Here is a 72,089-nt window from a genome sequence, read left to right as displayed (position 1 = left end):
AACCCTTCCCCCTCCCTGTGTCCTCAAGTACATTCTCTACATCTGCGTCTTTATTCCTGTCCTGCCTGTAGGTTCTTCAGAACCATTTTTTTCTTTCTTTCTTTTTTTTTTAAGATTCCATATATATGTGTTAGCATATGGTATTTGTTTTTCTCTTTCTGACCTGCTTCACTCTGTACGACAGACTCTACGTCCATCCACCTCGCTACAAATAACTCAATTTCATTTCTTTTTATGGCTGAGTAATATTCCATTGTACATATGTGCCACATCTTCTTTATGCATTCATCTGTTGATGCACACTTAGGTGGCTTCCATGTCCTGGCTATTGTAAATAGAGCTGCAATGAACATTGTGGTACATGACTCTTTAAATTACGGATTTCTCTGGGTATATGCCCAGTAGTGGGATTGCTGGGTCGTATGGTAGTTCTACTTTTAGTTTTGTAAGGAACCTTCATACTGTTTTCCATAGTAGCTGTAACAATTTTACATTCCCATCAACAATGCAAGAGGGTTCCCTTTTCTCCACACCCTCTCCAGCATTTATTGTTTGTAGATTTTTTGATGATGGCCATTCTGACTGGTGTGAGGTGATACCTCATTGTAGTTTTGATTTTCATTTCTCTAATGATTAGTGATGTTCAGCATCCTTTCATGTGTTTGTTGGCCATCAGTATGTCTTCTTTGGAGAAATGTCTGTTTAGGTCTTCTTCCCATTTTTGGTATTGGTTTGTTTTTTTGATATTGAGCTGCATGAGCTGCTTGTAAATTTTGGAGAATCATCCTTTGTCAGTGGCTTCATTTGCAAATATATTCTCCCCTTCTGAGTGTTGTCTTTTTGTCTTGTTTATGTTGTCCTTTACTATGCAAAAGATTTTAAGTTTCATTGGGTCACATTTGTTTATTTTTGTTTTTATTTCCATTTCTCTAGGAGGTGGGTCAGAAAGGATCTTGCTGTGATTTATGTCGTAGAGTGTTCTGTCTATGTTTTCCTCTAAGAGTTTTATAGTGCCTGGCTTTACATTTAGGTCTTTAATCCATTTTGAGTTTATTTTTGTATATGGTGTTAGGGTGTATTCTAATTTCATTCTGTTACATGTAACTGTCCAGTTTTCCCAGCACCACTTATTGAAGAGACTGTTTTTTCTCCATTGTATATTGTTGCCTCCTTCATCAAAAATAAGGTAACATATGTGTGTGGGTTTATCTCTGGGCTTTCTATCCTGTTCCATTGATCTATATTTCTGTTTTTGTGCCACTACCATACTGTCTTGATTACTGTAGCTTTGTAGTATAGTCTGAAGTCTGGGAGCCTTATTCCTCCAGCTCCATTTTTCTTTCACAAGGTTGCTTTGGCTATTCAGGGTCTTTTGTGTTTCCATACAGATTGTGAATTTTTTGTTCTAGTTCTGTGAAAAATGCCAGTGCTAGTTTGATAGGGATTGCATTGAATCTGTAGATTGCTTTGGGTAGTAGAGTCATTTTCACAATGTTGATTCCTCCAGTCCAAGAAGATGCTATATGTCTCTATCTGTTGGTATCATCTTTAATTTCTTTCATCAGTGTCTTATAGTTTTCTGCATACAGGTCTTTTGTGTCCTTAGGTAGATTTATTCCTAGGTATTTTATTCTTTTTGTTGCAATGGTAAATGGGAGTGTTTCCTTAATTTCTCTTTCAAATTTTTCATCATGCAAGAGATTTCTGTGCATTAATTTTGTATCCAGATACTTTATCAAATTCATTGATTAGCTCTAGTAGTATTCTGGTAGCATCCTTAGGGTTATCTATGTATAGTATCATGTCATCTGCAAACAGTGTCAGCTTTACTTCCTCTTTTCTGATTTGGATTCCTTTTATTTATTTTTCTTTTCTGATTGCTGTGGCTAAAACTTCCAAAGTTATGTTGAATAATAGTGGTGAGAGTGGACAACCTTGTCTTGTTCCTGATCTTAGAGGAAATGGTTTCAGTTTTTCACCATTGAGAACAATGCTGGCTGTGGGTTTGTCATATATGGCTTTTATTATGTTGAGGTAACTTCCCTCTATGCCCACTTTCTGGAGGTTTCTATCATAAATGGATGTTGAATTTTGTTGAAAGCTTTTTCTGCATCTATTGAGAAGATCATATGCTTTTTCCCCTTCAGTTTAATAAGGTTTATCTCATTTATTAATTTACATATATTGAAGAATCCTTGCATTCCTGGGATAGACCCCACTTGATCATGGTGTGTGATCCTTTTAATGTGCAGTTGGATTTGGTTTGCTAGTATTTTGTTGACAATTTTTGCATCTATGTTCATCAGTGATATTGCCTATAGATTTCTTTTTTTGTGGCATCTTTGTCTGGTGTTGGTATCAGGGTGATGGTGGCCTCATAGATTGAGTTTGGGTGTGCTCCTCCTTCTGCTACATTTTGGAAGAGTTTAAGGATAGGTGTTAGCTCTTCTCTAAATGTTTTGTAGAATTCACCTGTGAAGCCATCTTCTCCTGGGCTTTTGTTTGTTGGAAGATTTTTAAGCACAGTCTCAATTTCAGTGCTTGTGATTGGTATGTTTATATTTTCTATTTCTTCCTGGTTCAATCTCAGAAGGTTGTGCTTTTCTAAGAATTTATCCATTTCATCCAGGTTGACAATTTCACTGGCATATAGTTGCTTGTAGTAATAATCTCTCATGATCCTTTGTATTTCTGCAGTGTCAGTTGTTACTTCTTTTTCATTTCTAATTCTATTGATTTGAGTCCTCTCTTTTTTTCTTTCTTTCTTTTCTTTCTTTCTTTTTTTTTCTTTTTTTTTTTTGTGGTACACGGGCTTCTCACTGTTGTGGCCTCTCCCATTGTGGAGCACAGGCTCCAGATGCGCAGGCTCAGTGGCCATGGCTCACGGGCCTAGCTGCTCCATGGTATGTGGTATCTTCCCAGACCGGGGCATGAAACTATGTCCCCTGCATCGGCAGGCAGACTCTCAACCACTGTGTCACCAGGGAAGCCCTCCCTTTTTTTCTTAACGAGTCTGGATAATGGTTTATCAATTTTGTTTATCTTCTCAAAGAACCAGCTTTTAGTTTTATGGATCTTTGCTATTGTTTCCTTCATTTCTTTTTCTTTTATTTCTGATCTGATCTTTATGATTTCTTTCCTTCTGCTAACTTTGGTTTTTTTCTTGTTCTTCTTTCTCTAATTGCTTTAGGTGTAAGGTTAGGCTGTTTACTTGAGATGTTTCTTGTTTCTTGATGTAGGATTGTATTGTTATAAACTTCCCTCTTAGAACTGCTTTTGCTGCATCCCATAGGTTTGGGGTCATCGTGTTTTCATTCTTATTTGTTTCTAGGTATTTTTTGATTTCCTCTTTGATTTCTTCTAAGTGATCTCTTGATTATTTAGTAGTGTATTGTTTAGCCTCCATGTGTTTGTGTTTTTTACAGATTTTTTCCCTGTAATTGATATCTAGTCTCATAGCACTATGGTCAGAAAAGAGACTTCATATGATTACAATTTTCTTGAATTTTCCAAGGCTTGATTTGTGACGCAAGGTATGATCTATCCTGGAGAATGTTCCATAAGCACTTGAGAGGAAAATGTATTCTATATTTTTTTGGATGGAATATCTCATAAATATCAATTAAGTCCATCTTGTTTAATGTATCATTTAAAGTTTGTGTTTTGTTGTTTATTTTCATTTTGGATGATCTGTCCCTTGGTGAAAGTGGGGTGCTAATGTCCCCTACTATATTTGTGTTACTGTCAGTTTCCCCTTTTATGGCTGGTAGCATTTGCCTTATGTGTTGATCGGCTCCTATATTGGGTACATAAATATTTATCATTGTTATATCTTCTTCTTGGTTTGATCTGTTGATCATTATGTAGTATCCTTCTTTGCCTCTTGTAATAGTCTTTATTTTAAAGTCTCTTTTGTCTGATACGAGAATTGCTACTCCGGCTTCCTTTTGATTTCCATTTGCATGGAATTTCTTTTTCCATCCCCTCATTTCCAGTCTGTATGTGTCCCTAGGTCTGAAGTGGATCTCCTGTAGACAGAATATATACAGGTCTTGGTTTTGTATCCATTCAGCCAGTCTATGTCTTTTGGTTGGAGCATTTAATCTGTTTACATTTAAGGTAGTTATTGATTTGTATGTTCCTATTACTATTTTCTTAATTGTTTTGCATTTGTTATTGTAGGTCTTTTCCTTCTCTTGTGTTTCCTGCCTAGAGATGTTCCTTTAGCATTTGTGGTAAGGCTGCTTTTGTGGTGCTGAATTCTCTTAGCTTTTGCTTCACTGTTAAAGTTTTAATTTCTCCGTCTAATCTTAATGAGATCCTTGCTGGGTAGAGTATCTTGGTTGTAGGCTTTTCCCTTTTATCACTTTAAATATGTTCTGCCACTCCCTTCTGGCTTGCAGTTTCTACTGAAAGATCAGCTGTTAACCTTATGGGGATTCCCTTGTATGTTCTTTGTTGCTTTTCTCTTGCTGCTTTCAATATTTTTTCCTTGTATTTAATTTTTGATAGTTCAATTAATAAGCATCTTGGCATGTTTCTCCTTGGATTTATCCTGTATGGGACTTTCTGCACTTTTGGAGTTGATTGACTATTTCCTTTCGCATATTAGGGAAGTTTTGGACTATAAACTCTTCAAATATTTCCTCAGTCTCTTTCTTCTTCTCTTATTCTATAATTTGAATTTTGGTGCATTTAATGTTGTCCCCGAGGTCTCTGAGACTGTCCTCAATTCTTTTCATTGTTTTTACTTTATTTGGCTCTGTGGTACTTATTTCCACTATTTCATCTTCCAGGTCACTTATCTGTTCTTCTGCCTCAGTTATTCTGCTATTGATTCCTTCTAGAGAATGTTTAATTTCATTTATTGTGTTGTTCATCATTGTTTGTTTGCTCTTTAGTTCTTCTAGGTCCTTGTTAAACATTTCTTGTATTTTCTCCATTCTATTTCCAAGATTTTGGATCATCTTTACTATCATTACTCTGAATTCTTTTTCAGGTAGATTGCCTATTTCCTCTTCATTTGTTTTGTCTGGTGGGTTTTTACCTTGCTCCTTCATCTGCTGTGTGTTTCTGTCTTTTCATTTTGCTTAACTTACTGTGTTTGGGTTCTCCTTTTCGCAGGTTTCAGATTCTTAGTTCCTGTTGTTTTTGGTTTCTGCCCTAGTGGTTAAGATTGGTTCAGTGTGTTGTATAGGTTTCCTGGTGGAGGGGATTGGTGCCTGTGTTCTGTTTGATGAGGCTGTAGCTTGTCTTTCTGGTGGGAAGGACCGTGTTCGTTGGTGTGTTTTGGGGTGTCTGTGACCCTATTATGATTTTAGACAGCCTGTCTGTTAATGGGTGGGGTTGTGTTCCTGTCTTGCTAGTTGTTTCACATAGGTTGTCCAGCACTGAAGTTTGCTCATTGTTGAGTGGAGCTGGGTCTTATCATTGTGATGGAGATCTCTGGGAGAGCTTTCACTGTTTAATATTACATGGAGCCCAGAGGTCTCTTGTGGACCAATGTCCTGAACTCGGCTCTCCCACCTCAGAAGCACAGGCCTGATATCCAGCCAAAACACAAAGACCCTGTCAGCCACATGCCTCAGAAGAAAAGGGTGAAAGAAAGAAAGAAAGAAAAAAGTTATTAAAACAAAAAATAAAAAAATTATTAAAATTAAAAAAATTAAAAAGTAATAAAAAAAGGAAAAGAAAGAAGTGAGCAACCAAACAAAATAACAAATCCACCAATGATAACAAGTGCTAAAACATATACAAAAAAAAAAGGGGACAGACAGAACCCTAGGATAAATGGTAAAAGCAAAGCTATGCAGACAAAATCACACAAAGAAGCATACACATACACTCTCACAAAAAGAGAAAAAGGAAAAAAAATATATCTATATATTAAAAAAGGAAGCGAGCAACCAAATCAATAAACAAATCTACAAATGATAATAAACTCTAAATATGAAACTAAGATAAACATAAAACCAGAAACAACTTGATGCAGAAAGCAAACCCCAAGTCTACAGTTGCTCCCAAAATCCACTGCCTCAATTTTGGGAAGATTCATTGTCCTTTCAGGTATTCCAGAGTTGCAGGGTACATCAAGTTGATTGTGGAGATTTAATCCGCTACTCATGAGGTTGCTGGGAGAGATTTCCCTTTCTCTTTTACGTTCTCACAGCTCCTGGGGTTCAGCTTTGGATTTGGTCCCGCCTCTGCGTGTAGGTCACCTGAGGGCGTTTCTTCTTCGCTCAGAGAGGACGGGTTTAAAGGATCAGCTGATTTGGGGGCTCTGGCTCACTCAGGCCAGGGAGAGGGAGGGGTACGGATGCGGGGCGAGTCTGTGGTGGCAGAGGCTTGTGCGAAGTTGCAATAGCCTGAGGCGCGCCATGTGTTTTCCCGGGGAAGCTGTCCCTGTATCACAGGACCCCGGCCGTGGTGGGCTGCACATGTGGATAGTGACCTGTGCTTGCACACAGGCTTCTTGGTCACTGAAACTGTAGCTGTAGTGTTTCATGCCTGTCTCTGGGGTCTGCACTGACAGCCGTGGCTTGCGCCCATCTCTAGAGCTCGTTTAGGTGGTCCTCTGAATCCCCTCTCCTCGTGCACCCCAAAACAATTGTCTCTTGACTCTTAGGCAGGTCCAGATTTTTTCCTGGACTCCCTCCCGGGCAGCTGTGGCACACTAGCCCCCTTCGGGCAGTGCTCACGCCACCAACCCCAGTCCTCTCCCTGGGGTCTGACCTCCAAAGCTGGAGTGTCAGCTCCCAGCCCCTGCCCGCCCCGGCAGGTGAGCAGACAAGCCTCTTGGGCTGGTGAGTGCTGGTCGGCACCGATCCTCTGTGCGGGAATCTCTCCCCTTTGCCCTCTGCACCCCTGTTCCTGCGCTCTCCTCCATGGCTCCAAAGCTTCCCCCCCTGCCACCCCCATCTCCGCCCCGAAGGGGCTTCCTAGTGTGTGGAATCTTTTCCTCCTTCACAGCTCCCTCCCACATCTGCAGGTCCTGTCCCTATTCTCTTGTCTCTGTTGTTTCTTTTTTCTTTTGCCCTACCCGGGTACATTGGGAATTTCTTGCCTTTTGGGGAGTCTGAGGTCTTCTGCCGGTGTTCAGTAGGTGTTATGTAGGAGCTGTTCCACATGTGGATGTATTTCTGGTGTATCTGTGGGGAGGAAGGTGATCTCCATGTCTTACTCCTCTGCCATCTTGAAGGTCTCTCTCTTTCAAAGTTTTTATTTCTAAAGTAACTACACTGTTTGGGTAGTGTAACTACACCCTGTGGATAGTGAAGGTTTGCTAAATAGTCACTTTTACTGTTCTCTTCGCCTGGAATGCCTTGTCCCTTATCACAAGATCATTGAAGTCTTAGCTCAATGGTTACTTTCTCTATAAGTCTCCTCCAATTATTTCCAGCAGCAAATGAATTGTCCCTAATTTTGGTTCTCATTTCATTTTGTTCTCAATTTTCATATGTCACCAGTCACCTTTTCTCCTACATTATGTTTATTTGCTTATCTATCCATACACTCATCAATCTGTCATTTACTATATGTCTATAAATCTTTAGTCACTGTAATGGGTCCTGAGGATACAGGGATGAAAAAACAGTTCCTCCTCAAAGGTCTGGCAGAGAGAAAGATAAGTGAACAGAATATTTCAATACAACTATAGTTCTCTTATTTTTATTCCAGCTCAACACATCTGAAAAATGTGCTCCTATCAGTAACAGTTAGTCATAATGGCGGAAGTTCTTGTGGATGGTGTGGACTGGTGGGAGGGCAAAGGGAGAAAGAAGGGAGGAGCTATCCTCCACTCCCCCCAGGATGGAGATGGGGAATACATGTTTCATTTCCCTCCAGCTCAGCCTCCTCAACTGGGGACCAATGTGTGAGCTTAGCACAGGTGATCCTGCTACAGAGAGGAGGCATGTTTATCCCACACTTGGAGCATCCTTGCGGGTTGTGCAGGGAAGACTTCTGGGAGCTGAAGTTTGAACTAAATTATGAAGATGAGTTCACTACACGAGTAAAGGAGCAAAGGAAAGTCAGGTAAAGGGGGTAGTTAATGCCTCAAAAGGCCTGAACGTAAAATAAAGAATGCTCTGTGTGTGTGTGTGTGTGTGTGTGTGTGTGTCTGTGTGAGGAGGGTGGGGGAGAGATCTGATATGGCTATGTGAGAGGGAAAAGTGGGCAAGAATTGAGTGGTCAAGAGCAAATAGTATCCACATAATGGTGTTTTGAAAAAGCCGCACTTTATGGTTTGGAGAATGGGAAATACATATATATCTTACATGCATCTTTAGACTGTGATCTACCTGATGGCAAAGACTTTCATGCTGTCCATATCTTAGTACGCCAGACCCCTAGTACATCATTCTAGACATTTTAGAATTAACTACCTTATAGCTATATCTTGGATCTCACCTCTAATCTTTCATTCTGGTTGCCCAACTTACAGGGCAGTGAATTTCAAGAGAATATTGCTAGTTTTGGGGGACACTGGGGAGACAGAGGCACTGGGCTGTAAGTGAGAGGGTCTGCTTTGAAGAAATAAAGGAGGCTTAAATCCATTATCACAACCACACTCCAATACAGCATTCCTTCTCTGAATGGTATTTGTTCCTGTTTACTTTCTTCCTTGTGGCATCGAGCTGGGCTGCATTAGCCATTGAGGCATAATTACTATTTTATTATTATTTTTTCCACAGATAAGTGGAGCATTTGAGCACAGCTGAATTGCTGGGAGCCTTAGTGGAAGAAATCTATTAGTGGTGTGGCTTGAAACAATACACAAAAGGCCCCTGCGTGTGGTCTGCCCTCCACGCTTTCAACTTCCTTGTGTGGAACAATAAATCTCCAAGTCAGCTAGAATGCAGAGACTCTCATCCAACGAGAGGGGAGCTACATTTTATCTTTTATTCATTGGCAGGAACATTAGCTGTAGGAGGTATTCAAATCACACTTTTATTTAAACAAACACAGCTGGATCGCAGCCTCTTAATATAGCAATTCTCTAATGAAAAATAACAACATAGTATTTATCTCTTTTCTTTTGTGTGACTCTCAATTTGCTAAAATTAGGCAGACTTCAATCCCATACAAAATTGGCATGTTTTCATGACCAGAGCTCATCGCAACTAACTGCAAAATTATAATGGGGATGTAATTATAGGAGGGCATGTGAAATACACATCCTTTTGCTGCTGTAAGCTATATGGGGTTATACAATTATGTTGTAATAACATCATTTATCTTAAAGGAGTCAGACAGCTGACTTCATTTATTTAACTTGAGTACTCCAATTATGTGCTGTGTCGGTTTAACATAAATGTCTTGCCCAAAGAACACGGTGTAATAATAATGGTAATAGCAATAATAATAATAGTAGCACACATTTGTATAGGGCTCTATGGAACACAAAGCATTTTTACAATTGTGATCTTGCTGGGGTCTCATCACTGCTCTGTAAGACAGGCATCTGGGACTGTGGTTCTATTTGCCCCATTTTACTGGTGAGAAAACTGTGGTTTGGAGACATGAAGTGAGGTTGTCAAGACTGAATGGTTAGTAAGTGGTGAAGTAAGAGCTTCAAACCCAAATTTCCTGATTTGACATTCAGAAATGGTTACGCTGATCTCCCCAAAAGTATCAGATTTTGGACAGTGTGTTTGGACACATTTGTTCTCATCTCTTATCCTATTTTATCTCACAACCTTCATTTAAGGCATGTAGACTAGTGGTCATGGGAAGCACAGGTATTAATTCTGTGATCTTGGGAAAATTAAATTAAATTTTTAGACCCCAGATTCTCTGTCAGAAAAAAATGGATTATTATACCTACTAAGAAGATGAACAGAGTTGTAAGAATTAAGTAAGATAATGCTTGTGAAGTCAACGAGTAGGTGCTCAGAAAATGAGTTTTTTCTCTTTCTCTGAAAGATAAGAATTTTTTTTTTTTTTACACATGATGAAATTGTTGTCTGTTTTGCTTAACTGACCTGCTCAACTTACCAAGCTAGTAATTGTCAGGGCAGTGACTGAAATCCACCTCCTCCTCTTTCCAATCTCCTTGTCATTAGTTTTAGTCAGATTGCCATGTCTTTAAATGCTCGCCATAATTTTCCAGCTGTTTTTCAATTCTTCACAAAATTCATTTGCTTAAATACCCAAAGATGGAATAAAATCCTTATATTTTATTTGAACTAAAATCTTTGGGCTCTTTGCCTGAGTGAGAGACACTGCAGGTGTGGAGAGAGCAGAATTTGAAGTCAGGAAGTTACATTGAGCTTCTGGTGGCAGTGGTTACTAGCTGTGTGAGTTTAGGCCAATCTTCTGACTTCTCTCAGCAAGGGTCAGAGATAAATTTATTGCAGTCTGAACTTCCTGAGAGGAAACCTGAAGTACATGGTGTTTCTAGGAAAGAAGAAAAAGGTTTTAAAACAATAGACTTAGTTTACCCCATGCTAGGCACTGTGAACACATTGCTCAACAAATACTGTCTCATTGAACTCATAAGATGATGAGTTACAGATCGGAAACAGATGAGGAAATGGAGATTAAAAGACTTGTCAAAGAGTTATAAAATTATACTTAGGTGAGTTCTACTTAATGGATTGGAGGACTTAATTTTCAAGTTTCTTGAATAATTAAGTAGTTAAATGGGAGAAGGTGAGTGGGGTCTCTTTAGATGCCTCCAATTTACAAAAGGGAAAGTTTGATAAACTTTATCTGATTCCAAGAGGAATCATTACTGATGTGGTTTCTTTCTTTTTGTGAGTGTGTGTTTCTTTTCTTAATATATTTTCTTGAATTTTATTTTTTTATACAGCAGGTTCTTATTAGTTATCTATTTTATACATATTAGTATATATATGTATATGTCAATTCCAATCTCCCAATTCATCCCATCACCACCACCATCTCCCCTTGGTGTCCATACGCTTGTTTTCTACATCCGTGTCTCTATTTCTGTCTTGCGAACCGTTCATCTGTACCATTTTTCTAGGTTCCACATATATGTGTTAATATGCAATATTTGTTTTTCTCTTTCTGACTTACCTCACTGTATGACAGTCTCTAGGTCGATCCACATCTCTGCAAATGACCCAATTTTGTTCCTTTTTATGGCTGAGTAATATTCCATTGTATACATGTACCACATCTTCTTTATCCATTCATCTGTTGATGGGCTTTTAAGCTGCTTCCATGACCTGGCTATTGTAAATAGTGCTGCAATGAACATTGGGGTACATGTCTCTTTTTGAATTAAGGTTTTCTCTGGGTATATTTCTAGTAGTGGGATTACTGGGTCATATGGTAATTCTATTTTTAGTTTTTTAAGGAATCTTCATACTGTTCTCCATAGTGACTATCAATTTACATTTCCAACAACAGTGAAAGAGGGTTCCCTTTTCTCCACACCCTTTCCAGCATTTGTTGTTTGAAGGTTTTCTGATGCTGCCCATTCTGACCCATGGGAGGTGGTACCTCATTGTAGTTTTGATTTGCATTTCTCTAATAATTAGTGATGTCGAGAAGCTTTTCATGTGCTTCTTGGCCATCTGTAGGTCTTCTTTGGAGAAATGTCTATTTAGGTTTTCTGCCCATTTTTTGATTAGGTTGTTTGTTTTTTTAATATTGAGCTGTATGAGCTATTTATACATTTTGGAGATTAATCCTTTGTCCATTGATTCATTTGCAAATATTTTCTCCCATTCTGAGGGTTGTCTTTTTGTCTTGTTTATAGTTTCCTTTGCTATGCAAAAGCTTTTAAGTGTCATTAGGTCCCAGTTGTTTATTTTTGTTTTTATTTCCATTACTCTAGGAGCTGGGCCAAAAAAGATTTTGCTGTGATTTATGACAAAGAGTGTTCTTCCTATGTTTTCCTCTAAGAGTTTTATAGTTTCCAGTCTTATATTTAGGTCTTTAATCCATTTTGAATTTATTTTTGTGTATGGTGTTAGAGAGTGTTCTAATTTCATTCTTTTACATGTAGCTGTACAGTTTTCCCAGCACCACTTATTGAAGAGACTGTCTTTTCTCTATTGTATACCCTTGTCTCCTTTGTCATAGATGAGTTGACCATAGGTGTGTGGGTTTATCTCTGGGGTTTCTCTCCTGTTCCATTGATCTATATTTCTGTTTTTGTAACAGTACCATATTGACTTCATTAATGTAGCTTTGTAGTATAGTCTGAAGTCAGGGAGTGTGATTCCTCCAGCTCCATTTTTTTCCCTCAAGATTGCTTTGGCTATTTGGGGTCTTTTGTATCTCCATACAAATTTTAAGATTATTTGTTCTAGTTCTGTGAAAAATGCCATTGGTAATTTGATAAGGACTACATTGAGTCTATAGATTGCTTTGGGTAATATAGTCATTTTCACAATATTGATTCTTCCAATCCATGAACATGGTATATCTCTCCATCTGTTTGTGTCATCTTTGATTTCTTTCATCAGTGTCTTGTAGTTTTCTGAGTACAGATCTTTTACCTCCTTAGGTAGGTTTATTCCTAGGTATTTTATTCTTTTTGTTGCAGTAGTAAATGGGATTGTTTCCTTAATTTCTCTGTCTGATCTTTTGTTGTTAGTGTATAGGAATGCTAGAGATTTCTATGCATTAATTTTGTATCCTGAAACTTTACCAAATTCACTGATTAGCTCTAATAGTTTTCTGGTGGCATCTTTAGGATTATCTATGTATTGCATCATGTTATCTGCAAACAGTTACAGTTTTACTTCTTTTCCAACTTGTATTCTTTTTATTTCTTTTTCTTCTCTGATTGCCGTGGCTAGAACTTCTGAAACTATGTTGAATAATAGTGGTGAGAGTGGATATCCTTGTCTTGTTCCTGATCTTAGAGGAAATGCTTTCAGATTTTCACCATTGAGAATGATGTTTGCTGTGGGTTTGTCATATATGGCCTTTATTATGTTGAGGTAGTTTCCCTCTATGCCCACTTTCTGGAGAGTTTTTATGATAAATGGTGTTGAATTTTGTCAAAAGCCTTTTCTGCATCTATTGAGATGATCATATGGTTTTTCTTCTTCAGTTTGTTAATATGGTGTATCACATTGATTGATTTGCATGTTTTGAAGAATCCTTGCATCCCTGGACAGATATGGTTTCTGTTTCTAACTGAACCAGCAAGGATGGAGTTTCTTAGATAAATTTTACTTACTGAAGGCATATCAAGTGTCTCACCTAATCCAGCCTCAGCCTAGAGGCTCAGATATTTTTAGGTGGGCAGATGAAAACACAGAAACATGAAAGGTCTTAGCCAGGAAGGAATAGAACAAGATTTTATGTCTATGTCAATTTTTTTCCCATTTTTATTCATTCTTCTCCCCCTACTGATATCCAGTCATACATTTAATTTTCTAAATTTTAAGTTAAAAATAAAGTCCTGTTCTTTCACTGATTTCCAGGAGCTTGTGATGTACTGGGGAGAAAGTATTAGAGTGTGATGAGATTGCAGTGAGACAGAGGCTGTGCCAGTGGTGAGTGGTAGGTTTAATATTGACTCATAGGTGGGGCTATCAATTCTGCTTAGAGAATGGAGTTGGGAGAACTTCACAGATTAAGTGTCCCTTGAGCAGCATTTTATTTTCAGATGTTTTAATTGTAAATGATAGAAAACCTATATAAGTGATTTTAGCTCAAAGGAGCTTTTACTGTAGAGATCTCATCATAATTAAAGATAGCAACATGGCTGGACCCAAGGAAAAATTGGATCCATTTGTTTGAACATTAATAGGATGGCTCTTCCCCTTTAATCTCTGCTTTGCTGCTCTTGCTGCAGACTGGCTATCTCTGTCTCTTGGTGTCTTTGACAGGAAGTATTGTCACTGACACTTCAAAGTTTTATATCTTACATCTTCAGACACTGGAAAGAAGCTGCTTTAATGATCTGTCTACATTCCAAAGTTCTGAGGCCAAAATTTTTAGAGAAGGAATTCATTGGTTTACTTTTCAGCCAATCAGCTGTATCTCTAAGACAGAGTTACTTAGAAATAGGCAGCTTCCACAGAAACTGTATTAGAGGACTTGCAAGAGGCAGTTCCCAAAAGAGGGGAAGTAGGATCAGGCTATTGTTTCCATAGAGAAGTGGTTCTCAAAGTATGGTCCATGGGACCTTGGGGTCTTGAGGCCCTTTTAGAAGGTCCATGAAGTCAAAACTACTTTCTTCATAATCCTAAGACAATTTTTGCTCTTTTTTCATTATGTTGACATTTGCACTGAGGTTACAAAAGCAATGTAATGTTACAAAATCAGCAAAACTGCTGGCACCTCAGTATGAATCAAAGCACCAAACTGTAAGGTCATCGTTGTATTCTTTACATTGCACTCACAGCTACAAAGCCCAGTTTAATTTAGAATGTCCTTGAATAAACAGTAAAACTATTAATTTCATGAAATATTAACTCTGTTTACTTGCCTTTTAATATCTATATGCCAAATTAGTTCTGCCATAAAGTTATTTCACTGCATACTGTAGTAAAACATCTGTCTTGAGGAAAAGTAGATGCACACTTGTTTGAGTTGCAAGCTGAACTAGCTGCCTTTTTAATGGAACACATTTTTTACTTGGAAGAATAACACTGAAAAACTATGACTGTTCAGACTTGGGTGTCCGGAAGACATATTCATGAACAAAGTGAGCCTGTTACTTCAAGGGAAACAACTAACAGTATTCATTGCCAATGGTAAAGTTTGAACTTCAAATAAAAATCAGAATTTTAGAAAACTTGTATCTACCACTGTGAACTTGATGGTTCCTAATACTTAATGACTTTTCTGTTGCAATTTGTGGTGAGAGTAACAAATATGATTTCTTGATATAGAGTCAACATGTCAACATTTAGAAGACTTACATGGCTAAAGCAATATTTTTAAAATGACTCACGCATTGATGCTACGAAGACCATGGATAAAAGATCCATACAGAGTTGACCAATAGATTTTAATGTAAGAGTATAAAAAGCCCACTAGTGTGGTTTGAGATTCAACATTGCAGCTAACCTTTAAGAAGTTACTACTAACTGAGTGTTTTCTTAGATTCAAAGAATAATATCCACAAAATTCTCCAAATTTTCTTTATATACTTCAGCCAAAACAACATATCAAAATAGATTGAATATAGACACAGATATGAAAAATCTTCTTTTAAGCCAGAAAATTCTTCTATTAAGCCAGACATTAGAGAAATTTTCAGAAATATAAAACAATGCCACTCTTATTAATTTTTTTGAAAATGTAGTTATTTTTCATAAAATACTTTATATATATTAGCATATATTATTTGTAAATAGATTAATATGTAGATATTCAAAATTGTTCTCATTTAAAATTTCTAAATGGTAAATATTAATATATATAACTGACACAAGAAAATGATTTTGTGGTCCTCAGTAATATTTGATTGGACTCTGATTCTGAGACCAAAATGTTTGATAACTACTGCCATAGATACTAACCACAGTCTTTAAATATGGATAAGAGCAAGTAAGGTGAGTGAGAGCTGAAAGAGCCTTCCAGTGGAATGACAAGAAGGCATGAAGCAGTATGGCACATTCAGGACCTTAAGAAGAGATGCAGATGGAAAATGGTGTATGTGGAGTAGATTATAGAGAAAAAGGTTGAAGAAGAAAAGTTCTCTGCCAGTCAATCAGAAGACTTTGAAAGTTTTTAAGTAGGAAAATGATGTGATTTTATTTGGGTTTATACATGGCACTTTGTAGGCAGTATGAAAATTGGGTAGGTGTCATAGAATGTTTGCATTCCCTCCAAATCTATATGTTGAAATCGTAATCCCCAAGGTAATGGTATTAGAAGGTGGGGTCTTTGGGAGGTACCTAGTGAAAAGGATGGAGCTCTCACTAATGAGATTAGTGCCTTATCTAAGAGGTCCAGAGAGATACTTTGCCCCTTCCACCCTTTGAGGACATAGTGAAAAGTTGCCATCTATGATCCAGGAAATGGCCTTCACCAGACTCCAAATCTGCTGGTGCCTTGATCTTGGACTAACCAGCTTCTAGGACTGTGAAAAATAAATGTTTGCTGTTTATAAGTACCCCAGTCTATGGTATTTTTTTTATAGCAACTGGAAGTAAGACAGTATGCAGTGGTGTGGGGTATGGGGTTAGTGAAACTGAAGATGGGAAACAAAGTATCAATAGTTCAGCACGTAAAAGATGAGAAACTGAATTAAGGCAATGGTGGTAGAGGTGGAAAGGAAGAGGTTTGTAGGTGGGGGTTAGATTAGATAATATCCCTGGAATTCTTTAACCTGGATGATCCCCTAGTCATTATTTTAAAGGAGTTGTATCTAAATCCCAGGTTCCCAAGGTTTATTTCTTGCAAAGTTGCAGTATCAGTTAGGACTGGGTTCAGCTGTACATAATAGGAAATACCAAACAGTAATGACTTAAGGGTGGAGTTTGTCTCTCATGCAAAAGATATTCAGGGCCAGCTACTTTCTACTTCATATTGCTTTCATTCTCAAGTTCACCTCATTGTTCAAGATGGCTGCTGGAACAATATCACATCTGCATTCCAAGCTGGCAGCAGGAGGAAGCAGTACAGGAAAAAAGAGCTCAGTTTCCAGCTGAGTCAGCTTGCTTTAGAAGTTTTCCTGCTTTCTACTTACTTTTCATTATCCAGATCTTTTCAACTTTACCACACTCAGCTGCATGAAGGCTAGGAAATGCAGTCTTTTAGCTGGATTCATTGCCATCTCAAATAATAACAAGATTATTTTACAGTGAAAAAGGTAAAAATGTTTATCAGATGACATCCAGCAATCTCTGTCACAGAGGTCTAGATTCCTACCTTCTCTTCCCAGATGCACTGTTATCCAGAATTATTTATCTCTTCCTTTCATCATGAGATCTTCTGAGAGTGGGAAGGAAACCTACTTTTTATATGGAGGTTTCTTATCTGGCAACTCCAAGTTTCCATAACATAATCTGAGAACTAAGAGTAGAATAAATGAGTCTTTACTATAATGTATACTGGACTGTAGTGTAGTCTACACCATACTATTATATTATCATCCCTTAACTGCTTGTCCCTTTAATTTTTATCTTTCAGTCCAATTCTCCCTACACACTGGCAGGACTAATTTTACTAAAGTGTATTTCACATCATTCTATTTAATTTGTCAAGAATATCAATTTCATAGCCTCCTGAACATTCACAAATGCCCACAAAGCATTCAAAACCCTCTTGCAATTTTACCAAAAGCAACATTTCCAGGCACACTTCCCATACTATATGCTTGAGCTTAATGGGATCTGACCCACTTTAGGAAATCTAACTTCCGTGGTTTTGTTCAAGTTGCTTTACTTTCTAGAATTCTAGCTGTGTACCTACATGGGCCAGTGAAACCTACAGAGGATACATAGGATTTCTTGAATTCTACTCCTCTCTCAATACCATCCTTTGATGACACATTATAAAACCCAACTCTGTAAATATTACATTTCATATTTTATGCTTTAAAAGCATGTTTCTTCAATCCATGCCCAACCATCTGTAATAGTCTTAGGGAAGGAAAGGTTGCTTAGGAGTGCAAGAGTCTGGGCAAGTGTTGCCCCTCCATCTCTTACACAGAATTCTACATTATGTTCCTAACCTGAACCCTGAACTTACTAAGTGGACAGTTTTTGTTGTTAAGGTTATTGTGTTGTTGTTCACTATTATTATTTGTTTCTCCTTTGACTTTACTCTTAACCACCCAAATGTTTTTTGCTTTGAAAGAAGCCATCTCAGCATCATCTGCACACACACCTTTCTCTTTTATCTGGCATATATAATTAACCTTACAAACTAACTATCAAAAGAAATGAAAGACCTTGGAGGAGTGTCAAGTACCAGGGGCTTTTATTAATACAGAAAACTTTGTGTTCACATTAGCAAACTGATTCTATTATTTGCTCTGGATTCTCTAGAAAGGTGCCAGGGTGCACAAGCCCTTTAAAACGTGCCTTTCATCATTTACTTCTATGTGCTGCCACTGGAATTGTGTTGTGAGAACACAGTGGACTAGAATGACAATACCTGAAATCTCTTTTCCACTTTTGCCCAAGATCCACGATAAGGTGTTGTATAAATTATGCAGGCAGTTGATTCAGAGTCTTATTCAACTGTGTGCTATACAATTTGTAGGACATTGACCCAGTGCTACATAGTCCTATTGAAAGCTATATTTTGAATCTTAATTTCCTCATCAATATATGGAAAATGGAACTTACAGAACAGTTTATTTTTCACCCTGACATCAAGAAAGTTAGGACATTTACTGTTAATTAACACCATTTAAAAGTGTCAGATATGTTAAATAATTTACTTAATATTGTTTTCTAATTCAAAGTAAGTAAATATCCCTTCTGACATTCCATTCTATCTCTCTTGGTTTCAGTTTAATTATCCATAGAATAGATGTGTAGTAATGTTCCTATATCACTAGTCAATTTGCAGCACTAAATGAGATGAAAAATGTGAAAAATTCTGGTAGGTTCTCACTAGGGATTGCCCTTGAAAAATGTAGCTCCCTCCTTTATCACTCTAGACTCTCCAACCACCATTGGCCGGTATTTCAGCCAGTCTGGTTAGTTTCCTGGTGAGGTAACACAGACCTTCATCCCTGATGGAATGGAGCCCTTAATTGCCTAACTCTTATTGGGTTGGGGTTGCTGTCATTGACCATCAGAGATTATTACTTGGCATGGAAATATTAAAAGTACCTTCAGTGAATCTTTTCAGTTCTACATACTCTCTTCCCTGCTCTCATCATGTAGTAACTTCTTTTTTTGCCTATTGGTCCACTGAAGGATGTGCCTAAAGTAGCCAGGTCACAGTCACAGGTTTCCCATTCAGTGGAATCATCATTGTGTTCCTTGGTGGATGTGTTCCCCATTCCCAAGAACAAAGTTGTGAGGGCAGGAAGCACAATTCTGTTAGTGGATCCCTGGATGTGAGAGAGGCCACACCTACTTCCACTTTTTGATACTCTTGAGCTCTAACTGTTGTACCATAAACTGTTTTATGATGCAATACATATTCTATATTCTGGAAGTTGGGGAGCAAGGCAAGGTGCTATATTACTCATTATTCACAAATGCCACAAATATGTACGTCAGCTATCAGCAGTTGGGTTCACTTTGTCTCATGAAACATTTCCAGTCAGGCTACACAAAGATCCCAGGCCTCAGAGCATTTCAGAAGAAATGAGAAGGAGAGAGATTTTATTTGCTTGGCTCACTCCAATTTCCTTTATCTCACTGTTTAAAGCTAACCTCTCTGGGAATTAACACATGCACACTTTTAGGATGTATCATCCATTCATTTGATGGATACATTTTTATTAGCAGTATAGTCTTATTAGTATTGTTATTATGGTCATTATTATTAATCTATGTTGGGAGAGAGACGGGTACATAAAGTTATATATATATTTATATATATATATATATAGCTGTCTCTATCTATCAATCATCTATATATCATAGTAAATACAATGACAAATGTATTTAATGGGGATGTCAGAACACAGAGCAGGAAGAATTAATCCTCTTGGTGGTCAGAGGAGCTAGCTCAGAAAAGGAAGAGGACTTGCCTAGAAAGTGAATTTCAGTCACAGAAATGGCATAAATGAAGACTCTGAGGCAAGATACAGAATGAAATGTGAAGGAAAGCAGTTTAGTACTGTTGAAACATAAGTTTTATTGAAATTTAAGGCAAGGCTGTCAAGTCAAGTAGGGGCAATATCATATAGGGACATACAATGCTTTTGAGAACCTTGAAATCATTTCAAATATTGGTAACTTGCTAAGTTGTTACCTTTCTGTGCTTCAAATTCCTCATTTGCATAATAGGAATAATAACAATACCTGCCCCACAGTTTTGTTGTTAGACAGGTAGCAAGCAGTCAATAAATGTTAGCTTTATTAGGCAGCAGGGGGCCATGAAGCATTTTCAGTGACAGAATGATATGGTCAGATTTATGACATTGGAATAGAGAATGGTTTGGAGGGGCTTAGGGCCAAAAGCAGAGAGATGAGTTATTTGCTAATATGATATTGTAATAATCCAAAGAGTAATGGTGGCCTAAACTAGGCTAGAGTCAATGAAAAAATAAAACATTTAGAAGCTATATGATCAGGCCACTCAAGATGGGTATTTTCTTGCTCTCCGTACATCCCTTGCTTAACAAGTCCCTGCTTCACTCACATGATTATCCAACCCTCTTAATTATAGGGCTTAATTAGTCCCTGGTAACCCTGAGCCCACCTGACATCAATTCTCCCTGACAAAGGTAGCCTCGTTCTCCCCCGAGTAGCAAAGATTGCTGTCACGTCCTGCCTGCCGTCTGCCGTTAACAGTGGGGTGTCACTCCAGGACCTTGCTTCAGATGTATAAGGTCAGATCCCCCTGTACCATAAGCCACTGATGTCTCTGTTGCTGTATCCAGGCTCTTTCTTTGGTTTCAAGGCTGGGCAACTACAGGGTGTGCAGTCCTGCAGGGTGCAGCCCAGTAGAAGGTAAGATGTATAGGACTTGGTAGGTAATTCAGTAGAAGTGGCGGATAAAGAGGAGGGCTGATTCAAAGATCACGCCCAAGGTTTTGGCTTGGGTGACTTGGTAACTGTGATGAAAGTAAGTAAGATAGAAAATACAAAAGGAGAAGAGAAGAGAGCAGAGAGTTTTAGGGAGGACATTATCAATAGTGCTGAACTGGAAATGGCCAGTAAAGGACAGAAATGCATCTATTACATTGGTGTTAGTGATCTTAATGATAGTACTTTCAGGGAAGTAGTCATTGCTATCTCTGCATTACAGAAATGAAAACTGAGGCTCAGAATTGTTGTGAGGATCCATCCCTTAAGGTCACACAGCTGTGTAGGTCCAGCATTCAGTGTGGGGTATTAATTCACTAAACACAGCAACAGCAGTGGCAACAACAAAACTCTGAGTGTTTACCATGTAGCAGGCACTGTACTAGTTACTGGGAACCTCAGAAAAGTAATGCACAGTTCATGTCTTCAAAGAGCTCATATTTTTGGAAGCCGTGCAAAGAGACAATTGGAAATTTATAACAAAGATGTGATTCGAGTAAGGGGGCAGTGGGCACAAAGAAGGGTGCTTGTGCTAGGGATTTGCAAAAGATTTCAAAGTGGTTAGGTTGTTTAGCTGACACCTGGCTGGAGTGAGTTGGGGCAGAAGGGAAGACAAGATGAAAATTCAGGTTTGGAAGCAGCAGGTACAAAGGCAGGGAGGTGAGAAAGAGCCTAGCATTCCCAGAAATCACAAGTCGTTCAGTTGGGCTGGGGCTGCTTACTGGGGCTTTGGAAAGCCTTACGAAGAATTCTGACCTTATTTTGCAGACTACAGCTTCGTAACTGATGGGCTTCAGAAAGTCTGTGAAGTCCCTGAAATCTTACTCATAATTTTCTTTTTAGAAATTGATGTATAGTAACCTATATGGAAAAAGAATTGAAATAGAATGGATACATGTGTATGTATAGCTGAATCACTTTACTGTAGAGAAGAAACTAACCAACATTGTAAATCAACCATACTCTAATATAAAATAAAAATTAAATTAAAAAAATAAAACTGACCTATAGTTGACTTAAAATATTATATTAGTTTCAGGTGTGCAACATAGTAATTTGATATTTTTATAGATGACTCTCCAATTAAAGTTATTATAAAATACTGGCTATATTCTATGTGCTGTACATTACACCCTTGTATCTTATTTATTTATTTATTTTAACATCTTTATTGGAGTATAATTGCTTTACAATGGTGTGTTAGTTTCTGCTTTATAACAAAGTGAATCAGTTATACATATACATATGTTCCCATATCTCTTCCCTCTTGCGTCTCCATCCCTCCCACCCTCCCTATCCCATGCCTCTAGGTGGTCACAAACCACCGAGCTGATCTCTCTGTGCTATGCGGCTGCTTCCCACTAGCTATCTATTTTATGTTTGGTAGTGTATATATGTTCATGCCACTCTCTCACTTTGTCACAGCTTACCCTTCCCCCTCCCCATATCCTCAAGTCCATTCTCTAGTAGGTCTGTGTTTTTATTCCCGTCTTACCCCTAGGAACTTCATGACCTTTTTTTCTTAGATTCCATATATATGTGTTAGCATACGGTATCTGTTTTTCTCTTTCTGACTTACTTCACTCTGTATGACAGACTCTAGGTCAATCCACCTCACTACATATACCTCAATTTCGTTTCTTTTTATGGCTGAGTAATATTCCATTGTATATATGTGCCACACCTTCTTTATCCATATATCCGATGATGGACACTTAGGTTGCTTCCATCTCCTGGCTATTGTAAATAGAGCTGCAGTGAACATTTTGGTACATGACTCTTTTTGAATTATGGTTTTCTCAGGGTATATGCCCAGTAGTGGGATTGCTGGGTCGTATGGTAGTTCTATTTTTAGTTTTTCAAGGAACCTCCATAATGTTCTCCATAGTGGCTGTATCAATTTACATTCCCATCAAAAGTGCAAGAGCGTTCACCTTTCTCCACACCCTCTCCAGCATTTATTGTTTCTAGATTTTTTGATGATGGCCATTCTGACCGGTGTGAGATGATATCTCATTTTAGTTTTGATTTGCATTTCTCTAATGATTAATGATGTAGACCATTCTTTCATGTGTTTGTTGGCAATCTGTATATCTTTGGAGAAATGTCTATTTAGGTCTTCTGCCCATTTTTGGATTGGGTTGTTTGGTTTTTTTGTTATTGAGCTGCATGAGCTGCTTGAAAATCTTGGAGATTAATCCTCTGTCAGTTGCTTCATTAGCGAATATTTTGTCCCATTCTGAGGGTTGTCTTTTGGTCTTGTTTATGGTTTCCTTTGCTGTGCAAAAGCTTTTAAGTTTCATTAGGTCCCATTTGTTTATTTTTGTTTTTATCTCCATTTCTCTAGGAGGTGGGTCAAAAAGGATCTTGTTGTGATTTATGTCATAGAGTATTCTGCCTATGTTTTCCTCTAACAGTTTGATAGTGTCTGGCCTTACATTTAGGTCTTTAATCCATTTTGAGTTTATTTTTGTGTATGGTGTTAGGGAGTGTTCTAATTTCATACTTTTACATGTACCTGTCCAGTTTTCCCAGTGCCACTTATTGAAGAGGCTGTCTTTTCTCCACGGTACATTCTTGCCTCCTTTATCAAAGATAAGGTGAAAATATGTGCATGGGTTTATTGCTGGGCTTTCTATCCTGTTCCATTGATCTATCTTTCTCTTTTTGTGCCAGTACCATACTGTCTTGATTACTGTAGCTTTGTAGTATAGTCTGAAGTCAGGGAGTGTGATTCCTCCAGCTCCATTTTTTGTTCTCAAGATTGCTTTAGCTATTTGAGGTCTTCTGTGTTTTCATACAAATTGTGCAATTTTTTGTTCTAGTTCTGTGAAAAATGCCAGTGGTAGTTTGATAGGGATTGCATTGAATCTGTAGATTGCTTTGGGTAGTAGAGTCATTTTCACAATGTTCATTCTTTCAATCCAAGAACATGGTATATCTCTCCATCTATTTGTATCATCTTTAATTTCTTTCATCAGTGTCTTATAATTTTCTGCATACAGGTCTTTTATCTCCTTTGGTAGGTTTATTCCTTGATATTTTATTCTTTTTTGTTGCAATGGTAAATGTGAGTGTTTTCTTAATTTCACTTTCCGATTTTTCACCATTAGTGTATAGGAATACCAGAGATTTCTGTGCATTAATTTTGTATCCTGCTATTTTATCAAATTCATTGATTAGCTCTAGTAGTTTTTTGGTAGTATCTTTAGGATTCTCTGTGTAGAGTATCATGTCATCTGCAAACAGTGACAGCTTTACTTCTTCTTTTCTGATTTGGATTCCTTTTATTTGTTTTTCTTCTCTGATTGCTGTGGCTAAAACTTCCAAAACTATGTTGAATAATAGTCATGAGAGTGGGAAACCTTGTCTTTTTCCTGATCTTAGTGGAAATGGTTTCAGTTTCTCACCATTTAGGACGATGTTGGCTGTGGGTTTGTCATATATGGCTTTTATTATGTTGAGGAAATTTCCCTCTATGCCTATTTTCTTCAGGGTTTTTATCATAAATGGGTGTTGAATTTTGTCAAAAGCTTTCTCTGCATCTATTGAGATGATCATATGGTTTTTCTCTTTCAGTTTGTTAATATGGTGTATCACGTTGATTGATTTGCATATATTGAAGAATCCTTGCACTCCTGGAATAAACCCCACTTGATCATGGTGTATGATCCTTTTAATGTGCTGTTGGATTCTGTGTGCTAGTATTTTGTTGAGGATTTTTGCATCAGTGATATTGACCTGTAGTTTTCTTTCTTTGATACATCTATGTCTGGTTTTGGTATCAGGGTGATGGTGGCCTTGTAGAATGAGTTTGGGAGTGTTCCTCCCTCTGCTATACTTTGGAAGAGTTTGAGAAGGATAGGTGTTAGCTCTTCTCTAAATGTTTGATAGAATGCGCTGGTGAAGCCATCTGGTCCTGGGCTTTTGTTTGTTGAAAGAGTTTTAATCACAGTTTCAATTTCAGTGCCTGTGATTGGTCTGTTCATATTTTCTATTTCTTCCTGGTTCAGTCTCGGCAGCCTGTGCATTTCTAAGAATTTGTCCATTTCTTCCAAGTTGTCCATTTTATTGGCATAGAGTTGCTTGTAGTAATCTCTCATGATCTTTTGTATTTCTGCAGTGTCATTTGTTACTTCTCCTTTTTCATTTCTAATTCTACTGATTTGAGTCTTCTCCCCTTTTTTCTTGATGAGTCTGGCTAATGATATATCAATTTTGTTTATCTTCTCAAAGAACCAGGTTTTAGCTTTATTGATCTTTGCTATCATTTCCTTCATTACTTTTTCATTTTTTTTGTGATCTGATCTTTATGATTTCTTTCCTTCTGCTAACATTGTGTTTTTTTTTTTTGTTCTTTCTCTAATTGCTTTAGTTGCAAGGTTAGGTTGTTTATTTGAGATGTTTCCTGTTTCTTAAGGTAGAATTGTATTGCTATAAACTTCCCTCTTAGAACTGCTTTTGCTGCATCCCATAGGTTTCAGGTCATTGTGTCTCCATTGTCATTTGTTTCTAGGTATTTTTTGATTTCCTCTTTGATTTCTTCAGTGATATCTTGGTTATTAAGTAGTGTATTGTTTAGCCTCCATGTTTTTGTATTTTTTACAGATCTTTTCCTGTAATTGATATCTAGTCTCATAGCGTTGTGGTTGGAAAAGATACTTGATATGATTTCAATTTTCTTAAATTTACCAAGGCTTGATTTGTGACCCAAAATATGATCTATCCTGGAGAATATTCCATGAGCACTTGAGAACAATGTGTATTCTGTTGTTTTTGGATGGAATGTCCTATAAGTATCAACTAAGTCCATCTTACTTAATGTATTATTTAAAGCCTCTGTTTCCTTATTTATTTTCATTTTGGATGATTTGTCCCTTGGTGAAAGTGGGGTGTTAAAGTCCCCTACTATGATTGTGTTACTGTCAATTTCCCCTTTTATGGCTGTTAGTATTTGCCTTATGTATTGAGGTGCTCCTATGTTGGGTGCATAAATATTGTTATATCTTCTTCTTGGATCAATCCTTTGATCATTATATAGTGTCCTTCTTTGTCTCTTGTAATAGCCTTTATTTTAAAGTCTATTTTGTCTGATATGAGAATTGCTACTCCAGCTTTCTTTTTATTTCCATTTGCATGGAATTTCTTTCTCCATCCCCTCACTTTCAGTCTGTATGTGTCCCTAGGTCTGAAGTGGGTCTCTTGTAGACAGCATATATAGGGGTCTTGTTTTTGTATCTATTCAGCCAGTCAGTGTCTTTTGGTGGGAGCATTTAATCCATTTATATTTAAGGTAATTATCGATATGTATGTTCCTATTCCCATTTTCCTTATTGTTTTGGGTTTGTTATTGTAGCTCTTTTCCTTCTCTTGTGTTTCTTGCCTAGAGAAGTTCCTTTAGCATTTGTTGTAAAACTGGTTTGGTGGTGCTGAACTCTCTCAGCTTTTGCCTGTCTGTAAAGGTTTTAATTTCTCCATCAAATCTGAATGAGATCCTTGCTGGGTAGAGTAATCTTGGTTGTAAGTTCTTCTCCTTCATCACTTTAAATATGTCCTGCCAGTCCCTTGTGGCTTGCAGAGTTTCTATTGAAATATCAGCTGTTAACCTTATGGGGATTCCCTTGTGTTTTATTTGTTGTTTTTCCCTTGCTGCTTTTAATTTGTTTTCTTTGTATTTTATTTTATTTATTTTATTTTTATTTTATTTTTATTTTGTGGTACATGGGCCTCTCACTGTCGTGGTCTCTCCTGTTGTGGAGCACAGGGTCTGGACATGCAGGCTCAGCAGCTGTGGCTCATGGGCCCAGCCGCTCCATGGCATGTGGGATCTTCCCAGACCCGGGCACGAACCCACGTGCTCTGCATTGGCAGGTGGACTCTCAACCACTGCACCACCAGGGAAGCCCTGTATTTTATTTTTGATGGTTTGATTAATATGTGTCTTGGTGTGTTTCTCCTTGGGTTTATCCTGTATGGGACTGTTTGTTCTTCATGGAATTGATAAACTATTTCCTTTCCCATAATAGGGAAGTTTTCAAATATAATCTCTTCAAATATTTTCTCAGTCCCTTTCTTTTTCTCTTCTTCTTCTGGGACCCCTATAATTTGAATGTTGGGGCATTTAATGTTGTCCCAGTAGTCTCTGAGACTGTTCTCCATTGTTTTCATTCTTTTTTGTTTATTCTGCTCTGCAGTAGTTATTTCCACCATTTTATCTTCCAGGTCACTTATCTGTTCTTCTGCCTCAGTTATTCTGTTACTGATTCCTTCTAGAGAATGTTTAATTTCATTTATTGTGTTGTTCATCATTGTTTGTTTGCTCTTTACTTCTTCTATGTCCTTGTTAAACATTTCTTGTATTTTCTCCATTCTATTTCCAAGATTTTCAATCATTTTTACTATCATTACTCTGAATTATTTTTCAGGTAGATTACCTATTTCCTCTTCATTTGTTAGGTCTGGTCAGTTTTTACCTTGCTGCTTCATCTGTTGTGTGTTTTTCTGTCTTTTCATTTTGCTTATCTTACTGTGTTTGTAGTCTCGTTTTTGCAGGCTGCAGGTTTGTAGTTCCCATTGTTTTTTATGTCTGTCCCCAGTGGCTAAGGTTGTTTCAGTGGGTTGTGTAGGCTTCCTGGTGGAATGGACTGGTGCCTGTGTTCTGGTTGATGAGGCTGGATCTTGTCTTTCTGGTGGGCAGGTCCACATCTGCTGGTGTGTTTTGGGGTGTCTGTGTCTTTATTATGATTTTAGGCAGCCTCTCTGCTAATGGGTGGGGTTGTGTTCCTGTCTTGCTAGTTATTTGGCATAGGGTGTCCAACATTGTAACTTGCTGGTCGTTGAATGGAGCCGGGTCTTGGTGTTGAGATGGATTTCTCTGGGAGATTTTCACCGTTTCATATTATGTGGAGCTGGGAGGTCTCTTGTGGCCCAGTGTCCTGAACTTGGTCTCCCACCTCAGAGGCACAGCACTGATTCCTGGCTGGAGCACCAAGAGCCTTTGATCCACACGGCTCAGAATAAAAGGGAGAAAAAATAGATAGAAAGAAAGATAAAATAAATAAAAGATAAATAAAATAAAATAATGTAAGATAAAATAAAATAATGAAAATAAAAAATAATTATTAAGAAAAAAAATTTTTTTAAGTTAAAAAGGAAAAAATGGAAGGACAGAACCCTAGGACAAATGGTGAAAGCAAAGCTATACAGAAAAAAATCTCACACAGAAGCATACACATACACACTCACAAAAACAGGAAAAGGGGAAAAAATAATCTGTCTTGCTCCCAAAGTCTACCTCCTCAATTTGGGATGATTCATTGTTTATTCAGGTATTCCACAGATGCAGGTTACATCAAGTTGACTGTAGAGATTTAATCCGCTGCTCCTGAGGCTGCTGGGAGAAATTTCCCTTTCTCTTCTTGGTTCGCACAGCTCCTGGGTTTCAGCTTTGGATTTGGCCCCGCCTCTGCATGTAGGTCGTCTGAGGGTGTCTGTTCTTTGCTCAGACAAGACGGGATTAAAGGAGCAGCTGATTCAGGGGCTCTGACTCACTCAGGCCGGAGGGAGGGAGGGGTACGGAGTGCGGGACGAGCCTGAGGCGGCAGAGGCCAGTGGGACGTTGCACCAGCCTGAGGCGTGCCATGCGTTCTCCTGAGGAGGTTGTCCCTGGATCACGGGACCCTGGCGGTGGCGGGCTGCACAGGCTCCCGGGAGGGGTGGTGGGGATAGTGACCTGTGCTTGCACGCAGGCTTCTTGGTGGCGGCAGCAGCAGCCTTAGCATCTCATGCCCTTCTCTGGGTTCCGCACTGATAACCGTGGCTCGGGCCCGTCTCTGGAACTCCTTTAAGCGGCATTCTGAATCCCCTCTCCTCGCGCACCGGGAAACAGAGAGTCAAGAAAAAGTCTCTTGCCTCTTCGGCAGCTCCAGACTTTTCCCCCCGACTCCCTCCCGGCTAGCCGTCGTGCACTAACCCCTTCAGGCTGTGTTCACACTGCCAACCCTAGTCCTCTCCCTGGGATCCAACCGAAGCCGGAGCCTCAGCTCCCAGCCCCCGCCTGCCCCGTTGGGTGAGCAGACAAGCCTCTCGGGCTGGTGAGTGCCGGTCGGCACCGATCCTCTCTGCGGGAATCTCTCTGCTTTGCCCTCCACAGCCCTGTTGCTGCGCTCTCCTCCGTGGCTCTGAAGCTTCCCGCCTCAGCCACCTGCCGTCTCCGCTCGCGAAGGGGCTTCTAGTGTGTGGAAACATTTCCTCCTTCACAGCTCCTTCCCACAGGTGCAGGTCCCGTCCCTATTCTTTTGTCTCTGTTGTTTCTTTTTCCCTACCCAGGTACGTGGGGAGTTTCTTGCCTTTTGGGAGGTCTGAGGTCTTCTGTCAACGTTCAGTGGGTATTCTGTAGAAGTTGTTCCACGTGTAGATGTATTTCTTATGTATCTGTGGGGAGGAAGGTGATCTCCACGTCTTACTCTTCTGCCATCTTCCTCATCTTATTTATTTTATACCTAGGAGTTTGTCCTCTTAATGCCCTTCCCCTATCTTGCTGCACCCAGCCCTGCCCCCAGTAACCACTAGTTTGTTCTATCTGTGAGTCTGCTTCTGTTTTGTTATATTTGGGTATTATGCTTAGTGAAAGAAGTCAGACAGATAAAGACAAATATTGTATGTTTTCACTTGTATATGGAATCTGGAAAATAAAACAAATGAACGAATATTACTCATAATTTTCTAAGATCTATGTAGTCTCAGAAGCTGCGGGAGGAGTTTCAAGAAGGTAGTGGTTGTCAATGTCAAATTCTAAAATAGATATACATCTTATTCTTCTCAGGAGGTAGTTGTATTTTGTAGAAAAAGTGCCTGTGTAATCTTCAGGTGATGAATGCTTCCTACTCTGCCAGGCAGTCAGTGTACATTCTCCAAGAATTAGATAATTAGATGTGCAAGAGAGTTATTGGAGGAAAGACTTGCAAAAGATAAAGGGAGGGGAAGCAGAAGTAGGCAAGAAGAACTTTCAGACCATAATTTCAGTCTGGCACCTGTGAAAGGAGTGAAAGAAGGAGGGAAGATTGAATTGGAAAATCCTCAGACTATAGCACAGTTCTGAGAAAGATTTGACTAGGCTGATGGGGAGTTGCTAACAAAAGGGTGCCCATTCGAGAAATCCTGTTTGGGACATTAATATTCTGGGTCTCACACCTTTCCTACCATGCCCAGTTGTTGGCTGGGAGCAGCTTGGAGGAAGTGTGGCCTCGGTGTGATACTACATTAAATTCAAAGTTGTGGCCACAGGAGGCTGTCAGTCAACTATGCTCTATACAGTGAGTTCTCTAAAAGGAAGGTCTGGCTGCTCCATGATATTTTAGATTCAGGGAAAAAATCATGAAACAGAAGATTGATTGGTTATGTCTATTGCCAGAATTATTGAATAGGGTCTGAGTTGAGGACAAAGATCCTAGATCCTCACAATTTAAAGATAATCAGGGGCTTCCCTGGTGGCGCAGTTGTTGAGAGTCCACCTGCCAATGCAGGGGACACGGGTTCGTGCCCTGGTCTGGGAAGATCCCACATGCCGCGGAGCAGCTAGGCCCGTGAGCCATGGCCACTGGGTCTGCACGTCAGGAGACTGCTCTGCAATGGGAGAGGCCACAACAGTGGCCTTTGCGGACCACGTACCGCAAAAAAAAAAAAAAAAGAAAAGAAAAAGATAATCAGACCCCTTCTCTCCCCAGCTTCATCTAAGGGAAGCATAGCATTTTCAGTTGTATGAAAAATACAATATTCCTGTAGAGGAAGTGCGCTTTCATCTGAAAGCTAGAAGTGGGGTTGGGAATGAGAAGTACTTCCAAGGAATTACTTGCAGAGAATGGAGTAGCTGCAAGATGTGGAGACTGGCATTTTGCTGCCTGACTGAATGGACTTATTAGGTTGAATAATCTTCAGTCTTATTTGGATACTGTCTTGGGACCTTGGTGAGAGAGTTTTGGGAGGGCTTGATGTGTGTATCTGGAAGGTGGGAGGTTTAATTCATACAGAGAATGCTATTTTTTTCTTTATCGGGTTTCCTGAACGTAAGGTGTTTACTGGAGCAAAATGAACTAAGAAGCCAAGGAAAGATTATAAGGTTATCTAACTGGGGGTAAAATAATGGTTGTTCAGTTGTAAGGAATGAAAAGGAAAGCCTTAGCAGCTCACACTGCTCCATGTGAAGGAGCCCATAGGGTAGAGAAGTAACAGGAGCTATGGGGCTGTCCAGGAGCCCCAAGCATGGGGACCCACACCTAGACAGGATATTTGGGAAATGTATCACTGGTATGGCTGAAGGAGACATTACAGTCTATCTCAGAGAGGTTTTTCAGGGATGTAGGACATGGGGATGGAGCCAAACAACACTCCAAGAAAGCCCAAGATGTACCCCATCAACACACATTTCACTACATCCTCCACTTAGTAGGTAGGACTGTAGGTAGCTTATTTAACCTCATTATCACAGGTTTCTTGTCAGTAAAATGGGTTAGTAATCATAGCTAATCTAAGAGTATCATTGTATTAGATGACTTAGCACAAGTGCTTAGAACTGTCCTGTATATTCTATATTTCATTAGTTCTCAGAGGCCAGTAATTGTTAGATTCATTTTCACTTTAAGTACCACAAAGACAAAAATTCTGACAATTAAACTATGATACATCATCAATTATAAGTCACATTGTTATTTCAGAAATATTGGAATATGAAAGAATGTATTTTAGAATTTATGAAGTATGGTAGTGAGTACTCAAGAAGCATTATATATTATATCAGTATAATTATAGTTACTATTTGTTATAATTGTTGTTATTTGTGAAAATCACCAGGAGAAGATGAACCAGACAAAATCAGGACAAGATCAAAGATGGCTTCCCTTTACTAATATTATGACTAGTTATATAAGATGACATCTGCTTCCCCTATTCTTATTTCAGTCCTTATCAAACTCTGGGATAATTAGACCTAGAAGAGGGACTAGAAGACCATGTATTCTGGGCTTCTGCTATGGTTGTGCAGATCGTGTACTGGACAACATAGGGAAAGGGTCATATGGTATGTTGTATGAATCCTGCTCCCTAGAATTGAGCATTGCATGGCCTGCATGTATCTATACTGAGGCCTGCATGGATCTCATATCCCAGCCTCCCAGTCTGTCTCTGACCCCTTACTCTGATAAACCAGGGTCACAGCCCAAGGCTTAGCTGGAGAAAAGGGAAGAGATGAATTTTAAATCAATTTTGAGATTAAAGTTTTAAGCTATACTCTCAGTTATGAAAAATACCTAGAAATGATAAAATATGCTCAAGATGTAAAGAAATTGGAAAAGGTGATTTATCAGAATGTGACTGAAGGTAATGGCAAAAAAGTTAAAATATATTCATGTTTTTACCATACCATATTGAGAATCCTCAATAATCTGGTATTGTAAAATTGAAAGGAAGAGATGTCTTCTGACCCAGAGAAGCCTCCACTTTTCCTAAGAGAAACAGACAAATGATTATGAACTAGTTGTTATTGGACAGGAGAGTTCTAGCAGATGCAAATAGAAGGCAGGGATTAGTCCTGCAGGGGCAGTAGAGAAGAATTCTTTGAAAAGTTTTAAACCAGCCTAAAATATGATAAGTGGAATCTAAAACCATGTCTGATTTCTGTAAGTGGTAAAGGAAGATATTTGTGAAGAAAAGTTCTTTGGTAACCTGTGTGTTATGGACTGAATGTATGTGTTGCACTCCCCCCAATTCATACGTTGAAGCCTTAACCCTCAATGTGACTATATTTGGAGACAGAGCCTGTGAGGTGATGATGAAGGTTAAATGAGGTCATAGGGGTGTCCTAATCTTACAGGACTGGTGTCCTTAAAAGAAGGGGAAGAGACACCAGAGAGCTATCTCTCTGTCTGGTCTGTCCATGCTCAGAGGAAAGGCCATGTGAAGCCAAAGAAGCAATCTGAAAGCAAGGAAGAGAACTCTCATCAGAAAGCAAGCCCTGCCAGAACGTAACCTGGGACTTCCAGTCTTCTGAACTGTGAGAAAATAAATTTCTGTTATTTAAGCCACTCAATCTTTGGTATTTTGTTATGGTGGCCAGAACAGACTACTACACTTTATCTACTCTAATTAAACTAATTCTAGTCCTCAATTATTTTAATCCATAATTCTCCAATCACACAGACTAGCTTAGCTTTTGCTTTGCTTTTTATCCTTCAAATTTTTTAGATTCTCACAATAGTCCAGTGAAAATAAGTTATTTTCCTTCTTTTACAGTGGAAAAATATTGAGGCTCAAAGAGTTTCAGCTAGTAAGTTGCTCTAAGTGCATTGCTGTTTCTACTCAAATCCAAATACCATTTTAAAGTTAGGGAAAGGGTCAGGAGCTTGGCAACCCTAGATCATGACAGCCACATCTCCCTTCTTCAGCTGTACGCTGTGGTAATTTCACAGGAAAAAAAATAACGGTCTTTCTCTTAGAAGAGCAAAACTTCCAGGGTTTTTGCAACTTTTTGAAGAGTTAACACCATAAAGTTGTTGATTTTGCAGGGAGGAAGGATCATAAGGAGAAGCAGTTATCCTATGGCTGCAAAGAATAATCCTAGAACATATTTGATTTATCTTCTGTTCAAACTATTCTTTCCAAGGATGTTTTCCAAGTAATTATACTAAAACATCAATTAAGAGCCTTATCAGGTATGGTAAAGCCTCAGGTGCAACTCACAAAGTTCAATTATTAGAGTGTAAAGACGACTTCACAACTTTATTAGAGTGTAAAGGCGGCTTCAAAACCATCAAGCAATCACAGTCAGTTGTGGCATTGAAGCAAAAATAGCAGCATTTGGCATTTGGAACTATTAACTCGAAACTCTTGTTCAGGTTGACTCAAGAGTCCCATTTCTACAGCAGGAGAGAGAATTCCATTTCCAGAGGGCCTTCCCACCCACCAGATTACTGATCATCTCCAAACTAACCCACAGTCCATCTTCCTAGCTCTCTTACCTCTTAGCCACAGACTCTCAGCAGGGTCCTCAAACATTCTGTGAGGCCACAATTCTGGAGAGACTCTGCACTAATCCTCTCCTACTACATTTTTTTTCTTGCCATTCTTCAAACTGTATTTAACATTAATTTGTCATTTGGACTGGTTATTGATCGGACTGGAGCACATTGAGGAACTGGTTAAGAGACTCCACTCTTTAAAAAGTTCCCTCGTTTGAATTTACAAAGGATGTTAATGGGTCTGAATTGCTGGAGTAGAATTTAAGGGAACCCAGTCTTGCCTGGGAATAGCCAGCCATGCACATCAGCATCTTCCAGGTGAAAATGAATAGGGCTCCTTAGAGTTAGGCAGCCATGTGCTATTTACAAAATACCTTCTCATATAGGATCTTAGTTTTTCTCCTGTCCTATTTTTTTCTTTCCCTTTCCCCTCGTCTCTTTCCCCTCTTCCTTCCCCCTCTCCCTCCATGCTTTCTTACCACCTTCCATCCCTTCTTATCTTCCTCCCTCCCTCCTTCCCTTCTTCCTCTCTTCCTTTTCATTCTCTTCCTAATCTTTTCTTCTGCAAACATTTAATGATTGCTGGGCACTGTGCTGAGAAAAATGTGAATTCAGAATCAAAAGATTGTTAGTTTTAAAGGGTTCAATGTTTGTGGGGTTGACAGCAAGTAAAGAGGTAATTCTAATGTAGATTGATAAGGGCTATAGTTGGAAGCACAAAATACTTCTTTGACAAGAAGCCCCGAACTGCCAAGCTGGGTGCCAGGGTGAGGGTGAGGTTAGAAAAGACTTTCTGAAAAACGTGACCCTTGAGCTACTTCTGAAAGAAGGAATTCCATTTAGGTCAGTGACAAAGGGAAGGAAGAGTTTTCTAGGAAAAGGAACCGAGAGTGCAAAGGATTGCAGATAATATGTTTGCTTTTGGCGAAGTCCAAATAGTTAGGTATATCTGGCTTTGAGCGTGAGGGAGGTGGCACAGGGGGTCAAGTTGAAGGTCAGAGAACGGGAGGATAATGGTCTGCTCAGATAGGCAATGGTGAAATCATGAAAGTTCCTGTGTGCCACATAAAGGAGACTAGACTTAATCTTGAAGGGAATGGACTGTTCTAAGAAGGAAAGTGTTGCAGTCTGGTTAAACTCTAATTAGATTTTTAAGTCCCTTGTCTGCCTTCAAGATTCAACCAAATGTTCATAGTGTTGTTGCATTCTTACACTTCACTTGACTTCTATGCTGCTGTTGCTTCACGAAAGTAGGAGAAGAGTTGCTGAGTCAGCACTGCAGGGAGGAGTGTGTAAGGAACATGGATTATTCATGGGACCTGTGCAGTGTTCCAGGTGCAGCCATGATTGCTGTGGACTGGGACCATTTGTAATGCAAAGGCATGGCAAGAAAATCCATTTTCTCATTTTCAGAGCTGATTTTATCTCCATGCTCCTGCCCATGTTACAAATTTAGGCTGATAAATTGGAACAGGAGACACAAAGAGCAAAATGGAATTTTTAATCACTGTTAGCAAAAGGCTTTCTTAGATGTCAATTTATAAACTCCCTTATTTGGAAAAAACTAATTCAGAGAATATATCTTGAGACTTTGTGGTATAAAACAAGGGAGAATGAATTTTGAAGTCAGACAAATCTGAATTTGAGTTATGCAATCTGGGGCAAGTCAGCTAGCTTCTCAGTACCACAAATTCTTTATCTGTAAAATGTGAGTAATAATGCTATGGGAAGTAGAATTATTGGTTCCAATTCATCACATCTTCCTGGATCCTTGGCTTCAGGTTGTGACTGCAGTTATTCTCACTAGAGGAAAATCTAGAGGGATATATATTTTCCTGTCCTTTTACTTTGGGCTTAATTATATGACTTGCTTTGGTCAATGGGATATGCGTGGGGGGGGGCAGTTACAGTGTGATAACCTTAGAAGTATCCCACGGTTCTTTTTCCTTCTTGCACTTCTGCTATTGCCACACACACACACAAAAACTTCTGTAGGATTTTGCAGACTCCTCAGTCTGGGCTCCAATGAAGCAAACTTACACAGAATCTACAGCAAGGAGTCAAGGTCAGCAGAAACTGTAGCTTCAATCAGATGTGCCCCATTAACTCACAGGCATGTAAACAAGAATGAATAATTTTCACTTCAAGCCATTGAGTTTTGTGGTGACTTGTTATGTGGCAATAGCTAACTGATACAAACACTGTTTTAGGCTGCTTCTGAAAAGGCTCCCAATGATTCCGTTCTCATACAGTCACCCCTTGTGTAATCTCCTCTTTTTGTGTGTGGACTGCATATATTGACCTAGTGACTTTCTTTTAACTAGTAGAATATGGCAAAAGTGATGGCATGTCGCTTCTGAGATTATGTTGTACAAGATTACGACTTCTGTTTTGCTGATACTTTCACTCTTTCTGCTTACTCACTTTGAAGAAGAAAGTTGCCATACAGGAGACCCACATAGGCAGGAACTGAGACTGGCCTCTGGCTAACAGCTGGGTGGAACTGGAGCCCCCAGTCAACAGCCTATGAGAAACCAAATCCTGCCAGTAATCGTATTGTAAGTTTGAAATCAGATCTATCTCCAGTTGACACTTCAGATGAGATTGCAGCCTGAGTGACACCTTGATTACAGGTTTGTGAGAGACCTTAAAAGAGGGGATACAAAAAAAAAAAAAAAAAAGAGGGGATACAGCTGAGCTTCAGCCAGATTCATGACCCTTTAAGGAAACTGTGAGGTAATAAATGCTATTTTATGTCCTTACTTTTGGGGTAATTTGTTATACAATAGTTGATAATGAATACACTTGCCTTGGGGCTTTCCTGGGAAGAATAAATGAAATCACATATTTAGGTTGTCATATGTAGAATAATGGCACACTAAAGATGTTCATGCCCTTATGATAGGAACCTTACATGGCAAAAGGGACTTTGCAGGTGTGATTAGTTTTACAGACCTTAAGATGAAAAGGTTTTTCTGGGTTAGTCAGTTATGTCCTGATCTAATCCCATGAGTCATTAAAAGTAGAGAATATTTTCCAGCTGTGATCAGAGAGACACACAAAGAGAAACAAAGAGAGAGATGTGGCAATGGAAGAAATGTGGGAGATGCAAGGTGGGAAGGACTAAACCCGCTTTTGCTGACTTCGAAGAAAGGGGGCCATGAACTAAGGAACAGAGGTGGCCTCAAGAAGTTGAAAAAGGCAAGGAAACAGTCTCCAGAATGGAATGCAGCCATGTTGATACCTTGATTTTTTTAGCCCACTGAGATCCGTATTGGAGTCTGACATACCAAACTGTAAGTTAATGAGTTTACACTAGTTTAAGTACTAAGTTTGTGGTAATTTGTAACAGCAGCAATATCAAATGAACACATAGGGTAACCTACCTGGGCTTAATGAACATGGATTTTCTTCTCCCTTTTACTTTCTCTCTTTATTCATGTTTAAAACAAGTGGATTCAACTCTGTGTAAGAACAGTTTGTGTATAAATTTCATAACATTATTTGAGGGTTACTGAGAGAATATCAGTAAGCCCTTAAAACAATGCACATAGTAAGCAGTCAGATGTTATTATTATTATTGTTATTATTGTTTATTATTATATATTATTATTATAATATATATTATATATTATTATATATAATATATATATTATATATTATATATAATATATATATAATATATATTATATATTATATATAATATATATTATATATATTATATAATATATATAATATATATATTATATATATTATTATATTATATATATATTATATATATATATTATATATAATATATATTATATATATTATAATATATATAATATATATATTATATATATTATTATTATATATTATTATTATTGTTATTATGCTATTATCATCATTATCATTGTTATTGATAGTGTTATTGTTTAGAGTCTCTGGATTCAGTTCTCTACTCCAGTAGGGAATAGAGTGTTCTTTATTTCACTGAGGAACTATGGTATAGGCAACAGTGAAAAGTGTTGGACATAAGACTGTTTTTCCTGGGAACCCCAGTGCTCAAATTTAAAACTTTGTTATAAAAAGTTTAGGATCATTTGTTATAAACTTGTATTTTCCTGAAAAATAGTCACAGTTGTAGGCATTTCCTTCTGTTGCGCAAATTAAGTTTTAGGATGTGAGAATGGTCCTCAGTTATCTCATGGGCTGTCATATGGAAGCAGGAGCAGATATTTTTTCTTTCTGTGTGATCTCATTTGGTAGAAGGAGCAATGGGTAGAAGCTTCAGGAAAGCAGAAGAAGAATTACTGGAGCTACCTAGAACCCCAGGGCCCCTCAAAGGAGACTTATGAACTATGAAATGAGCAAATATTAGAGTATGTAATGCTATCACAGATATGGTGAAATGCACTCTTTAAATTCCTAAAGAGACATACTTACTCTACAATCTAGTCTCATGAAATAATCAAGGGTGTAGGAAGAGGTTATGCAATTAATTTTTAATGCAGCATTGTTTATAGTAGCCAAAACAAAATAAAACAACAAAAAAGTAAAAGAACCTAGCCAATTGGCTATGAAGAAAATTTGAGTCAATGAACACACATCCACTCACTGGTTTATTACACAGACTTTAAATATGATTCAATGTGAAGAGCTTATATGACATGAAAAATATAGTATAAGTTTAAGGGCATATAATCAGTGTAAGGAACTGTCTATTCAATAAAATAACAACTAGGGCTTCCCTGGTGGTCCAGTGGTTGAGAATCCACCTGCCGATGCAGGGGACATGGGTTCTTGTCCTGGTCTGGGAAGATCCCACATGCTGCGGAGTGGCTGGGCCCGTGAGCCATGGCCACTGAGCCTGCGCATCCAGAGCCTGTGCTCCACAATGGGAGGGGCCACAACAGTGAGAGGCCCGCAAAAAAAAAAATAATAAAAATAATAATAAAATAAAAATAATAATAAAAAAATAAAAAATAAAATAAAATAACAACTACGTAAAACAAATAAATAAAAATATGCTTAAAGTGTAGAAAACTATAATGAAATATATTTCACCAATAACAGACGTTTTCTTTGGAGAGAGGAACTCTGATTAGTTCTCTTCCTTCACTTTTACACTTCCATTTTTTCAACATATTTTCATAATGTGCAAATAATATTTTTGGATTGAGAATATAACATACTTTATTTTAAAAAATGGATAAAAGGTTTTTTCAGAATTTGTTTCTTCCCCAAACATTTTTATTTTCCCCAAGGGGCTCCAGAGACTCCACTGTGTTCACACATACACCCACTTGAAAAACTCACTGTACAGATTATTCAAAATGATAAATGTTTATGAGACAATTAAATACAAATACCAAAAGAGGTTCCATCCTTATCAAGTACTTACCAAGTATGAGGTATGAGAGTGTCAATAATAAGGTCTTTCATTCATTACTGAGAAATAGAAGAAGATGAAGTACAATTCCCTGAGTGTTTACTATATGCTGGACACTTTACATATGTTCTCTCATTTAATTCTTGCAACTGACATGCGAATTAAGTATTATATTCTCAGTGCTAAGATGAATAAATTAAAGCCTACCCAAGGTTGCCCAGGTTGCCCAGACAGGAGTACAAACAATGTTTGTTTCCAAAGCCCATGTCCTTCTCACTATTCCAGGCTATTCATACAACTATGTATTGCTCCATTTTCTCTACTCTGAATGATTCACTGTCTTTTTATGAAAGTGGTTGAGCCTTCTCATTTCTCAGTTATGTTATGTTCCTTTATGATTCCTTTGTTGGTTCTACAGTGGATCAGGCCTAAACTGTTTGAAGTTGAATATTCTGTTCTTCATGGTGTTAGAATTTCCCTACCATTTAACTCTCCTGGCCTTTTTTCCTCTAGGCTCCATGTAAATATACAATTCATAAGTCAGATATTCTCTACCTTCTTTTTAATTTTATTGGAGAGGAGTTTATGAAGCACTGCTTCCTCATAGGACAGTTGCCTAAGTGATCCTAGCAGATTGGTGCAGCTGACAGAGCCAGGGGTAGATAACTGGCTCAAGGGCAGTCAAGGGCCTGGCATAATAAATCTATCCAACAGGTGTGTTAATCACCAAATGACCTGGTTAGATCCGACCTCAGGGAACTTGAATATAATACATAGAGAGAAACAGTGGTTAGTAGTGAGGGCAGAAGCCATAATGCACATAGAGGATAGGAGTAACTGGAAGTTTGAGGTGACAGAAGACATGAATACAAAAGTGTGAGTAAACAAGAAGACTAGCCAGGAGTTGTTGGTAGCAGAAAGAGAAGAATGGGTGAGTCATGGTAGTGGCAGACATCAGAGAGGGACACTGGACATTTACTGCTGGTGCAGCAGCAGCAGAGGCTGGCCACTAGAATGGCCTCCCAGTTCTCGAGCAATGTTCTATCCACCTGGAGGCTGGGACCTGCAGCAATGGAAACTTTTTTTTCTCTGTGTATTCTTAAATAAAAAATCCAAGCAAACAAACAAAACTTATTAATGTAATGTATATGTGTGTTTATTTTTAGTCATTTGAAAGAGGCTACCTGTCAGGTTTCATCTGGCTGAAGGGTGTAAGGTCTTTCAAAGAGCCCAGAAGATTGACCATTAAAGAACGGGTAAATGATAATGCATAGCCAGGAGAGCTGCCTTCAAAATGCCCAGTTCTGGATTCCTTCTTGCTTAGAGAAGAAAGGGAAGAAGAAACACTATCTCCTGTTCTTAATTTTTTTCTAAATCTTGGACTTTCTTATTTGATGTTTTTCACTAATACAGTGAACAGTTGATGCAGGTAATAGGGCAAATACCTCAGATTATGGTCCCATCTTTCTCTCAGACAGGTTTGGTGTTATGGTGGCAGGAAATATAGGATTGGGGATTCAAAAATTAAAAGTCATACCCTGTTTGTGTCCATATTAGTTCTGTGGTTTCTGGAGAATTACTAAGCTCTCTGGATTTCAATTTCTTCATCCATTAAAAAAGGACAATAATAATAGTCCCTGCCTTCCTAACCTTTAGAACTGCTCAGCAAGTTAAAAAAGATAATGAATTTGAAAATTATAAAGTAATTGACATAGCTAGTATTTTTCTTACCATCAATAACAGCATGCTACTAATAAGCCATTTTCTGAATTTGAAGAGTTTTAGTAAAAATTACTTAGATATATATACCTCACTGTTTAGCCTCACGGACCATTTGCTAGTAGGGCTATATCAGTCTCCTTAGGCATTGTCCATGAGCTGGAAGTGGCATTTGGATTAGGTTAAAAACATCTGAAAGCAGCTGTTGATGGTGTGTGGTTTGCTAATGATCTAGTCTGCCTTCCACGTCTCTTTAAGGGTGAACAGAAAAGAAAGGGGCAACAAACCATCACTGACAAATGTGCTTGTAACATCTCAATGACAGCCAACCCAAGGTGCAGGTCAGGAAAGTTGATTGTTCCTTCTATGTTGACTATAGAAAGCCAAAGACCTTTATTTGAACAGCCATCCCAAGAGCACCTGTGGTCCACATATACTTCATGTTTCCTCTTCCCAAAGTCTTTGGTTGTGGGGTTGGTTCATCTTAACCATCTACCCATCAAGGTCCACCTCAAAGGCCAGTGCCATTATGAAGTATTCCCTGGTTCCCCTTAGGTCTCTTTTCCATTTTAAATTTCTTAATGCTTTACCTGTTCTGCTTTTATGGCACTTAGCACTTTTTGCATGGACTTTGGCGCACTCTTGGTACATTTAATTTCTATCACTAGACTGGTATGTTACATGAGTGTAAGCTCTGTTTCTGATTCATCTTTTTATGCACCAGAATGCAAAGCTTCTACCTGACATAGAGGTTTCTCAGAAAATGATCAATGAACAAATGGGTATAGACCCACAACAAATAAGAAAATAGAAGAACAGGCAGAATTTAACTTGAACAGTTTGTTTTGAAAGTACTCTACAAGTCAGCTCTTTGAAATTTAGAACTTCATTTCCCATAGAGAATATTATAAGTTGAGAGTAGGTTTTTAGTCCTGTCTCTCTCGGGCTAAAAGAATTCCAGCTTTTGCACCCATTTCTCTCATACTCTTACAATCATAGCCTGTTTCTTCTTCTTGAATTCCATTTGCAATTATTTCTTTGAAATCCCTAGAAATTAGCTTAACCCTTTAGACATGATCTGTTGGCCTGATGTTCTGTGGATAAAGTAGTGTGTATGAGCCTCCACCTCACTCCTCCTCTTTGGCTCCCCCGAAGGCTGACCCTCCCATATCTTACTGGACCCAAAGATCCTTCTACCAGTTGACTTGGCTTTGCTCTAATTCCCAATAACAAGCCAAACTAAAATAGCCTCAGCCTCGGTTAAAGAAACAGTCTCTTGTTTTAGTCATTGATCCTTTATTTTGTTCAGTTAATATATCAAGCATTAGTAACATGAAGGCTAATCATATATTGAACACTTGTGTGCCAGGCACTGTGCTAAGATCTTTTTTTTTTTTTAACATCTTTATTGGGGTATAATTGCTTTACAATGGTGTGTTAGTTTCTGCTTTATAACAAAGTGAATCAGTCATACATAAACATATGTTCCCATATGTCTTCCCTCTTGCGTCTCCCTCCCTCCCACCCTCCCTGTGTTAAGATCTTTGAATACACTGTTTTATTTAATTCTCACAACAAACCTTGAAGTATGTAATGTTAGGATTCCTATTTTATAGAAGAAGAAACAGACTTAGATTTTCAGCTGCTTGGTATAGTCAGTGTATATATGGTGGCAAAGCCAGTCTTCAAACCTAGACTTGTGTACCCTCCAAAGGACATGTGTTTAATTACCATGCTAGTTTATAGCAGATGGGCAATAGTCTTTTGGTTGTGGGGTAGGGAAGGGGGAAAGAGAATTGGATAGAAGTCATGCTTTCAGTTCCGCCAGAACTGGAGTGGAATCTGAGTTCTTTGGTTTCCTACCATTGAGATCTTGGAAAAATAATTTAATCTCAAAGAACTGGTTTCCCTTAAAATTTGTATAACTAAAACCATTCCATTATGAATAGTAAGTGAGATGATGTTTTTGAAAGGTATAGGTCATTGCTTGGTGAAACTATTCTGCAAATAATTTATTTTTCTTCTTTCTATTCCTCTTGCCCTTCTGTTTATTTGAAATGTGGTGACCATAAATACCTGTTCTCTAGAATACATAGGCACCCTCCCCTTCACTCTTAAATAGGTCCCCATTTAGACATGATGAATTACATGGCCATGTTCTGGATGATAGTGGTATTCTCCTTGCCTTCATTATCTGCATGCAGTGGAATCTTTCTAATTGCAAATATGATTGCATCTTTCCTCTGCTTAGAACTCCTTACCTCATTGCCCTAGAGATAAAATCCAACACCTTCACAGTGGTGTATGAGGCCCTTCATGACCTGAGCCTGTTGTAATTGTATCCCCTCTCATACCCACCCAGACTTTTATTCTCAGTGCTGTTCATAGCAACTACCTGCAGTTTCTTGAAACACCTTTGCTGTCTATTGCTTCTATGCCTTTACAGATGTCTTCCTGTGCCTGGAATATTTTTCATCCCTGTCATTGTTTTTCTATCATTAGGATCCTTTTCTATGTGTAGGGAACCTTCCATTTTGAGATACATTGTGGGACTGCACATTGTTTTACTGCATAGCAGATGAAATAATATTACTTCATTACAAATCCACTTTGTGGTTAAGACATGAGCATATGATCTTGACTCTGACAATCAGAATTTGGCTCAGGAACTTGTGACACAAGAGGGAAGGAACAGGCATTGTCTCTTATTTTCTGACAGAGACAGTAACAATAGAAGCTTCAAGGTCAGAGAGCCTGAGTCCAAATCTTCTCTACCTCAGTTACTAGTTGTGTAATCTTACACTAGCCAAATAACTTCTTTACATCAGTTTCTTCATCTGTAAAATGGGAATAACAATAGTGCCTACTTCAAATAGTGCTTGGAAGGATTAATCATATATACTTTATGACTGAAACAATGCCTGGTACATAGTACATGCTCAAAAATATTGTCATTATTATTGTTATTGATAATAGTAATAATAATAGCAATCATGGTAAACTACTTTCTGTAGCATTGGCTTTTATTTTTCTTGCATCTAAAAACTGTGACCAATACATTTCCCTCTAACTAGGTTAATTTGGACTTGTGCTTAATGTCTAACTTAAGATTTTTTCCTCCCAGAAACTTTTCCTGAACCTACTGCCACATTAGCAACCACTGCTCTGGACTCACATTTTGTTTTCATTAGAAGCAGAGCACTTATCACACTTTATTAAAATGCCTGGTCCTTGCTGTTCTCTCCAACTAGACCATGAGCTTCTAGGCAGCCCTGGCCACTCCCTCAACATTGTATCCCTAGAGTCTAGCTTAGGCAGTACCTTGACACCTTGTAGGTGTTCAGTAAACATTTGCTGGATGAATGATCAAATCCCCCACCACCCTCTGAGATCCTGCAATGGGAGATTCAGCCAAGTAGGAGAGTCACTGATTTCCATTCCCATGCTCCAGCTTTTCCTGTGGGTTCTCTCCCTGTGACCCCATTTAATATCATGCCAATCAACATTCATATTTGCACTGATGATCCTGAAATGTCCTTGACAATCTCAAGAGAGTCACAGTCAGTATATTTCATTGCTGCAGTGCTCCTGCCTCCCAGGTTTGGGTTAAGAGATGGAACTAACCCCAGAGATCTGATCCCAGTCAGTGCTATTGTGCTTCCCTTTAAGAGTATCTTATTAAAGTCAGGAGAATGCAAAGCAGTTCTCCAGATCTGTGAGCCAAATGTGTCATGAGAAGAAACTGGGTGCTCCCATTTATTCTTTTTTGAGTCAGTGACCTGAGGCAACACCATGCTATCTTCTAACCAGATAGGATTACTTGCTGTTCTTCTATTCATGACTGGGCTGAACATTTACATCTTCTTGCCTTTGTGTATGCTATTATCTCAGTTTCCTGTGGTTCCTCACCATTTAAAGCATAAAGACATAATGGCTTAGCAGGCCATTCAAGGCTCCTTACAAACTGAGCCCCATCTATATTTCTGATTTTATCTCCTACCATACCCTATCAGATCCTCTAACCTCCATCTGATTAATCATTCACTCATTTCTTTTATATCTTTAACAATAATTTATAGATTATACTTCGGACACAGTAGTGACCATCATGGCATTGCAGTATAGTGGTAGAAATAGAAATTTACATATAGTATAAAATAAAAATAGAAGTGAAATCATAATGGGTCCCCTGAAGTTAAATTGTAACAGAGGCTAACAATGACAGGAGATTGTACGACAGGCGGGTCTGATCATGGAGGGGTTCTTGGAAATTAAAACACCTTCAGAAAGCCCTTTAGGAGTTTGTTGAATTCTGGCATTGTTCTGTGTCATTGCTGTATCAACAGGACTTAGCACCAGACCCAGGGCAGAGCAGGCATGCAATAATCAAATAAATGTATGAATGAAAAAATTGACATTAATAAAGGATAACTTAATCTACACACAGTCTCATAACCAACTTCCATTCTCCATTCTTAGGTAACAGTTGACAAAAGCACACGTGTGCACACACATTTGTCTGGGAGTAAATATCAATGTAATTATATATTAATTAATACTTTAACATTTACAATGCTTTTCTACCCAAAGTCTCAATGAATTGCACCTAGAATCATTAATGCAGGAAGATATAATTCTTATCTTTATTGATAGGAAACTGAGTCTATGAAGTGAGTTGCCTAAGGTGACTCATCTAGTAAATGATAGAAATGGATAGTGTACTTTGGTCCTCTGGCTTCAAGTCTGGGCCCTCATACTTCTTTATTTACAAAGAACTAAGGGTGGTATGACATCAATAATACAGGAATAAGGAATGCAAGTCAACACTTGACTGGATAAAATATTTAAAAATTTCTTCTTGAAGAAATAGGAACACGAAAATGTAGTGAAGAATCACAGGGGCAGGCCTGGGAGAAGGAAACCCAGAGAGCTGACTGGCAGGTGGAGCCCCTGGTTATCCAGGAATATTTGCCAGTTCAGGCAGAGGCAGCTGCGAAGTTGGCGTGGGAGGTCCAAGGCCTACTGTGGATGGGGAGCCCCAGTAAATCACTCATGCTTTGAATTGGGAGCCCAGCGGTCTCCACTCAAGACAGAACAGAGAGCCAGAAGCAGTCAGGCTCTCTAGAGACTCAGTCACTGTAAATGGCCTGAGGTGAAGTTTCCTTGCCAGTGCCCCTAACCACTGCCAGAGGCAGATCTAAATACTCCTATCACCTAGGCCCCAATTATTTCCATAATTAAGTTTTTTAACATAAACTATTCAGAACTCAATAAAAAATAACCTGAGGGGAATCGTTCTTGGATAAGTTAAATTTCTTCTCTCAAGTATCATTTTGTCCATGGAGCCTGGCTTTATATGGGGGCCATTAAAGGACTTTAAGGAGGAGACTGAAATGTTTGGGTGAGTTTTCTAGAGAGAAAACTCTGGAAGCTATATGAAAGTTGGTTTAGTGTTTGGTTAGAATTATCTTAACCAGCTTCCACTTAACCAATTGGCTAGATTAATCAACCTACAAGGTTAAATGCTGCTCTTCCTCTTGAAAACATTCTGATGGATGTCTACAGCATGCTTGTGTTCAGTAGACAGTACTCTAGTATTCTCCTGTACTTCTGCTCACTGACTTGTATGTTTCCAAAGAGTCACTTGTGTTAGTTACCAAATTACTTATGCCAATTAGTGTTCTTCCTGTAGATATATAATTTGAGTAAATATTATGTAAGCTGATAAAATATTACTTAAAAAAGGACAGCTTTTATTTCAATGAAAGTATGTTGAATGCTTTAGAAAAACTCAGTAGAGGCACATACTAAAGAATTAGCATCAAATAAGATATGAACCCAAAATTATAATGATTGTGGAAAAGTGAAAAATTTCAGAAGGATTTCATATTTAGATTAGTTTTCAAATATTTTAAAGACTTTAAGAGAAAATAGTATATGGAAGTAATGGATACTTGTTGTCATAGAAATTATACCCTAGCTTCCAATGGAATTGTGATATGGGAAAGATTGGCATATCAAAAAGGATTTATTAAACATATGTTACTACTATTAATCAATAACATGGGGTCAAATAAAATTACTTCCATATTAATGGTATGACATATAAGATTATATCATAATATATTATTTATTTAATATCATTATAGTAGTAATATATGATTAATATTATGTTATGATATTCATGTATATTATTAAAATAATTCAATAACACTTTATTTTAATATTAGTTAATAATGGCAAAATAATGAGTAATGTATTCCATTTTTTCAGCTATTTCATATATAAACATTCTGTATCCTTAATGACTAGCTCAAGGCTTTAAAGAATAGGCACTCAAGATTACATAATGAATGAATAAATCAATATACAACCTTTTAGTTTCATAATCATTTTTCTCAGGAATCACTCAAATTGGTCAACATCAGTTGAAAAATGTGAATCCCGTAAATCAACACAATAGCTATAGGTGTGCTCTCACCAGCAATGGCCCCATTTTCTCACAGAAGTGACTTATGGTATTTATCATCCAATAAACCTATAAACCTATTAGTGATTTTTATAACCTTAGTATAAGAATCTGTGTTAATTAACTTATTCATTTATTACTCCCACAAGCATTTATAGAAAGCCTACTGTGTGTTAGGTGTTGGCCTAATCACCTCTATGAATTGCCACTTTATTATTTTGGGCTACTCATTAAATTGCTTGAATTGTTTTGGTTTCTTGAGTCTATCATCTAAAATATTAGCTACTTCTACTAGCTGTTTGTCACCTGCAAATTTGACAAGCGTGTTATCATGTAATTATTCAAGTCATTGAGGAAATATATTTAATAGGTTTGAGCAAAATAAAGAAGATAGTAGAAACCATTGGAATATTCCTTCTAGGCTGTCATTCCTAGGAGAATTATTCTCATTCAGCTGGGGCTGAATATGGAATAAATCTGACAAGGTAGAATTTCAGATAACCAGTATGATTTAGGGATGATGTGGTACATTTTGGTAACGTTTGAGACTATCCAAGAAAATAAATGCAGAAATTCTATCCCAAAGGGGAAATGGTTAATGCCCAAGGGACGTCTAAAAGAGGAGCAGCTAGGAATATTACCAATATGGGGAGAAGAAGCCAGGGGAAGTCACAGTTAGGTTCATAGAGGTAGAAGGTAAGACTTTAGGAATTCCCTAGGGAAATAGTACATGGCCATGACAGGTTTTTTAGGCCATCCTGTATGAGTGTGTCAAGGCTCTTAATGGGAGTAAAGATGAATGGAGATAGGTTGACATTAATCTACAAATCATTCTTCTTTTATACTGTCAAATCTGGTTGGGTCTTTACTTAATCCCAGTTAGTGGAAAAGAGTGTGAATTACTTGCAAGAATAGGGTTCCTTGACCTCCCGAACCAAAGAAGAGACAACCAGCCATTGTATCAATACCCTTCTGGGATTGGAGATGAAGAAAGAATTGGCATTTCCTGGCCATAGGGTTAAAGGGCTTTTCTGATGCTCTCAGCTGGCACCTGGTCCAGAATTCCCTTGTTCTCAAGTCTTGGTCTCTTTTCTTGAATTTCTTCACTAGAAGGAGTTTCTCTGTTCCAGTGGGAAAATGCAGAGCTCTCATTGCCTTAAACCTAGGATATGGGGACATAGTGCAAGTGGAGAAGGTTCTAAACTGCATTAGTTCAACAAATATTTATTGACTGCTATGTTCCAAGCACATTTCTACATGTTCAGAGTATACCAATGAGAAAATAGACAAAGGACCTTGTCCTCGTGGAGCTACTTTTCTAGCAGAGAGAAATAGATAATAAACACTAAAACCAATCAACAAGTGAATTCAGTAGTTTCTTAGAAGGTCATAATTGCTATGCAAAAGGGAAAATATAAGTGTAAGAGATGAGAATTTCATGGAGTGGGTGGACAGATTATTGTATTAAGTAAACTGATCAAGGAGGACCTCAGTGTGAAGGTGAAATTTCAATAAATTCTTGAAAGAGGTGAGGAAATGCATCACGTGGCTATTGGGGGGAAGAGAATTCCAGGCAAAAGGAATAGAATTCTAGGTAGACTCTGAGGTGGGAGTGAGTGAGGTGGGAGTGAGCAGTGTCAGGGATAGGGGAGTAGTAGGACAGAGAACTAATGGAGGACTAGGTAATAGTGGGTTTAGTAAGCGTTGCAAGTCTTTGGCTTTTACTCTGCATGGAATAGAGAGCTATTGGAGGGTTTTTAGGAATGAAATGAAATGATCTTGAAATTTTAAATGGATCACTTTGGCACTTGTACTGAGAACATACTGCAGGGAAGCAAGGCTAGATGCAGGAAGACCTATTAGAAAGTTGTTGTAAGAGTTCAGGGGAAAGTTTTGGTACATTGGCCTGAAATATATAGTAGCAGTAACAAGAACAAACCAGATTCTAGATGTATTCTGAAAATATTATCTAACAGAATTTCCTGGCAGACTGTGTATGCGTGGGATTGAAGTATCAAGAATGACTCCAAGTTTTTTAGCCTCAGGAACTGGAAGGAGAAGTTGCTAGAAGTTGAGATGGGAAAGACTGTGGGTGGAGAGAGTTTCAGAGGGAAAACAGAGCTTAATTTTGGACATATTATTTTGAGATCTCTACTAGACATGCAAATGGAGATGTTGAGTAAGAAGTTGGATATATGAGTCTAGACTTCAGGAGAGAGGTTTGGGCTAGAGATAATAATTTGAGATGTCAAAATATAGATGGCATTTAAAACCATGAAACTGGATGAGTTCCCTAGGGCAGTGAGTGCAGATAATGAAGAGAAGACAATGAAGGACTTGGTTCTGAGCCACCCCAATATTGGGTTGAGATGTAAGATAGAATAATAAACAGTAACAAAAAAAGTTGACCAAGAAATACTGACTTGTGTAAAACAAAAATGTTTTAGTGGGGTTAAAGTAAAATAATGTAAAATGAAAATACATGACAACACAATCTTATAAATTGGGTGGGTATTGTTAAGAAGGAACATAAAGTATTGATAATATTAGGACTTTGGTAAATGAAGTATACATGTTAATTTCTAGGGTGACCACTAAAAGAATAGAAAAATGATATAGAGTGGAGAGAAAAAATTGAATGAGAAATAAATCAATCTAAAAGTAAATAAGAAAAAAAGAAAAAGAAACAGAAAAGCCAGGTCAATGAGAAAGTACAAAGTGTCAGTAATAAATTCAGATAAATCATTATTACGGTATGTGTAAATTAATTATATTCTCTGTACAAAAGACAAAGATTGTGAGGATAGCTATATTAACAAACAAGATAAATACTGTTTATAAGTCATATCTAAAATACACAGACATGAAATGTTGAAAGTAGATGAAAAAAGATAAATCAACAGATATGGAAATGGGTCTCTCATATTCATTTATGACATTTGACAAAAATTACTTGCTCCAAACTACACTGGACACTAGATTCAAATATGTTCTCTGTCTTTAAATGTGTATCTGGCCAACTATTTCTTGATGTGACACTTGACTCCTTCCCCAATTAGATGGGGTTACCACCTCTGATACAGTGCCATGGGCTATCTTGGTGAAACATTGACTTTGTCCAGTCTTATCCTAATAATCCTTCACCTAAGTTCAAGGGCTTCATGGGAAAGTCTCCTGTTAACATCATTTTGGTAAATGGTCTCCTGCCCTTGGGATGGATTTCATATTTTCACAAAGGCCTTACTTTAAGTGGTTTAATGTTGAATTTCCATGCAGGTTGTTAACAAAAAATATTTCTTTTAATTTTCTTTTTTTGGGATTTCAAACTAGATTTTAATGAATACAAATTGAAACAAACATGGCATCTTACAGTTAATTTTCTTTAGTAAAAAAGTAAAACTATAGAGCAATAAAGTGAGATTTCTAAAAATTAGGCTTTTTTTTTAACATCTTTTTTGGAGTATAAGAACAGGTTACTTTGGAGCTTATTGATTCATCCAATAGCAGTGGTTGCTTCTTGTGCCTTTGTGTGAAGCTATCTATGATTGGAAGGTATTCATTTTTTCATTATCAGCCCCTAAAATCCCTAGTCCAGCTGAATGGGAGTCACTGTGTTTTTGTTTTGCGTGTTTCTTCGTCAAGTTTCATCTACTAACTGCCCATTGCCCATGTGTATTTGAGAAAGTGGAGTATATTGTGTTGAGGAGTGGTTACAGGACATTCATCTAGGCTCACTTAGTAGATTGAGGGACTCATTTCTACACATCTGTCTCATAGAGCATATGATTCAGGTTCATGCCTCAACAAAATGGGAAATTCTTTGTACTAGGGACCTGTCAGGTCTCTTATGAATTGGTGAAAAATGTTAATGTTAAATTCACAAATGTTAAGGTTCTGCTGACACTTTGCTGTTGCTTGTTTCTTTGAGTCTCATGTCACATTTTCTATTAGATTTATAAATGTTTTCCAAATTATTTCTCCTTCCTTTGGTTAATCCCACACATGCCCACCATGTTAATTTTTCTACAGCAAAGTTCTGATTATGTATCTTTGTTCAAAACCCTTCCACTATTATTTGGTGCTTAGAGACCATATTCAAATTACTTATTCCAGTCTCCAGACCCTTAGTTATCTGTCAAGTCATTCTTTCAAAAATTTTTATCATTCCCCTTTTTCATCCTAAATTCTAAGTTAATATGTGTTCTTTGTATACATCCTATGCTTCCTGCTTACTTGCCTTTGCTCATGTAGTGCTTTCTGCCTGGAGTGCCCTTATTCTGATTTCCATAACAATCACTTTTGTTGTCTTGGTAAATAAGTACGAGGAAAAATAATCCTCAGGTATTACTATGTGTAGGTAGAGACTACCTGGATTTTATAGTCAAAATTTTCATGGCCAGAGTGGGTAAAAACTAGCTAAGCGGTCTCTTAGAGAATGCCTCATTAGCTAGTTTATTTATTCCTGGATGTGTTGCATATTACCTTAGACTGTAGCATATGTGTGTGTGTGTGTGTGTGTGTGAGAGAGAGAGAGAGAGTTCTTGTGCACACACACATGCGCTTGCAGACATCTCACCAAGAATGAGCATCTTTCCTTTATAGTGTCTGATTTCAGTGGATGATACTAAAGGTAATTCAGGATATATGTATTTTTTTCCCAGCCAATCAAAGGGTCTTACCTAAACCTCAGGAAGAGAAGGTGAAATAGACTCTTGTTTGCCCCTTTTTAAATACACACAAGACAGTTGTTGGCTGCTGCACACAGCATGGATAAGCTCAACATCATAGAGTCTATAAAGCTGTGTGGACCTGGCCAAGTCCAGAGAAAACATCCTTGGAAGTAGGTACATTTTGTTAAGTGAACGATTTCCTACTAACAAGATCTCATTTGTCTAAACTGCTTTCTCTTCACTGTTGACTTAATTCTAGTATGAAGAAGTAAATGCAAACCAATGAGAAACACTGGTCAATCCATTGTGGTATTTTCAAAGGTCTGGGTGATATAGGTGATCCACTGGTGATGTGGACCAATGATTTTCATATTTTTCTCCAAAGATTCTTGGGGTTTCTTAAAATGTCTTACAAGCCATGTAAGGGGTGAGGATGAAGATGTTATGGACCAAATTGTACCTCTCCAAAATTTGTATGTTAAAGTCCTAACCTCTGATGTGACTATATTTGGAGATAGGGCCTTTAATGAGGTTATCAAGGTTAAATGAGGTCATAAGGGTAGACCCCTAATTCACTAAGACTGGTGTCCTTATAAGAAGAGGAAGAGACACCAGGAGTGTATGTGCACAGAGGAAAGGCCATGTGAGGACACAGTGAAAAGTTAACCATTGTCGACGGAAGGAGAGAACTCTCACAAGAAACCAACCCTGCTGGCATTTGGATCATGGATGTTCAGGCTCTAGAACTATAAGAAAATAAATGTTTGTTGTTTAAGCCACCCAGTCTATGGTATTCTGTTATGGCAGCCCTAGTGGACTAATACAGAGGCCAAGAAAAAGTCTGGTCTCTACATCTTCATTTAAACTGGATTTACTCTACTCCTGCTATTAACGTATTAGAGTTTTATGTAAGATTTTTTCTTTCTTTTTTTAAAAAAACACAACATGATTATATTTTAATAAACAACCAAAATACAAAACACCATAATAAATTGACGGCAATAAAATATGGTATTTCATTTGCATTGCATGACAAATGGTTAACATCCTTAGTCATAAATGAGTTCTTAGAAAGCAGTAACAAAGACATTGATATTCCAAGGGGAATGAAAAAAAAAAGCAGAAGAAAATAAAATAACACAAGTGACTAGTAAGGATTAAGCATATATGAAGATGACTGAGCTGAACAATAACAGACGAAAAGCAATTTCTTTGTAATATCATATTACCAAAGATTAAAAATCTAACATTTGTAGAGTTTTAGGAAACAGATCCACATAAACACTGGGGGACAAGATTGATGAGGTCCCATCTATATAGTAGGGGGGAATCTAGTTTGGACTCAAACTATACATTTCGGATATCCTTAGTCTTAGTAGTTCCAATTCATTGGAATTATTTCAGTTGTATAGTAATTTGTCCATGTATTGTAATGGAGACATTTCTTCCTAGTCCTATATTGGGTCTAATTAGAAAGCTTCTCACCTCCCAGTTCCATTGGTCTCCTTCCCTTGTCTACCTGGACACATGGCTGGCCACACTATTGGAAGAGGAGTTATTTTGATGGCAGAGAGAAGGTATCACTTGTCTCTATGATTTTATCTTACCCAATGCTATGGACTGAATATGTGTGTCCTACCCCCACCCAAATTCATCTTTTGAAATCCTAACTCCCAATGTAATAGAGGTGGGGCCTTTGGAAGTCATGAAGGTGAAGTCCTCAGGGTGTGATCAGTGTCCTTAGAAGGAGAATTCAAGGAGCTAGTGTTCTCTCTCCACCATGTGAACCACAGCAACAAGACCACAATCCAGGAACCAAATCAACTGGCACATTGATCTTGGACTTCTACCTTCCAGAACTGTGAGACATAAATTTCTGTTGTTTAAGCCACATATTCTGTGGTATTCTGTTATGGCAGCCCGAGCTGACCGAGGCTCGCCACCTCTCCCACCCCATTCTGCTGATAGCACACATACAGGTGTGTACTTAATAGCATTAAATATGTAAGTAAATTTGACACCAACACATTCAAAAATGGCCTCTTTATCCTCCTAGACCATATATAAACCTATGCTAGAAATCCTCTAGTAACAGAAAGCATACTAGAGGGCAGGTTTTAAAAATCCTTAAAGATTTCTATGAAGAGTTTGCTTTTTCATAATTAGTTTGAATCATTTTTATCTCCATACAAATTTCTGTAAACTCTTAATTGCCTAGATTATTCTCTATTCAGAGATTTTACAAAGAGGATATTTACTTGATGTTGACACACACTAAATTAGAACTAACTAGCTGTTACTGGATATCATTCCTGCTCACTTCTCACTATTATTATAACAACTACTAATGCAGTATCTGTTTATACATATCAGTTGATCTTTGCACTATCCTGTGAGGTTGGTAATGGTATTCTCATTTTTAATATGAGGAAAGTGGAGCACAAGGAGTTAAAAGTAGCTAAAATTGTAGTGATAAGACTAAGGGCATTTAAGTTTTGAATTATACATTTTATTCCATATCATTTCCTTTGCTTTTATGTGCTTAACCTATGTAAAAAATAAAAGCCAGATAAACATATATTTATAGGATGAATAGTCAGATATGAATCCGTATGGTCAGTTATAATCAGGTCCAGATGGTTAGTGCTCTGAGCTACTAAAGACCCCATTTGATGCCCCAGTTACCTACCATCATCACAATTAGGATGGGCATCAGCCGACACTTAATAAAGGAAATAGCATATTTTGGTGGAAAGAACATGGGCTTTAAAATCTGCCCTGGGATCAGGTTTCAGCTCCACCACTTACTAGCTATGAGATGTGGAACAATGAAGAGTTAGCTCCTCTGAACCTTCATCTCCATATGTGTAAATTGTGGATAAGAGTAATATCTATCTTAGGAGTAAACAAGAAGCAAATGAGGAAGCACCTATGATTGTCCTTGACACAGAGCAGGCATATTGTAAGCATTCAATAAATGTTAGCTGAATCTGAATCATATGTTATGCGCTAACACAAATTACTGTAAAATTCAGTCTCTCTCTTGAGGGTTTACAAGCTAACTGGTGAGATACTGAAGAATGATAGCAAAACGACAGCAAAGATCAAGTGAGTGCTAAGTGCATGAAACCATGGCAGGTCAGTGGAGGAGGAGATTCTTGAGGGCTAGGACTGTTCGACAACTGATTTCTTTTAGGATCAAGTTTCTGAAGAAAGGCAAACTCTTATTTCGATAGACAGCGGGGAGGGGGCATGCATGTGACAGAAAGGGAGAGATGATGTGTAAATGTGTATTGTGTATGGGAAGAAGAGTTGATCACTGTGGGTGGAGCAAAGATACTGCAAGGTGGTTTGTGTATTGTTCTTTACAGTTAACAAAGCCTTCTGCCTCGTTTGAGCCCCTCCTCAGATCTAAGGAGAGGAGAGGACAAATTCTACTATCTCTTTTTATAGAATAGATAAAGATAAAACAGAAACTCTGAGAGGCAAAGTGACTCGGCTAAGGTAACATCTCTACTATGTAAAACAGAGGGGGCCTCAAACTCCAGTCTGCATCCTCCCAAGACTTGGGAAAGTGGCAGGGGAGGGAAAAGACTAAAGAAGTTAGAGAAAAATTTTTGACTTTGAATGAGAACTTTAGGGGTTTGGGATTTTTATTCTGCAAGCATAGAAAACCACAAAAGCTTATGACCAAAGTGCATGTGCAAAGTAATATTTTTGAAAATTACTCTGGCAGTAAGACTTGGGGTAGATTTCTATTCTTCAGACAGGACAGTGTTCTTCTAGCATCTCTCTCTTCTAAGACCATCAACCAAATGAATTTTAGGCCAAAGAGGGCTTTGTTCTTTATGCCATCTTGGAGAAAGCCCTCTTAATCAAGGAAATGGAGCTATTAGCACCCTGGCAGCCTTTTCTGTTCTGCATTTTAAATTGCTAATTTGTTTCTGGATAAAATATCTGTGTAAATCAAGCCAGTTTGCAAAACTGATGGCCCCGTGAAAAAAATGTTGAGGGAAAAAAGATCATATGCATGACTAAGCTGTATATCAATCTAAGCAAATGTTCTGATTAAATCATAAAGGGAATAAAAATGGCATAACAGGAAATGTAACTCACTGAATTGGAGTCAGATTCATCTCCCCACATGGCACCACGGCAATGAAGTACTGGGTCTGGTGGAAAGATTGAAGTTTTGGAGCAGGTCAGATCTGGGTTCAAATCTTGTATGTAAACTCCAAGAGGTCAGGAATGTTTTGCTCACCTTTATAACCCCAGCATCTATGACAATATCTGGCTCAGAGTAGGTCTCGTATAAATTTTTGCCAAAATCAAATGAAATGAGAATTCAGCCCTACCACTTACCAACAGAAAAACACTGGATAAGTGCTTTTCTCTTACTGCATCTCCATTTCTCATTTGTAAAAGAGAGATAATAATATTTACTTTATAGATTTATTGTAAGGGTTAGAAATAATGAAAGTGAGCAAAATATAGGCATGTGGAATGGAATGGTGTAGATATCCATTCCTGAACCCAGGTCATAAGCTGAGTTTCCCTTTCATGTGCTTCCCAGCATGCTTTGCTGGGCTGGGGTAGTGTCCTAAAGGGCCCTAAAAACCAGATGTTACTCAGGGTTACATCTTTCTCAGGGATTAGCATAGTACTTTTCCTAATAGATGCTCAATTGTTGAAATTAAATTTTCCAGGATGGTAGAACTTTGAACAAAATTATTCCTAATTAGCAGTTAGTTCATCTAGGAAGATGATGGCTGCCTACATAATGGACACATTTAAAACAATTATTATGCTTATTCTATGACTTCTCACACCAAGAGATACTGGATTTATTTTCCTCATTGTTTTAACCCCTACAACAAAGTCCCATTTTGAAGATGAGGAAATAGACTTGGAGAAATCAAGTGATAAGCTCACAGCCACACATTAAATAAGCAGCAGAGATGACATTTGATCCAGGACTTTTGGGTTCAAAGCCACTGTACTTTATGGAAGCATTCCATATACATTTGTTGATTGAATTAGCGGGCAAAGGCCAATCATACCCAGCTTTAACTTTCCTTTAGTCACAAGATGTTCTTTTAGCTCCTGCCGCAGAGATATTAAAAACAAGAAATCTGGCTTTCATTCAGTCGCTAAAAGCATGTGTAGTCTCGAACTGTTAGGTTTTTGTTCGACTATTCATAAGTATGTAACCGGCTTACAAGAGCAAGTGCATCCTTTCGATTTATTAAGTACTCTCCCTTCCACCAAAAGAAAGAGAAATGAAATAAAATAAAATGAAAAGGCCAAGATAAAGAGGCTATGAATTTAATGTTCATAACAGCAGTAGCAAACATTTATTGTATACCAATTATGTAACAGGTCTTGTGCTCTGTGTTTTACATACATTGTTTCTCAATGGCCCTCTGGGGGCATACTTTTGTCCACAAGTTGTAAAATAAGAAACTGCTCAGAATTCTCCACTGGCTTCCTGTCTCCCTCAGAATAGTGCCTAATGTTTGCACCATGGCTCACAGAGCCCTCCATGAACAGTTTGATAACATAAATTGAGTGTAAGAAACACAGTATCGTGAGTGAGATGAACACCTGTAACGTCTTCTCTACTACAGATACTGGGATGCACTAGAATTGCATGGGAATATTATGGTCTCCGTACTTCTGCCCCAGGTGAGGAAACCTGCTTGAGTTCAGGCTCCAGCCAGGAGAGAGAGTGAGCTTGGTCAAATCTTCCCAGCTCATGGCAATATTTGAGAAAACCCAAACCAAAAAGGGTAGGATATCACCCTCACACAGCACAGAGAACAGGGAGAAAGTGGGGCTGTGGTGCCACCAAAAGACAAAGGACCTCCCCAGGGAACGAATACTAAGATGCTGTCACTGTTTGGGGCATAAATGAGTACACAGTCTTCCTTAAGGAAACTTTGATTAAAAAAACAAAACAAAATAAAATAAATTCTTTAGTTAAAATGGAGAGTGAACAGTTAAAGAGATGAAGGCTTGCCTATGGGAGTGGAGACAGAGGGAGGCCCTGGGCTGTGAAATGTTCACATCCTTCCAGGATGTCAGTTTCACCTTCCAGAGGATCCATTGATCTATTCGAGAGATAATTTGATAATTTGGGAGTTGGCATTCTGAGGGAAGCTTGATTTGAACTCAGTTTACTCTTACTTGCTTTGATGGCCATGGAGTAGGAGATGTAAGAGTTGGAAAATAGGAGCATCTCATACTCCCGGTGGAAGTTGTGCTTATCTAACACTCCTGGGTAATAAGAGTGGCAGATCTACATGCTGAGCTCTGCAAGATGCTCTCTGCAGCAACTAAGGACTGTGCCAGGCAGTCATCAATCCTGGACATGTCCTTACCAGCAGCTCTCTATCACTATCCTTTACCCATTCCTGACAGGTAGAAAGCAAATTTGCATAACAAACTGTTTAAACATTCAATTGTGATCCACCTTCAAGGCAATCTTTGTCCTCGGCAGTTCTAATGGTTAGTGACCCCTTCAAAATCAACATCATTTGTCAAATCAAATTAGGCTTGTTACAAACTGCAAGGCAGTGTGACATTTATATTTTTGATGCTTTCAAACCAGTCTGAGGTAAAGTTCTCATATGGAATCGGGCTTGGCATGCTGAATGAGTCACTTCCTCAATGAGGCAATTGTCAGAAAAATAGACTTAGCTTGAAGGTAAATATTGTTGGGTCACTTGAAATGTATGCAGATTTGACATTTCCCTTCTGATTAGCATGTCTACACATTAAAGGTTTTTTTTATGTCACATCGGATAGTTCGGATGCCAGGGTAATGTCAGTGAGCACTTGATAGAAACTTAATTTTGTTCTTGATGATGAAAATGAGAGGATTAAGGGAGAAATGTAAGGTGGGAACCTTGTTTGGTAACACATGGAATGTATAGAAGGTATTCAGAATAAAAAGAAAATGCTGGGGAGGGAAGTAATTATCTACTGTGTGCCAGTATATCAGTATATATACTGATATATATATATATATGTATAAACACTAATTTAGTCCTTATAAGGATTATGATCCCCTTTGAATAAATAAGAGACATGAAGCAATGGGCTTAATGTCAAACAGTAAAATAGCAGAACTGGAATTTCAAACTTATGGACTTTGAAGCCAAAGTCCAAGATTCTCCCACTGTAGCATGTTGCCTCCTTAAGATGCAAAATATTCAACCTTGCCCTGACAGGAAATCTTAATTGAAAGTTATAAGCAATATCTAGGCATCCTGGCTCTGTCCTTAGCTTGCAAATATAAAATCAGAAACTCAGAGGATTTCCTGGTTTAACTTTTACAAACAATGAATATCCAGCCTCCACTTAAACATTTCCAGTGGCCAGGAGCTTACTATTTCACCATTCATCCTTCCATGTCCGTATTCATTCCCATACTGCCGTGTTAATTAATAAACCAATAGCACTACTTATGATCTTACATGTTTAAATGTACAATTGTATTCTACATCTAATTATGACTTTAGAGTATTTGCTCTGCTTGAGACTGTGCTGTGCCTATCATTTATTATACAATTTGTTCATCCCAATAAGCCAATAATGTACGTCCTATTATCATCCCTAACTTATTGAAGAACTTAGACTTATGAAGTTAAGTAACTTGTCCAAGTCACATAACTAAGAGTAGTACATCAAAGTAGTGCACACCTCCCAGTTTCAAACATTTTCCTAACATAATGGCAATCCACAGCCTGTAATATGCAATGAGAGCATGATCAGGAGAGGAGATGCAGCCTTCACCTTCAATTTGAAGTTGGCCATCTAATCTTACCTTATTATTTCCTGCTGCCAAAATCTTATAAAATATAGCACCTGTGTAAGAGCAATGAAAAAGTGGTCCAGATAAGTCCAGGCTTTCACCATCATCTGTGCACAAACTCTACCACTGGTGACCTTTCTCATACCTCACACCATACATTAGATTAGGGGCTGTCAAACTATGGACCACAGCCAAATCCTGTTCACGTCCTGAATTTTTTAAATAAAGTTTTATTGGAACATACCCACACTCATTCATTTACATATTGTCTATGGCTTCTTTCTCACTATAAGGGCAGAGTTGTGTAGTTGAGCCAGAGACTGTATAACTCACAAAGCCTAAAATACTTACTCTCTGATCCTTTAGAGAGAGTTTGCCAACTCCTGCATTAGGATTTTTGCATAATTTCTTCATGTCACCTATAGAAAAGGTATACAGAGGGAATGACAGGATATCCTAGGGTGGCCATGTGTACTCTATGAGAAATTGCAAAGTAATAGCCAAAACAGTCTGGTTATTTTAAGCTGGAAAACCAAGGCAAAGAAAAGTTATCCAAACCAAACTTGAACTTTTAGTTCAAGCCCTCTTACTATTAACACAGGGATTCTAAAATGGCTCCTATAATCCTCACTGAAGCACCAGAGGATGTTAACTTTATTTACTTATCATGACTCTGCCCTTAAAGCAGTGATTCTCAATCTTAGATTCACCTGAGGAGATTAACAAAAAACATACACACAGCTTGTTGCACCATGGATAGAAATCCCAGACCTACTGAGTCAAAAATGCTTGGAACAGAACCATGACATTTCTATTTTCAAAGTGTTTTATCAAGCAACGAATGTCTGATATCATTGCTGCAAACAACTACAAATAGAACTACATCTTTCTGCAAGCACTTGAAGATAATTATCATTCTAATGGCTTTACATAACATCTATGTATCAATTACTTTGCCTTGACCTTTCTCTGAACTGCAGACATATTTTTTCTCACTGTCTACTTGGTATTTCTTGACATCTCAAACTTCACCTGCTCCAAAATAAACTTTTGATTTGTCCACCAAAGTCATCTTCATCACAGTTAATGGCACCACATATTCAGTTTCTTAAGCCCAAATTCTAAAACGTTTCTACGATTCTTTTCCCCCCAGTCTCTTATTGGTAAATCCAAAATAAATCCAGGTTCTGTCTACCTCTCTCTGTCCTATCAAACACCACAGTAGGTCAAGACACCATCATCTCTCACCTGGATCACTGTAAGAGAGCCACTTTTCTCCCTGATAGGATTTTTAAACTCCTGTAATTCATAATCTTTTCTCTCCACAGCAGTTATAGTGATATTTCTAAAATTGTGTCAAGCCACTTTCCTGCTTAAAGCCCTCCAATGATGTTCCACTACATTTAAAAAAACAAAGCAAACCTCTTACTGTATCCTGAAAACTGCATATGTTCTGGCTGTTGCCGAAATCCATCTTTATCACTTTTATCCTCTGTTCTCATGACAGCCTCATGAGTCTTCTTTCTTTTCCTTGAACACTAACCTCATTCATTTCTCAGGGACTTTGTATTTGCTATTCCTTGAGCTTGGACACTTTTTCATGTCTGGCTCCTTCTTATCATGTAGGATTCAGCTCAGAGAAGCCATTCCTGACTACCCTATCTAAAGAAGCCACTTTAAAGCAATACATCACTTTTATTGAATAGTCTTATTCTATTTCCCATATAACTCTTATCTATATGAAATTATCATGTTTGTTTGCTTATTATCCATCTTCCTGCCAAAGAATACAAGGTCCACAGGAACACACCAAGTGCCTAGAACAAAGTGTAGTGCATAATTGTTGCTTAGTTATTAAACTAACTTTTTTCTCCTTAATACTTTCTTTTTCAGGCTAAATCTTATTATTCTTTCAAATAGTTAGTAAAGTGTACTATGTGACTGCAATGTGAATTCATTAATTATAATCTACTCCGTGATCACAAACAATCTATTCTAGCCACCTTGCTATATACTTGCTCAGAGCAGAATCTGGTCTTCACCTTTCTTTGAAAGTGTCCTATACATTTGTACAGTATTGTGTACATAGTGAGTATTGAATAAATGTTGATGAATGGAGTATATAATGGGCTTTTGGCTCCATACATCAAGATTTTCTTGAAGGACAGATAATTACTTCTACTTTATATCTGACATTTTAATATAACTGGTTGTGGTCATTATCATTTGGAATTGCATTCTAGTCAATTCTTACAAAAAAAAAAGAAGAAAATAAGGCAAAATTACCTTGTGAGCAATCCACAATTGGATTTGCATTTAAAAATTGCCGAGTGAGCACTCCTGCCTGATGGCCAAATGTAATTAATCTCTTGTAACTCAAGGTCTCATCTATGTGGAAATGGGGAGGGGGGAAGAAAGACTGCAGGATTCCTGGATGGTAAAAGTCATCTCTCTCATTATTTATGTTTATAGGGTGCCTGCATTGTTCTCCCACTAAGCTACCCAAGGGGAATATAAAGGTGGTTAAGGTACTGTCCCTCTTCCTAAGGAGCTCTGTGTCTCTGGTTTACATGATCACTTCCCTGTCCAGCCTGCACACTACTTCTTGGAAGCTTCCCACATCCCTGATGATGGGAAGGGTCAGGTGTCCATGTTAATAATTTATTCCCTTTTCTGGACACAGCTGTTGGTCTATGGGTAGACATGACACAGTGGAGTCAGTTTCTTTTTCTTCAAAGTTTGAATCAAAGGAACTAAGGGAGTTGGCCCCTGAATTGTATGGTAGAATGCAGATGTCCATGAATTCCTTCTGCTCTGGTCCCAGTGAAGACCTCACTCCTGACCCGAGACCTGTTTATTCATTTTTGTTTCTGGATTTCAGTGAGGCCTTAAGAGAATTTAAATAGGCTTCTGTTTGTTGCAGCAAAATTTCCAGAAAAAGCAGTTATGTAGATGAGGAGAATATAAACCAAAACCTATACTGCAGTGTGATCAGTGCTATGGTAGAGGTTGGGCAGGTTTCTATCTAAGCAAAGGAGTGTCTTCAACCTGGCCTAAGAAGGTCAGAGAAATGTTGCAGGATATATCACCTAAACCGAATTATGGAGAGTAATAATTAACTTGGTGATAAATGGTGGAGAGAAATAAGGGAGGTTTTTGCAGCATGAAAAAATCCAGGGGACTGTAAAACAGCAGATATATTTTGGGAAATACAAAAATACAAGTTTTATATAACTGGAGCTCAAAGTATAAGGTGATGAAGTGACAAGGAAAGCATCTGGAAAAGTAGGTAGAAACTAGACAATGGAATGTCTTTGGTAAGATGTGTTGACTGAAAAAATGAACAATGTGAGAGTTTTCAGTTAAGTGTTATTTGGGGCAAAATGAAGTCTATAGCCTGGGAGACAGCATCTCAGCTCTGAGGAAGTGCTCTGAAGAAGTAGTGGGGAAGGTCAATATTATATATGATTTTAGTGAAGAGGGATAAATGCAGCCAAGCACACATTTTGCAGAAAATTGCTGCTAGTCATGAAGAACAGATGTCTCCATTAATTATTTTAGTGCTTTTCTAGATATGGGGAGATACAAGAATTTGGGCTCATAAAATCTTCTGAAAATATCTAACTATCTGAAGGCCTGTTCTGTAAGTTTTTCCCAAAGCATAGAGTGCCTCATCCCTGATCTCCACCCTGAATTCCTTTCAGGATGTGTTGAAGGTCAGCGACTGCAGTGGCTAGTGACTTAATCCTTGTAGAGGCAGATGGCAAGTGTCAATTTTTAGTTGACAGATGCTAAGTATTTTGGAATAAACGTGTAGATTTATAATCTGATGAATGACTAATTTTGATCCTTTCTCTGGGGAGATCCTGACTAAATCCCCAGGGACCTTCTAACTATTTTACAACTCCTTTTTAGGAGCGGCCCCAGGCAAACTTATGAAAAGAAACACAGAGCATGTGGAAAGAAGCCAAGATTCAAAAATCAGTAGTCCAGAGTTTGAGCTTCTTCTTGTCTGCTTTCTGGTTGAGTAATATTGAAGAAGGAATTGAATTGAATTCTACTGATCTTCTGTTTCCTTATATATAAAATGGAAGTTAAAAAATGTCTACCTCCCAGAGCTGTAGTTCAGATCCAATACATGTGTTCTTAGTGCCCTGCTGTATGTTAGTTTCTGAACTTACTCTTTCATAGGCAGCACCTCAATGAGTTACAACCATACATTGAAGTAAATATTATTGTCTCATTCAAAATGGGGAAGCTGGGGCTCAGGGAAGTAAAGTGTCTGTTCAGTTTCATACAGCCAAATATAGAAGTACTGATATTCAAAATCATATTTTAATGGATCAGGAACCTATGGGGCCTTCCTGGGACAGACCCCTCCCCTGTATCTACTGCTTTGGCTCCTCTTCAAAGTGCTTAGATAATAGTATCTGATGCACATTTCCTAAGTTGTTTTACAGATGCTAAACCCCCCACCCAATGGAAGAAATTAACTACTTTTTAAATTAAAAATTTTTCTTTTATATTGGAGTATAGTTGATTTAAAATATTGTGTTAGTTTCAGGTGTACAGCAAAGTGATACAGTTATACATACATATATTCATTCTTTTTCAGATTTTTAAAATATAAGTTATTACAGAATATTGAGTACAGTTCCCTGTGCTATACAGTAGGTCCTTGTTGATCATCTATTTTATATATAGAAGTATGTATATGTTAATGCCAAACTCCTAATTTATTTCTTGCCCCCACCTTTCCCCTTTGGTAACCATAAGTTTGTTTTCGAAGTCTGTGAGTCTGTTTCTGTTTTGTAAATGAGTTCATTTGTATCATTTTTTTAAATTCCCCATACAAATATCATATGATATTTGTCTTTCTCTGTCTGACTTACTTTACTTAATATGATAGTCTCTAGGTTCATTCATTTTGCTGCAAATGGCATTATTTCATTCTTTTTTATGGTTGAGAAATATCCCATTGTGTGTATATATATATATATATATATATATATATATATATATATATACTAAATCTTCTTTACCCATTCCTCTGTCAATGGACATTTAGGTTGCTTCCATATCTTGGCTATTGTAAATAGTGCTACAATGAACATGGGGGTGCATTATCTTTTCTAATTATGTTTTTTTCTGGATATATGCCCAGGAGTGGGATTGCTGGATCACATGGTAACTCTATTTTTAATTTTTTTAAGGAACCTCCATACTGTTCTCCATAGTGGCTGTACCAATTTACATTCCCACCAACAGAGTAGGAGGGTTCACTTTTCTCCAGACCCTCTCCAGCACTTATCATTTGTAGATTATTTTTTTAATTTGGCCATGCCGCGTAGCATGCGGGATCCTAGTTCCCTGACCAGAGATCAAACCTGGGCCCTCAGCAGTGAAAGTGCCCAGTCCTAACCACTGGATGGCCAGGGAACTCCCTGTTTGTATACTTTTTGATGATGGCCATTCTGAGTGGAGTGAGGTGATAGATACCTCATTGTAGTTTTGATTTACAATTCTTTTATAATTACCAATGTTGAACATCTTTTCATGTGCTTTTTGGCCATCCGTATGTCTTTGGAGAAATGTCTACTTAGTTCTTCCACCCATTTTTGATTGAGTTGTTTGTTTGTTGGATATTGAGCTGCATGAGTTGTTTGTATATTTTGGCAATTAATCTCTTGTCGATCAATTCACTTGCAAATATTTTCTCCCATTGTGTGGGTTGTCTTTTCATTTTATTTATGGTGTTCTTTGCTGTGCAAAAGCTTTTAAGTTTCATTAGGTCCCATTTATTTATTTTTATTTCCATTATTCTAGGAGATGGGTCAAAAAGTTCTTGCTGTGGTTTATACCAAAGAGTGTTTTTCCTGTGTTTTCCTCTAAGAGTTTTATAGTGTCTGTTCTTACATTTAGGTCTTTAATCTATTTGGAGTTTATTTTTGTGTATGGTGTTAGGTAGTGTTCTAATTTCATTCTTTTACATGTAGCTGTCCAGTTTTCCCAGCACAACTTATTGAAGAGACTGTCTTCTCTTCATTATATATTCTTGCCTCCTTTGTGATAGATTAATTGACCATGGGTGCATGGGTTTATTTCTGGATTTTCTATCCTGTTCCATTGATCTATATTTCTATTTTTGTGCCAATACCATACAGTTTTGATAACTATAGCTTTATAGTATAGTCTGAAGTCAGGGAGCCTGATTCCTCCAGTTCTGTTTTTCTTTCTCAGGATTACTTTGGCTATTCAGGGTCTTTTATGTTTCCATACAAATTGTAAAACACTTTGTTCTAGTTCTGTGAAAACTGCTATTGGTAATTTGATAGGGATTGCACTGAATCTGTAGATTGCCTTGGGTAGTATGGTCATTTTGACAATATTGATTCTTCCAATCCTAGAACATGGTATATCTCTCCATTTGTCTGTGTCATCTTTGATTTCTTGCATCAGCATCTGATAGCTTCAGAGCACAGTATTTTTGCCTCCTTAGGTAGGTTTATTCCTAGTTATTTTATTATTTTTGATGGGATGGTAAATGAGACAGTTTCATTAATTTCTGTTTCTGATGTTTTGTTGTTAGAGTATAGAAATGCAGGAGATTTATGTGTATTAATTTTGTATCCTGCAACTTTATCAAATTCACTGATTAGCTCTTGTAGTTTTCTGGTAGCACTTTTAGGATTTTCTATGTATAGTATCATGTCATGTGCAAACAGTGACAGTTTTACTTCTTGTTTTTCAATTTGGATTCCTTTCTTTCTTTTTCTTCTCTGACTGCCATGGCTAGAACTTTCAAAACTGTGTTGAAAAAAGTGGTGAGAGTGGATATGCTTGTCTTCTCCTGACCTTTCAGGAAATGCTTTCAGCTTTTCATCATTGAGTATGATGTCAGCTATGGGTTTGTCATATATGGCCTTTATTATTTTGAGGTAGATTCCCTCTATGCCCACTGTCTGGAGAGTTTTTATAATAAATGGGTGTTGAATTTTTTTGAAAGATTTTTCTGCATCTATTTTACATCATATGGTGCTTATTCTTTAATTTGTTGATGTGGTGTATCATACTGATTGATTTGCAGATATTGAAAAATCCTTGCATCCCTGGGATAAATCCCACTTGATTATGGTGTATGATCCTTTTAACATATTGTTGAATTTGATTTGCTGCTATTTTGTTGAGAATTTCTGTGTCTATTTTCGTCAGTGATATTGGCCTGTAATTTTCTTTTTTTATGATATCTTTGTCTGGTTTTGGGATCAGGGTGACGGTTACCTCATAGAATGAGTTTGAGAATGTTACTTCCTCTGCAATTTTTTGGAATAGTTTCAGAATGATAGGTATTAACTCTTCTCTAAATGTTTGGTGGAATTTCCCTGTGAAGCCATCTGGTCCTGGACTTTTGTTTTTTGGAAGTTTTTAATCACAGTTTCAATTTCAATACTTATGATTGGTCTGTTCATATTTTCTATTTCTTCCTGGTTCCATCTTGGAAAATTGTACCTATCTAAGAATTTGTCCATTTCTTCCAGGTTGTCCATTTTATTGGCATATAGTTGCTTATGATTCTTTGTATTTCTGTGGTATCTGTAGTAACTTCTCCTTTTTCATTTCTAATTTTATTAATTTGAGCCCTCTCCTTTTTTTTTCTTGATGAGTCTGACTAAAGGTTTATCAATTTCGTTTATCTTTTCAGTGAACCAGCTTTTAGTTTCATTGATCCTTTCTATTGTTTTCTAAGTCTGTAATTGATTTACTGTTGCTCTGATCTTTATGATTTGTTTCCTTCTACTAACTTTGGGTTTTTTTTGTTCTTTTTTCTCTAGTTGCTTTAGGTGTTAACTTAGGTTTTTTTATTTGAGGTTTTCTTATTTCTTGAGGTAGGATTGTATTGCTATAAACTTCCCTCTTAGAACAGCTTTTGCTGCATCCCATAGCTTTTGGATCATCATGTTTTCCTTGTCATTTGTCTCGGGTATGTTTTGATTTCCTCTTTGATTTCTTCAGTGATCCATTGGTTGTTTAGTAACATATGGTTTAGTCTCCACATGTTTATGTTTTTCATAGTTTTTCTCTTGTATTTTTTTAATTAATTAATTAATTTTTGTTTATGTTGGGTGTTCATTGCTGTGCGCGGGCTTTCTCTAGTTGCAGTGAGTGGGGGTTACTCTTTGTTGTGGTGTGTGGACTTGTCATTGCAGTGGCTTCTCTTGTTGTGGAGAATGTGCTCTAGGCATGTAGACTTCAGTAGCTGTAGCACACAGGCTCCGTAGTTGTGGCTCGTGGGCTCTAGAGCTCAGGCTCAGTAGTTGTGGCACATGGGCATAGTTGCTCCACAGCATGTGGGATCTTCCCAGACCAGGGTTTGAACCCATGTACCCTGCATTGGCTGGCAGATTCTTAACCACTGCACCACCAGGAAAGTTCCTGTAGTCAATTTCTAATTTCATAATGTCACGGTCAGGAAAGATACTTGATATGATTTCAGTTTTTAAAATTTACCAAGGCTTGCTTTGTGGCCCAGCATGTGGTCTATCCCAGAGATTGTTCCATGTGCACTTGAAAAGAATATGTATTCTGCTGCTTTCATATGGAATGTTCTATAAATATCAATTAAGACCATCTGGTCTAATGTATCATTTAAGGCCTGTTTTTCTTATTAATTTTCTATCTGGAAGATCTGTCCATTGGTATAAGTGGGGTGTTAAGGTCCCCCACAATTATTGTATTACTGTTGAATTCTCATTTTATGGCTGTTGACATTTGCCTTGTATATTGATGTGCTCCTATTTCGGGTGCATATATATTTTCAACTGTTTTATCTTCCTCTAAGATTGATCCTTAGATCATTATGTAGCGTCCTTTGTCTCTTGACAGTCTTTACTTTAAAGTCTATTTTGTTTTATATGAGTATTGCCACTCCAGCTTTCCTTTGATTTCCTTTTGAATGAAATACTTTTATTCTATCCCATCACTTTCAGTCTGTATGTATCTCTAGATCTGAAGTGGGTCTCTTGTAGACAGTATATATATTGGGTCTTGTTTTTATATCCACTCAGCCGGTCTTTGTTTTTTGCTCAGAGCATTTAGTCCATTTACGTTTAAGGTAATTATCAATATGTATGTTCTTATTGTCTTTTTGTTAATTGTTTTGGACTTGTTTTTATAGATCATTTTTTCCCTTTCCTCTTTGTTCTCTTCTCTTGTAACTTGATGACTCTCTTTAGTGTTGTGTTTGGATTCCTTTTACTTTTTTGTGTGTAGATATATTATAGACTTTTGGTTTGTGGTTACAGTGAGGTTTTGGTATAGCTGTCTATATATATATATATATATATATATATATATATATATATATATATATGATCATTTTAAGTTGCTGATCTCTTAATTTCAAATGAAATTTAAATATCTTGCATTTGTACTCTCCTCCTCTCTCAATTACTGGTTTTGATATCATATTTTACATCTAATTGTTTTGTGTATCCCTTAACTGCTTACTGTGGATACAAATGATTTTATTACATTTTTCTTCAACCCCCGCTACAAGTTTGTGTGTGGATGATTTCCTACCTTAACTGTATGTTAACCTTTACTGGTGAGCTTTCCAATTTCATAATTTTCTTGTTTCTAGTTGTGGCCTTTTCTGCCCAGAGAAGTTTTGTTTTTTAGCATTTGTTTTAAAGCTGGTTTCTTGGTGCTACATTCTTTTAGTTTGTGTTGTTTTTTTTTGTTTTGTTTTGTTTTGTTTTGTTTTGCAGTGCACGGGCCTCTCACTGTTGTGGCCTCTCCCGTTGTGGAGCACAGGCTCCAGACACGCAGGCTCAGCGGCCATGGCTCACGGGCCCAGCCGCTCTGTGACATGTGGGATCTTCCCAGACCAGGGCACGAACCCGTGTCCCCTGCATCAGCAGGCAGACTCTCAACCACTGCGCCACCAGGGAAGCCCATAGTCTGTGCTGTTTTTAAAGCTTTTGACTTCTCCATCAAAACTGAATGAGAGCCTTGCTTGGTAGAATATTCATGGTTGCAGGTTTTCCCTTTCATCACTTTATTTATTTATTTTTAATAGATTTTTATTGAAGTATAATTGTTTCACAATACTGTGTTAGTGTCTGTTGTATAACAAAGTGAATCAGTCATATGCATACATATATCCCCATATCCCCTCCCTGTTCAACCTCCTTCCCACCTTCCTTATCCCATGTCTCTAGGTCATTGCAAAACACCAAGCTGATCTCCCTGTTCTATGCTGCATCTTCCCACTAGCTAACTATTTTACATTCGGTAGTGCATATATGTCAAGACAGCTCTCACTTCGCCCCAGCTTACCCCTCCCCCCTGCATCCTCAAGTCCATTCTCTATGTTTATCTCTTTATTCCTGCTGTAATCCTAGGTTCATCAGTAGCATTTTTTTTTTAGAATCCATATATATGTGTTAGCATATGGTATTTGTTTTCCTCTGACTTACTTCACTCTGAATGACAGACTCTAAGTCCATCCACCTCACTCTAAATAACTCAATTTCTTTTCTTTTTATGGCTGTAAATTCCATTGTATATATGTGCCACATCTTTATCCATTCATCTGTCGATGGAAATTTAGGTTGGTTCCATGTCCTGGCTGTTGTAAATAGTGCCGCAATGAACATTGTGGTGCATGTCTCTTTTTGAATTATGGTTTTCTCAGGGTATATGCCCAGTAGTGGGATTGCTGGGTCATATGGTAGTTCTATTTTTAGTTTTTTAAGGAACCTCCATACTGTTTTCCATAGTGGTTGTATCAATTTACATTCCCACCAACAGTGTACAAGGGTTCCCTTTTCACCACACCCTTTCCAGCATTTATTGTTTCTAGCTTTTTTGACAATGACCATTCTGACCAGTGTGAGGTGATACCTCATTGTAGTTTTGATTTTCATTTCTCTAATAATTAGTGATGTTGAGCATCTTTTCTTGTGCCCCTTGGCCATCTGTATGTCTTCCTTGGTGAAATGTCTATTTAGATATTCTGCCCATTTTAGGATTGGGTTGTTTGTTTTTTTGATATTGAGCTTCATGAGCTGTTTGTATATTTTGGAGATTAACCCTTTCTCTGTTGTTTCATTTGAAAATATTTTCTCCTATTCTGAGGGTTGTCTTTTCATCTTGTTTATTGTTTCCTTTGCTGTGCAAAAGCTTTAAAGTTTTATTAGTACCCATTTGTTTACTATTGTTTTTAATTTCTGCTCCTCTAGGAGGTGGGTCAAAAATGATCTTGCTGTGGTTTATGTCAAAGAGTGTTTCTCCTATGTTTTCTTCTAAAAGTTTTATAGTGTCTGACCTTACATTTAAGTCTTTAATCCATTTACAGTTTATTTTTGTGTATGGTGTTAGGTAGTGGTCTAATTTCATTGTTTTAAATGTAGCTGTCCCATTTTCCTAGCACCACTTATTGAAGAGGCTGTCTTTTCTCCATTGTATATTTTTGCCTCCTTTATCAAAGAGAAGGTGACCATATGTGCATGGGTTTATCTATGAACATTCTATCTTGTACCATCGATCTATATTTCTGTTTTGTGCCAGTACCATACTGTCTTGCAACTGTAGCTGTGTGGTATAGTTTGAAGTTGGGGAGCCTGATTCCTCTAGCTCCGTTTTTCTTTCTCATGATTGCTTTGGCTATTTGGGTTCTTTTGTGTTTCCATACAAATTGTAAAAATTTTATGTTCTAATTCTGTGAAGAATGCCATTGGTAGTTTGATAGGGATTGCATTGAATCTGTTGATTGCTTTGGGTATTATAGTCATTTTCACAGTATTGATTTTTCCAGTCCAAGAACATAGTATATTTCTCCATCTGTTTATGTCATCTTTGATTTCTTTCATCAGTGTTTTATAGTTTTCTGAGTACAAGTGTTTCAGCTCCTTAGGTAGGTTTATTCGTAGTTATTTTATTCTTTTTGTTATGATGGTAAATGGGATTGTTTCCTTAATTTCTCTTTCTGATTTTTCATTGTTAGTGTATAGAATGCCAGAGATTTCTGTGCATTAATTTTGTATCCTGCAACCTTACCAAATTCATTGATTAGTTCTAGTAGTTTTCTGGTGGCATCTTTACGATTTTCTATATATAGCATCATGTCATCGGCAAACAGTGACAGTTTTACTTCTTCTTTTCCAATTTGTATTCTTTTTATTTGTTTTTCTTCTCTGTTTACCATGGCTAGGACTTCCAAAACTATGTTAAATAAGAGTGGTGAGAGTGGACATCCTTGTCTTGTCCCTGATCTTAGTGGAAATGCCTTCAGTTTTTCACCATTGAGTATGATGTTTGCTGTAGGTTTGTCACATATGGCCTTTATTATGTTGAGCTAGTTTGCCTCTATGACCATTTTCTGGAGAGCTTTTTTCATAAATCGTTGTTGAATTTTGTCAAAAGCTTTT

Source organism: Stenella coeruleoalba (genome assembly GCF_951394435.1).
Source record: "Stenella coeruleoalba genome assembly, chromosome: 1".
NCBI lineage: Eukaryota > Metazoa > Chordata > Mammalia > Artiodactyla > Delphinidae > Stenella > Stenella coeruleoalba.
This window is presented reverse-complemented; position numbering follows the sequence as displayed.